The 72,089-nt window shown below is 35.3% G+C and overlaps 2 protein-coding genes across 2 annotated transcripts; one reads left to right on the top strand and one right to left on the bottom strand.

Moving 5' to 3' along the window:
• Nucleotides 1-38,303: 38,303 nt before the first annotated feature.
• Nucleotides 38,304-40,815, top strand: LOC139864956 (uncharacterized). The gene is made up of 9 exons (XM_071853511.1): nucleotides 38,304-38,421; nucleotides 38,531-38,654; nucleotides 38,739-38,797; nucleotides 38,870-38,963; nucleotides 39,052-39,232; nucleotides 39,807-39,908; nucleotides 39,998-40,122; nucleotides 40,273-40,332; nucleotides 40,504-40,815. The coding sequence occupies exons 2-9, from the start codon at nucleotides 38,652-38,654 to the stop codon at nucleotides 40,606-40,608; spliced, it is 729 nt and encodes a 242-aa protein (XP_071709612.1). The 5' UTR covers nucleotides 38,304-38,421; nucleotides 38,531-38,651; the 3' UTR covers nucleotides 40,609-40,815.
• A 197-nt stretch (nucleotides 40,816-41,012) lies between these two features.
• Nucleotides 41,013-51,766, bottom strand: LOC139862919 (uncharacterized). Its single transcript, XM_071851545.1, has 7 exons — nucleotides 51,630-51,766; nucleotides 51,447-51,534; nucleotides 51,205-51,278; nucleotides 42,045-42,067; nucleotides 41,757-41,841; nucleotides 41,370-41,526; nucleotides 41,013-41,248 (listed from the first exon to the last, which is right to left on the bottom strand). The coding sequence occupies exons 1-7, from the start codon at nucleotides 51,669-51,671 to the stop codon at nucleotides 41,139-41,141; spliced, it is 579 nt and encodes a 192-aa protein (XP_071707646.1). The 5' UTR covers nucleotides 51,672-51,766; the 3' UTR covers nucleotides 41,013-41,138.
• Nucleotides 51,767-72,089: the final 20,323 nt, after the last annotated feature.

Genomic DNA, 72,089 nt, shown 5'->3' with positions numbered 1-72,089 from the left:
GCGATTATATAATCTCTAATGTTTTAGAGATTATGTACTCTAGTTCTAGCCGTAAATCTGATGAGTTTAATATCACATTGACTCATTAAATCCATAATTACGTCTGAAGAAAATATATATGTATATATGTTTTCATAAAGATGGTAATTAAAAGTTTTATTGTACAAACTGTTAATGGTAAAAATATTTTAACGGGTAGGTAATACCCGAGGAATATTTAGATTTCACATTAATAAGTTACATTGTACATTCTTCGAAGTTGATTTAACAGTCGTTTACTATCCTACTTACATCCACCGATATACAAATCCGTTCACCACAGAATAATCATATTCATCTAATTTTATACTTGGATTTTGATTTATCAGAATCCAACAAGTGGCATAATGAAGAAAACATTTGAGAAAATAAAATTTGTTAGAAACAAACAAATTAACTATGAGGAATTTTGTTAAGAATCCACGCTAACTGTTCCTAGCTAACTGATTACATTTTATTTATCGCAGTTTATTTATCGCAATTTAATTATCGCAATTTAATTTATCGTCATTTAAATTCTGTTATTTATTTTACGTACTTTAAATATCGGGTCATGATACGTATTAAATAATTCAAATATTATATATTAAGCTATATATGAAATATTGGACTGTCAACTGTGGACTATCAACTGTGGACTGTCGACATTGGACAATTAAAATAAATTAAAATATTGATTATAACATATGAAACTAAACAATTCTTCAAGTTTGCCACTTGATTTCATCTTAAACCTCATTTGTATCTTGACAATTACAATTTACGTTCAAACCTTTCATTATTCTTGAAAACTTCTCACTCTAGAGGATAAACCAACCGCATTTCATCTACGAAAGAAAAGATTGATGCATATAGTTATACACATAAAAACACTCGGAACTTGAGTAAACGTTTAACACGTATCTGTGCTAACTTCTTAGTGTTATTATTACCCAAAATAACATTTCCATTCATTTTCAAATTAGCCAATTTTGTCACAGCTTCAGCAAGTCAACTTCAACTTTTCATTCGAAACAACCTTATTATAACCTTGATATATATATGCGTGCACTTTTATTGTTATCGGAGAACCTTTCATATTCCACCATATTACCATCAGTGTTTAATCATCTAAAAACACAATTCTCCTGAAAACACCTCAGATTGATAACCGACAATTCAGATATGGCTGCATAAAATGCAGAAGAAACAGTAAAATGGTAGATGGTCTAAACGGCCAAAAGTTTGATGATAAAGAAGGGAGTGTTAGGAACGCTCGATAGAAAATTTGGTACTGCAAACTGGATTGAGCACACCATGAAGGAGACCAAGGACAAATACAAGGACCAAACCCTATATTCAAAGAATCCAGGTAATTCTGGATCCACCGAAATCTTTAAAGAATATCTTGTTCCGAAGTCATGTTAAAATCTTGCGAATTTTTTTTTTTTATTTTTATTTTTCTTCATCAACCTTCGAACTTAGAAATTCCAAAATATCATCATATATATCCTCGATATTTCTGAGGATATTTTCATAAATATTCTTGTCTGAAATTATCTACCTCTTCGTGTTTTCTGTATTTCATTATATTGGAAACTTCTGTAAAATCTAAGTATAAATTATGAATGAATTGTGGAGAAGTGTTGGGAATTGAAGCATGAGTTAGTATAATATAATGGCCCTTGGCCAACGTGATTATATTACAGTAAGTCATGCTGAGTTTCTAATGAAACGTGATGATGGTTCACAATAGATCATACCATTATCATGTGTCATGTTACACAACTCTTTCATTTTGATTAACTTCTAAACATATCAAGAAAATATATTCTTGATGGTTCTATTCTCAGTGATTCTGGTAATTTGAAAAATCAAATCATGCTATCACGTTCCTTCTTGTTTAGAACATTAAGTTCATTCAAAACTCCATACTTACGAATTCTGGACCGTTACTTGTTTTACTAGAGGCCGAGAAGAAAATAAAAAGGCAAAGAGCTCCAAAACATAAGGAAAGATATAAAACTCGACAACAACATAGAAATCATAAATCGTGTACATTAATATGAATAGCAATATAAAGACACAGGAGTATGATAAACACAATAACCCCAAGAACGAAGTAAAAGTAAACAGATTCCTCCGGTGGTAGATGAAAAAGGAGAATGATCGATATGAAAGTCAGGAATATATCCAGAATTAAAACTGGATGAAGCATATTGACTGATGATTTGGAAGTACGAATGGAGGAAGAAAGTATAGGAATGGTGAAAAGAATGGAACGGGAGAGTTTAATTTATAATGGAAATATCAGACAGAACAATCGAGGCAGATCATCACATTTAATTAAAGAGATCATAATTTCCTCATTTATCGAAGAATCAGATTTTATAGATTTCATAGATTTTCTTTAAATCCCTTGAATTCCGGAATTCAAACGTGGCTACGACAAAAGTTAGACGCACCTTATTTTCTAAACTCAACCAAGATTATGTCAAAAGATAAATCTCTATCTCAATCTTTTGTGACAGCTTCATTCGTACTCTTCGAATAATCGAATTGTTTTATCTATATTACTCAATAATGATAAAACTCTTTTTATCAACTCATAATCGTCATGAAAACATTTTTATGACAACCTCGATCAAATTTCGGGACGAAATTTCTTTAACGGGTAGGTACTGTGACGACCCAGGAATTTCCGACCAAATTTAAACTTAATCTTTATATGATCTCGACATTATAAGTAAAGTCTATTTAATCGAATCTCAAAAATTTTGAACTATTCTTTTTCATGAATGCATTTGACCTTTGGCTGTGCCCGACGATTCACGAACAATTGCTAATAAATATGTATGTATATATATATATATATATATATATATATATATATATATATATATATATATATATATATATATATATATATATATGTATATATATAGATATATAGATATTTAAATATAAATATAAGAATAAATATAATGTTTTAATTAATAAAGTATACTATAATCAATTGGAATTAAAAATATAAAATAATAAATAGAATGATTAAGTTAGTTTTAAAAATGAATATATATAAATATATATATGATATTATTATGAACTTATATATGCATATATATATGATTAGTAATCATTATTATATTGTAATATATATAAGATATATAAATATTCAATATTCAATAAATATTATCATATGAAATAAAATATAATATAAATAGTAAATATTACAAAACTAATAAATTATAATATTAAAATTTTTAAATGTGATTACAAGATAAAATATAAATGTTATATTAGTGTTATGATATGAAATCTGATATGTACAAATTATTAAATTATTATTACCGTTGATATTATTATTACCATTTAATAATGTAGAATATTAAAATTAGTATTATCATAGTATTATTAGTAATATTATTATTATTGAAATTACCATTATTGTTATTAATAATATCATTAAATTGATATTATATTTACTTTTATTATTATAGTAAGTATTTCTAATATTATTATTATTAGCATTTCTAATTCTATAATTAATAATAAGTAATATTAATATAATTTTTATTAATTTGAATTATTATAATTAATTAGATATATATTCATTATTAATATTGATTACATATTTTAGAAATACAGATATAATTATACTGATATATATATAGATGGAACGAATTTTATATCACAATCTACTTTTCCATTTTTTTCTTGTGCTCTATTCCACCTGTGAACCTACTTTTCCATTTTTCTTGTGATTCTATTCCACCCGTGAATAAGTTGTCGACAATTGTGACTACAAGACAATCTGGTACACAAGTCTTCATATTCCATCAACCTTTAGCAATTACTCGTAATAGATCAATCAAATTAAACAGAACCTAAATACACAAGCTCGATATACTTGTCTTCCTCCTATTTCGATTCAACAACAAATACCACACACCATTTTTTTTTCTTCTCTCTCGATCCTCTTCATGAGAACCACCACCATCACCCTATAACCATCTTCCATTACCTTAAAACAACCATCACCGAACTCGTACTAACTGATGTCATAATCTTTTATGTTCCTCTTGTTCAATACCAAACAAAGACCACCACTTCATCACTTTCGCGACACCATCTAACCAACATCTCGATCCTCCTCTTTATCTCTCTCTTGTTCCATTGTGATGAACAACAACCCAAAAACTGCTGCACCTGCATGTTCTGTTGATGTTCGATAACCATGATGACGAACAATAGCAGTGATAAAACATGATGACAATTATGTGAAGGAGTTAACGTTGATGATTCATATAGAAGGGCCACATTTCCTTTAGACCAAGATAAAGAAGGGAGTTGTTATTGCATGCGATATATTTTTATTTTTCTTTTTGCTGGCCGACAAAACTTGAACATATCAACTCACTTGGATTATTAAATGTGTTAGTAGAGATACACTATACATAAACTCATTCAAAGTTAAAACAAAAGCCCTCGAAAACCCATTTATTATTATCGCTATTTTTCTGTTTGTTCGGTTAAAATCATAAACCAAAACACCCCACATACTTATGCTGTTTCGCAGCTATATTTTTTTTTATTCCGGTTACAGCGAAAAGGGATGATGAGATCGTGACCTGCGTTTCTTTTTCTTTTTTTTTTACTTATGGCCGACATCCCTAAAAGCAAACCATCCACTTGCTTTCAAATCACACTTGTATACAGTTTACAAATTTGAAACCGCAAACTTATTTATATTTTGGTGGGACATGGAACTTCATGGATAGCAAATTTGAGTGGGAGTTGGTGGATATAAACTTCAAGTTAATTTAATTGTATCCCTTTTATTTTTTTGGCTGTGTTCGTTGATTGTGTTGTGACCCATTCCCTTTTTCTTTTATTCGAATGGAACTCAAAAGGGATAAACCATAATATGTAACGATGAAGAATGATGATTAGAATTAGGATTAGATGTTGATTAACATTATGATACGATGAATTATGATGATGATGAGGATATACGAAGGCTTTGATGATGCTCCAATGATGATAGATGTTGTATGATGAATCACGAATGATAATGAATGACGTTGTTGGAAATCGAAGACTGGTTTCATTTTATTTATGTTTCCTCTTTTCTCATGGCAACTTCATAAACTAGATTAGGGTATATATCGGACTACTAGGATTACTCTAATTGGGCTGCTAAAATTCAATTGCAAGTTGGGCCGTTGGTTTCTTTGTTGGGCCGAGAGCCATAGCTTTTGGGTTACCCAACAACCGAAATCTAGTTAAAATGTTAAAAGGTGATAATTAAAACAGAATTGAACGAGTAGCTTAGTGGTTAAGGGTGTTAGCGCGGGAGCGAGAGGTCTCGGGTTCAAGCCCGGACTGGAGCATTATTTTTAAGCCATTTTCTTTTGAGGTAGCATTTTTATTATTATTACTATCATTAATATTATTATTATTAATATTACCATTATTATCATTATTATTATTGGTAAACTTATGATTATAGTTATTAACATGATTAAAATTATTATTAATATTACTAATATTATTATCATCAATATGAAAATTATTATTATTACAAAGTATTATTATTAAGTATTATTAATATTATCAATATTATTATTAATGATGAATAATAGTTATTTAAAATTATATAAATAATAATCATTTTCAATTATATTTACAAACTAAATAAATAATATATAAAGTTATAATATAAGAAATTGTTCGATTACGAGTATTAATATATATACAAATGATTTAGGTTCGTGAATCCGAGGCCAACACTATACTTGTTCAATGTCGTCATATGTATTTTTACTACAAAATACAGTATGGTGAGTTTCATTTGATTCTCTTTTTACTCATTACATTTTTGAGCTGAGAATACATGCAAATGCTTTATTAACTGTTTTACAATATTTATATGCGTGAGTTCATTTGCTCCCTTTTACTCTTTACGTTTTTGGGCTGAGAATACATGCAAATGCTTTATTAACTGTTTTACAATATTTATATGCTTGAGTTTCATTTGCTCCCTTTTACTCTTTACGTTTTTGGGCTGAGAATACATGCAAATGCTTTATTAACTGTTTTACAATATTTATATGCGTGAGTTTCATTTGCTCCCTTTTACTCTTTACATTTTTGGGACTGAGAATACATGCGCTGCTTTTACAACTGCTTTATTAAATGCTTTTGAAATATATTTTGAACTGTGAATACATGAAATGCTTTTACAAATGTTTGACGAGATAGACACAAGCAAAACATTCCTCGAATGAATTATGTGGACATGATAATTGCCACCGTTGAATTATGTGTACATGATAATTGCCACCGTTGAATTATGTGGACATGATAATTACCACCGTTGAATTATGTGGACGTGATAATTGCCACCATTGAATTATGTGGACATGATAATTGCCACCATTGAATTATGTGGACATGATAATTGCCACCAATTGATGTGAATGTTATGTATCGAGAGAATGATTTTTATACACAGGTTATGTGTATTAGTTTTTGTGCACGAGATATGTGTACGGTTACTAAGATTTATGAAAAATGGATTTCGTACACGAGAAAGGTGTACTGTATTTAAAAGATATCGCATGTACATTACATGTGGGTATAGGATTTGGGACCATTTGTACCATGCAGCATTTAAATCTTGTGGTCTATCAAAATGATGAATTTTATTGTTTTATGATAAACCTATGAACTCACCAACCTTTTGGTTGACACTTTAAAGCATGTTTATTCTCAGGTATGAAAGAAATCTTCCACTGTGCATTTGCTCATATTACATGGAGTCGTTCATGGCATATAGAGGTCAGAACCTCGCAATGGGACCAACTGTTGAAGACTTCGTCCAGATGGATTAGGACGGGTCGTTTCAGATCACTTTCTTCCTCCTCCGGGCCTCCCCTGTGTTTGATTATATGATTTGTATGTGTTCATCTTATGTAACTAGTCCGGGTCCGGCTCGCGCGATGCGGCGGGTGCTTTCAGCCTGCGTATTCATATTTAACGTAGCTTTATGTATTTACAGAAGGGAAAATGCTCCATGTGTTAAGCGCCGTTGTTGGTATTGTCATCTTTACTGTTTTTTAAAATCTGTCCGGTTCGAACGTAGTTAGTTTCGTTTTGTTGATAAAATTATTTCGAGTCTGACGGTGCTGGCGAAAAAATATAACTTGCGGCGAGCAGTAAGATACGGGTTGTCGTTGTTTTTAGCGTTTTTTAAAAAGTATCCGTTTCAAACGTACTTTTTATCGGTTCATTCATAAAATTATTTCGAGTATGATGCTCATGTCGAAAAATTTAACTCGCGGCGAGCGGAAAGATACGGGCTGTCGTTTTGTTTAGCGTTTTTTGAGAAGTGTCCTTTGCGCGTATAGTTAGTCCCGTTGGGTTGGTAAGATTTTTTCGAGTTGAACGGTGGTCCCGGAAAAATCTAACTCGTCCCGAGCGAGAAGATAGGGCCCGTTATAAAGTTGGGTGGAATTATTTTCTTTTGTTTTAATAAAATTATATATTTACATTTTTTACCCCTGAGAAAGCGCAAACATGAGGGACCGTTGTGTAAATATAGCTAAAGTTGAGGGACCGGTTGTAATGTAAAGGTATACTCAAAACTACAATCGGTTATAGCTAAAACTACGAATGTTCCCCTGAGAAAGCGCAAACTTGAGGGACCGTTGTGTAAATATAGCTAAAGTTGAGGGACCGGTTGTAATGTAAACGTATACTCAAAACTACAATCGGTTATAGCTAAAACTACGAATGTTCCCACCACATTTACTATATAAAGCTAATAATAAATTTATCCCATTGCTTAAGTTGACTTGTCAACCTATGTAGGTAATTCAACCGACGATCTCAATGATGCTGCGGTTATGTATATACTGCCTCAACCAGCAGCTGCAAGTAAAAGGTGATGCCAATATCAGTTTTCTTTACAAATACTAATAACTGTTAAAATTCTCCCAATCTTACTGAACAAACTATGAATGATTTAGATAATCACTCATCAACAACCATAAACAAAACCAGAAATATACCAAAGAACCACAAACTTGAATTAAACAACTGAGAGAAAAAAGTGAATACAGAATAGTAGATCGAATGAATGAATGAAACCCTAAAACACTTAAACTATATATACACTTTAAGATATAAAGAAAGATAAAGAGACCCCTGCACTTGTATAACTTCTGCATAATAACAATAATGGTCCCTGTACTTGGTGTTTTGGTAATAACCGAAATATGGATACCTAATCTCAACTATGTCCCATCTGTGTGCTTATTAAACTGAACCCCACACCAGGTGCATTATTCAGAATAACAAACACATGGTGCACAAAGAGAATAGGCCTTCTACATAACTTAGAAATGAATCTTTAGACTCCTGCAGCTACATGTATGCACAAGAACACCATGACAACACAAACTGCATCAGGAACTAGTTGAGCAACCTTAAACCTGCTACTCAACCAAACAAAAGTGAATAAATAGAAACAAATGAGGAGATTGACCTTTGAACACCCCCCCACAATCTCATTATTTGAACAAATTTAATAAACCCATTTGGTCACACAACTTCCCATGTTGTGTACCACTTATACCTTTTGTAAACATGTCTGCTATGTTGTCTGCAGACTGAATTTTTTTCACATCAATAACATTTTTAGATAATTTTTCTCTAACAAAGTGAAGGTCTATATCAAAATGTTTTGTTTTTTCATGAAAGACAGGATTTGATGCAATTTTGATTGCAGCTTTATTATCAACAAAAACATTTATAGGCAGATTAACATCACACTTAAACTCAACCAACAACTTAAGAATCCAAATAATTTCACAAACAACATCTGCTAGAGCTCTATATTCTACTTCTGCAGAAGATCTTGATATTGTTTCTTGTTTCTTACTCTTCCATGAAACCATGGAACCAAATAAGAAGATACAATAACCTGTGACAGACTTCCTGCCCATACAAGCCTTAGCCCAATCAGAATCAACAAAAGCTATCATATCCAACTTATCATCTTTTAGAATATGAACACCTAACCTAGGTGCAGACTTCAAATACCTTAACAACCTAAGTGCACATTTTAAATGAGATTCTAAAGGTGCATGCATAAATTGACTCAACAAATGTACAGAATAAGCAATATCAGGCCTTGTTAAGGTAAGATAGATAAGTTTTCCAATTAACCTTTCATATTCATTAATGTTTTGTAAAGATTTATCCTGTTTAGATACATCAGTGTTCAATACATAACCAGCTTCTAATGGGGTTGAAGCAGGTTTACTTACCAATTTACCAAACTGAGCTAACAACTCTAAACAATACTTCCTTTGTGACAAACAAATCCCTTTTTCAGTTTTTAAAACCTCAATTCCTAAGAAATATTTTAAAATACCTAAGTCTTTTATTAAAAATTTTGAATTCAAGAATTGTTTGAACTTTTTGATTTCATTAACATTGTTTCCAGTGATGACAATGTCATCAACATACACTAACAGAACAACAAACACATTATCATCAGACTTAACAAACAAAGAATAATCATTCTTACTTTGCTCAAAGCCATGCTCAACCAAGGTGGAAGTTAATTTTTCATTCCACTTTCTTGGGGCTTGCTTTAAGCCATATAAACTCTTTTTTAACTTGCACACTCTTTTTTCACTATTATCAAAATACCCTAAAGGTAAAGACATGTAAACATCTTCATCTAAATCACCATAGAGGAAAGCATTGTTTACATCTAACTGAAAAATTTCCCAATCATTAACAACAGCAAGACTCAACACACACCTTACAGTGGTCATTTTAACCACTGGTGAAAAAGTTTCATCAAAATCAATACCTTCTCTTTGGTCATACCCTTTAGTAACAAGTCTAGCTTTATATCTATCAATTTGACCATTTGACTTATATTTAATTTTGTATACCCATTTGCTACCTATTGGTTTTCTGTCAGAAGGTAAGTGAACTAATTCGCATGTGTCATTTCTATATAAAGCTTCCATTTCAGAGTTCATAGCTTCTATCCAGTGTTGTGACTTACAAGCTTCCCAATAAGTTTTTGGCTCCACACATTTATTAAGAGAAGAAATAAAACACAAGTTTTCAGGAATCAAAACACTATAATTAACAGTTTTTTCTATACCATACTTAACATTACCATTTAACACAAAATCATCAAATCTTTTAGGTTTGATAATGTCTCTTTGAGATCTCCTTAAAGTAGAAGATTGTGCAGGTGTACCAGTTTCATTTAAAACATTTTTGTTGCCCTCAGGGTGATTTGTTTCAGCAGATAATGTTGCAGATGATGGAATACTACCACTATGACCTGGAACAGAATCATCTGGCAGATTTCCTTCATTACCATCACTACTTATGTCATCTTTCCCTTCATCATTGGGACTTTGAGAACTTTGACTATCAACATCATACATATCAAAAAAGTTAATTTGATTTAAACCACTATTTATTTTATCAACACCGGTTCCCATTGTTTTAAATGGGAACACATTTTCATAAAACCTAACATCCCTTGAAAACAAAATACTTTTACTATCAAAACTGTATAATTTGTAACCCTTTTTAACTGTAGAATAACCAATCAAAGCACATTTTTCAGATTTTGAAGAAAACTTATCATTATTATTTAAAACAGTTGCAAAACCAAGACAACCAAAGACTCTTAAATGGGAAAGATTAGGTTTTTTATGATACACCAGCTCAAAGGGACTCTTTCCATTCAGCACAGAAGAAGGCAATCTGTTAATCAAATAAGTTGCAGTAAGAACACAATCAGACCAAAACTTAAGAGGAATCCCCCCTTGAAACATTAGAGATCTAGCTACATTGAGCAGATGTCTATGTTTCCTTTCTACAATTCCATTCTGTTGTGGTGTATAAACATAAGTTGTTTGATGAATTATTCCATTTTTAACTATAAAATCTGTCATTTTTGTGTTCAAAAATTCACTACCATTATCACTTCTGATTATTTTAATTTTCTTTTGAAATTGAGTGAACAATTGTTCATGAAATAATTCAACATAAAAGCAAACTTCTTCTTTTGATTTTAACAAGAAAATCCAAACAGCCCTTGTGTAATCATCAACAACAGTAAGGAAATACCTAAACCCATCTCTGCTAGTAACTTTATATGGACCCCACACATCTAAGTGTATCAGTTCACCCAGGTGTGTAGATTTATGATCACTAAGTGGAAATGGTTCCCTTGTTTGTTTAGCCTTGTGACATACATCACAAGGAATAGAACTGTTATCAGTCACAAAATTCAATTCATTTTTTAGAATATTGAGAACTTGGTCAGCAGGATGGCCAAGTCTACTATGCCATGTAGATTTAGACAACATACACAACTGAAGGTTTGAGTGATGACACTCACCCTTAGTTGAATCACTAAAAATATATAAACCATCATATAATCTACCAGTCACAACAGTCTTCCTGGTTACTAAATCCTGAATATAACATGCACAGCTATCAAAACCAACAAACAAAGAATTATCTCTTACCAAGCAATACACAGATAACAAGCTGACACAATAATCAGGAACAACCAACACATCATACAAAACAATATCTTTTGAAAGTCTTAAATTTCCAATTTGTTTAACCTTTGCTCTTGTTCCATTAGATGACCAACAATTAAGTTTAAATTTGACACATCATTAATAACTTCAAATCCTTTACAAGAATTTGTCATATGTTGATTAGCTCCAGAGTCTATAATCCATCCAAAGTTGACATTTTCTTTTTCATTGATGTTGCATGACAAGAATTTATCAATGTTTTGATTAAAAAACACATTTAAGTTCATAAAATTACCTGTCATATTAGAGGATGAGTGTGCAGGAGCACTTTTCCCATCTAAAAAATTAACCAGCTTAGCTATTTGCTCATTAGAAAGTGTGATTGAAGTTGTACCTGTATTGTAGGCACCACTACTAGAACTAGAAGAGTGATTAGTGCTTAAAAGTGATGAATTATTAGAATTCCTTCTTTTAAAGTTTGGTGGATAACCCACAACCTCAAAACATCTATCTACAGTATGATTAGTCATATCACATTTAGTACACTTAAGATTATTAGGTCTAGGTGGGTATCCTATAATTTCAAAGCACTTTTCAATTGTATGTCCAGTTCTACCACACTTTTTACACTTAGGTTTGAGATTATTATTAACCACTTTTTGTTTACCAGTGTTAGAAAAGAAAGCAGATGATTCATTTATAGATTTTTTATCATGAACTCCCCCATGTGACTCCTCTCTTGATATTATATTAAATGCAGCCTTAACAGATGGTAAAGGATCACTAGTTAAGATAGTAGTCCTTACTGGCTGATAGGAATCATCCAGTCCCATCAAGAACTTCATTAATTTTCTTTGATTATAATATTCTATTCTTTTCTTATCAGCATCACATTGACATGAAGGTAGTTTACACAGAATATCATATTGTTTCCATAGTGAGTTCAATTTATGATAATAATCTGATACAGGAGTACCATTTTGAGTTAACAATGAAATCTTTTGTTCAAGATTAAACAGAACAGAACCATCCACTTTATCATATGTTTCTCTTAATTCCTCCCAAACCACAGAAGCCAACTTTGAGTAGATTTGACCATAATACAATTCATCAGAAATACAACCTAAGATCCAAGATAAAACCACAGCATTACACCTTTCCCATTGATTTGAAAGAACTTCATCTTCTTCATCTTTTTCAAGAGTTCCATTTATAAAATCAAGTTTATTCTTAGTTTGTAAAGCCAATTCCATAGCACAAGCCCATGATTTATAATTTTCTGTTCCTTTAAATTTAGAATTGATTAAAGGTGTACTGCTAATATCACTAGCATGTAAGTAAAGAGGATTACCAAAATCCAATTTACTTATCATGATAGTAGATACTTCACCCTCATCCCCAGACATTTTTTAACAAACAGACAAGAGCAAACAGATAATAAACACAATACACAAAATATTAAACACAGAAACAAGCAAAAAATCAAAGAACCACCACACTTGATCAGGTTTCCTTGAAATCTTAAGATCAAGGTTCAAGAGTTGGGTATAGTGCAATTCTTTAATCAAAACAAACAATTACAGAGACTAAACAGATAAAGCAAGAGAGAGTCCTGGCTATAGGCCAAGTATAACACGCAGGGACAGTTGATTCCTGTAAGCACAGAAACTCCTATGTGTAGGAACTTGCTACAGACACAGGTAGGAAGAAAAGTCCTCACAGAGTACTCCTCCTTAACCTCCAATTGCACAGCAAAAGAATAACCAGAAGAAGATTTGAAGATCGTCTTCAACAAAACCAAATTAGGGTTTTAAATTGAAACCCTAACGTACCAAAAACACGATCCTGATCAAAACAATTGTATCAAGAACGAACACAGGTTTCTTCTAGATCAGAAACCCTAATACCACCAACCGATTAACCTTTCAGCGAAACCCTAATTTGATTTCAAACCAAACAATACGAATCAAGCACCCGCTCTGATACCATGAACAAACTATGAATGATTTAGATAATCACTCATCAACAACCATAAACAAAACCAGAAATATACCAAAGAACCACAACCTTGAATTAAACAACTGAGAGAAAAAAGTGAATACAGAATAGTAGATCGAATGAATGAATGAAACCCTAAAACACTTAAACTATATATACACTTTAAGATATAAAGAAAGACAAAGAGACCCCTGCACTTGTATAACTTCCGCATAATAACAATAATGGTCCCTGTACTTGGTGTTTTGGTAATAACCGAAATATGGATACCTAATCTCAACTATGTCCCATCTGTGTGCTTATTAAACTGAACCCCACACCAGGTGCATTATTCAGAATAACAAACACATGGTGCACAAAGAGAATAGGCCTTCTACATAACTTAGAAATGAATCTTTAGACTCCTGCAGCAACATGTATGCACAAGAACACCATGACAACACCAACTGCATCAGGAACTAGTTGAGCAACCTTAAACCTGCTACTCAACCAAACAAAAGTGAATAAACAGAAACAAATGAGGAGATTGACTTTTGAACACTCACACGATTAGTCATTTATAAATTCAGGATTCTTATAATTTACAAAAACGGGTCAATTACATTATGGTCAATTCAAGATAGCAAAACCATCTTTACAACTGGAGGAACACCGATGCACTCACTAAACCAAGATAATAAGAAAGTGACAGCTGCATGCTGGGCTTGTCCCTTTAGAAGCAAAGTAGTTGTCGGATACAGCAACGGTGAAATTTTAATGTGGAGCGTACCTCATGCCACAGAATCCAAAACTGATATGGCATTAGGTGGGACCTAAAGTGGTCCCTTATATAAACTAAACCTTGGATATAAGTTGGACAAAGTCCCAATAGCCAAACTAAAATGGGCTTATGCAGACGGGCAATCAAGTCGAGTGTATGTTCTTGGTGACTCTGAATTTTCATCAGCAAACTTGTTACAGGTACTTATTAACGATCGCTTCTACGTTTTGACATCAAGGTTGCAAAAATCATTACTCGGGAGTACTCAGATGTTGACCAAGCTTGACTTTGACTGATTTTGACCGATCACCAATTTTCCAAGTAATCCCGAGTTTTGGCCCACTTTTAACCGAATTTTGACCGATTTTCCTAGTTTTGGACGAGTTTGATCATATATGACCGAGTTTGACCAAGTTTGACAGTATTCACCGAGTTGCAAGTACTGAGAAGTCGCCGAGTAATTCCGAGATCTGCAACACTGTTGACATTTAAATTTTTTGTGATGAAATTGTTTGATTCTTTGTTGCAGGTTATTATAATAAACGAACATATTGAATCTCGCACTACTAAATTGGGACTTGCTTCACCTGAGCGATGTGTTGACATAGACATTATTTCAACATACAATGAATAGAACAAACATAAAAAGGATTGCTTTCTCGTGGTTGGCAAGTCGGGTCACGTTTATTTATACGATGATTCTTCGATTGAAAGATATTTAGTACAGTCTCAATCTAGGTCACCACCATCACTACCAAAAGAGGTCAAAGTTAGAGTACCATATGCTGACCTGTGCATCGCTGTAGCAAAGTTCATAACTAACAATCCGTGCATGTTATCATCTTCTGATGAGGTGGTATGAGTTTTGAATTTATTTATTTATTTAGTTTATTCCTTTTTTTTTAGAAAGAAATAGGAAATTATATTCACACTGTTTGGTTTTGTAGGAGTACATAAAGATTCCTTCGCTTCTTTCGTTTGAGGCTAACCAAAAAGATGGATGTTCGTCAACTGGTTTTAGCAGTTTCTCAAATTTTAAAAACATTTATATAACAGGACACAGCAATGGAGCCGTTAACTTTTGGGATGCATCATCTCCACTTCTGATTCCTATCTTATCACTTAATCAACAGGTAGCTTCATATATTTAGTACATGTTTTCAATGAAGATCGATTGAACCCTCGTCGATGATTTAATACGTAATATAATATGACAGATGAACCATAAAGTATACAATTGGCATCTAACCAATTTTTTACATCTTATTTTTTTCTTGCTTCCATTTAATGAAGAGTGAGGATGATCAGTCTTTAAGTGGTGTACCCCTGACAGCTTTGTGTTACGATATGGAAGCGTGTCTCCTCGTATCTGGAGATCAAAGTTGAAATCAAACATAATTGAGGAGGAAGAAGATGATAGAATGTAGAAATTATTTCATTAAACTGCAAATGATTACAAGCTACACTATTTATACAAAGAGATGAAGCTAACTGTAATCTAACAAGCTTGTAACTGTCATTACCAGAAATATAACTGACTAACTAATTAAATACAATCATTACATATAACTACAGTAATTGAAGAAGTGGTGATGACGTATGTATGCTGGTGAGAGTGGATCCTCTGAGTGCAGGTGTATGGCATGTATACTATGCTTTGTAGGTGTTGTATCTTGAATGCCTTAAGCTTGAGCTTGAGTTGCAGTCATATGAGGTGAAGAGTTGTATTCACCTTTACCCTCCCCACAAGTTGGCAGTGTGTAAGGATCACACACTCCATACTTGGACAGACAATGATGATGTGGCATGTTGGAAAGAGCCTTGGTCAGGATATCTGCTGGTTAAGATTTGGATGGAATGAAGATGGGTAGGATTTGTCCACTTTTGATTTTGTCTCTAACAAAATGGCAATCAATTTCTATATGCTTTGTTCGTGCATGTTGCACTGGATTTTGTGATAATGCAATAGCAGATTCATTATCACAATAAATGGGAATTGGTGATTTGATTGGAATGTTTAAATCTTTGAACAAGCATTTTAACCATGAAATCTCACATGTGCAGTCAGCCATGGACCTGTATTCAGCTTCTGTGGACGATCTGGACACCACAGATTGCTTTTTGGACCTCCATGAGATAAGACTTAAGCCTAAGAACATGCAGTAACCTGAGACTGACCTTCTAGATAGTTTTCAGTTGGCCCAATCACTATCACAATAAGCTGTAAAGGTGAGATTATCAGTTTTGGGAAAGAAGAGGCCTTGACCTGGACTGAGCTTGATGTATCTGAGCACCCTAAGTAATGCTTTCATATGAGATGTAGTTGGATTTTGAGTGAACTGACTTAATGTCTGTGCAGCAAATGAGAGGTCTGGTCTTGTAATGGTAAGATAGATGAGCTTAACTACAAGTGTTCTGTATAAAGTGGGATCTTGGAGTAATTCACTATCATCTAATTTTAATGTATTCTGAGAATCTAATGGTGTATTGACTGGTTTGGCATCTAAAACCTCAGCATGTTCTAATAACTCCAATGCATACTTTCTTTGGGACATTGCCAGACCTGTGTGATTTCTGTGAAATTCAATACCCAAATAATAATGAAGTGGTCCAAGATCTTTGATACTGAATTGTTGATGTAGCTTTTGTTTAACACTGTTGAGGCATGTTGAGTTGTTTCCAGTAAGCAAGATGTCATCCACATAAATGAGTAAATGTAAGATATTGCCTTTGTTCTGTAGTGTGAAGAGTGATGTGTCTGCATAACTTTGTACAAATCCTAAGGATAATAGAAAAGTTGTAAGCTTTGTGAACCATTGCCTGTTTGCTTGTTTGAGCCCATAAAGAGATTTTCTAAGTTTGCAGACCATGTTTGCTGAGGTTTGTTTGGGATATCCTTGAGGAAGTGTCATGTATACCTCTTCATGTAGGTCACCATGAAGAAATGCATTGTTGACATCTAATTGCTCTAGTGGCCAATTGTTGTGGACTGCTACTGCCAAAAGTGTTCTGACAGTTACCATCCTTGCAACTGGAGCAAATGTCTCTTTATAATCAATCCCTTCCTTCTGTGTAAACCCTTTTGCTACTAATCTAGCTTTAAATCTTTCAACTGTTCCATCTGCATGATGTTTAATTCTGTACACCCATTTGTTGCCAATTGGTGTTTTGTTAGGTGGAAGAGTTGTGATTTCCCATGTGTTGTTGGACTCAAGGGCAAGTATTTCCTTTGTCATTGCTTCCACCCATTTTGGATCTTTAGATGCTTGTTTGTAGGAGTGAGGCTCAGAATCACAATTTAAGGAATTTATGAAATGAAGGGTTTTTGGATTTTTGATGTTGTCATAGTTAAGGTAATGAGAGATATGATGTTTGTGGTAGATGGAGTTAATTTTGACATTGTGTTGATAGTCTTGAAGCCTTTTTGGAATGGATTTAGTTCTGGTTGATGTTCTTGGATTTTGAGTATTAGGTGGTTGAATTGGTGATGTTTCAGTGTTAGAGTCATTTGAGGTTGTAGGAGAATTATGTGTATTTGTAGGATTGATTGATGGTTCAGAATTTGATGTATTGGATGATGTTGGCTGTTGTGTGGATTGAGTTTGTGTGGGTAGGTCTGATGTAGTTGGTGGATAGTAAATTGGTTGAGATGGTTGAGTTGTGGGGTTTTCTGGTGACTTGGTGGTTGTGGAAGGAGTTTTATAAGGGTATTTGTCTTCATGAAAGGTCACATTTCTGCTCACAATGGTTCTGTTGTTTAATTTGTCATATAGAAGGTAACCTTTTTGATGAGCTGGATAGCCTAAGAGTATGCAGGGTATTGCTCTAGGTGCAAACTTATCTGAAGTATGTTGGTGTGTGAATGCTAGGCAGCCTATTGATCTGAGATGTGTTAAGTCTGGTGGTGTGTTATGTAACAGTTCATAAGGACTTTTGTGGTTGTATTTTGGATGGTAATCTATTGGTTAGGTAGGTTGCAGCAAGGAGGCTGTATCCCCAGAAGTGTATTGGAAAATTTGCTTGAAATTTTATGGACCTTGCCATTTCTAAAAGGTTCCTATGCTTTCTTTCTACATGACCATTTTGTTGTGGTGTATATGGACAGGAGGTTTGATGGGTGATACCCATTTCTTGAAGGTATGTGCCAAGTTGTGTGTTTATGAACTCAGTACCATTGTCTGTTCTGAGTTGTTTGATGGTGGTGTTGAATTGATTTTGGACATAATTGTGAAAAGTCTTAATGGTTGTGGCTACATGGTGTTTGCTTGGAATTAGAAAAGTCCATGTTGCTCTTGAAAAATCATCTACTAAAGTTAAGAAGTATTTACATTTGTTTATTGTGGAATGTTTATAGGGTCCCCACACGTCAGCATGGACTAAATCAAATTTGGATTTTGCATGAGAAAGACTAGATTGGAAAGGTAAAGTATGTTGTTTTGCAAGTGGACATATATCACAATTGTGTGTTGAGTTACATGAAGGTAATCCTATGGACTTTATTTTGTTAAGAACAGAAAATGAGCAGTGCCCTAATCTAATGTGCCATAAAAGTAAATTGTTTACATTTTAGGTTTGAAAAGAATGAAATGAGTGTTGAGTTGCAGATTTAGCTTCAGGGTGTATGATGTAGAGTCCATCACATAGTGTCCCATGGGCAATTTCCTTGTTGTTGCCCTGAAAGATACATTCAAAGTGGTTGAAATGAACTGAGAGATTTGTGTTTTTGGTTACTTTGCTAATGGAGATAAGATTGTAGGTGAAGGTTGGTATATAGAATACATTGTAGAGAGTTAGATTTGGAGTTAATTTTACAGATCCTGTGATATGGACATTTATCATGTACTTGTTTGGGAGTCTGACTAGTATAGGTTTATGGTGATGTTTGAGATCAGTCATTTGATGTAAGGATATGGAAATGTGATCTGTTGCCCCACTATCTATTACCCAAACATTTTCAAGATGTGAAAAGAGTGAAGCAATGAGTGGGGTTATACCTGTTTCATCAGTTGTTTGACCGTTGTGCATCATCATCAGATTCAGCTGGTTTTGAAGCTGATCCATTCTTGCAGTCATCAAGTCATTGTTTGCAGCTCTCTCTTGATTAGCATGTGTTGTAGTTTGAGCCTTGATGTGTCAAGATGTAACCTTTAAAATGTAGACAATATGCTTAATAATTAACACATAATACAGGCAACTAAAACCCAATCATGTAGTAACTAGCAAGTAAATTGACCAGTTCGATCCACAGGGAGAAGTTTGTTTAAATGATTTTACCACAATTAATTATTCTAAAAAGGGTGTTTATATTTAAAGTTGTGTTTTTGTTTAACGAAACAGTAAATAAAAATAATAATTAACAAGAATGAGAATGCGGTGTTTACTTCTATGCTTGATAGATGACAGGGATTGTTCTTTTATAATTAAAACCGTTATGCGATAGTTACAATAGAGTAGTTTATATCAATTTCACAATATCTATAAACTTAAGAACTATGTTTAATCAACAGGATTCTTTCTTGGTTAAATTCACACAAAACCTAGTTTACTAAGATCACTCTAAGTAAACTACATGATTGTAAAACCTAAATATCATCCAATTACCATCCCATATTCACATATAGGTGTCTAGATCACTAGGTGTTGAAGTACAAATTATAGCCTTTGATAAATTCACATAAATCAAGTCATAACTCGTATAATTGAACTAGAATATAAAGATAGTTACAACAATGGATTTCTTGAAAGAACATGGTGATTTAGATTGATTAACTAACTAGATTCAACCCGGTTAAACTCACGTGAAACCTTAATTACAACAATCACTTGAGGTAATTTCATAACTATGTTGCTTTGGAACTTATTCAATTACCGAATTAAACACATAACAAAATCACTTAAGTGTATGTATCTAATCGTCTAGATTACTAGATGTATTGAAGTATAGATTGTTTTCCTAGTTAACTCACATTAATGGGTTGAAATCTATATAATTGAAGTAATGATCTAAACATGCATAACAATGGTTCTTACGGTTGAACTAGATAATTAAATCAATCAAACATATGTATAACTAGCATAACATCAAAGTATAGAACAATCCCAAGCCATAAATCTTACATTGAAGCAAACACACAAGGCTTTTAGCCTAACATAATCATAGTAGAACTAATGAAACAGTAAATACAAGTTGAATTCATGTTAAAAAGATATAGAACAATAGTACCAATTGCGATAAATGATCCTAGCTTAATATTGATGTTGAAAGAGTGGAGATTAACTTGCAGCCTTCCTTGGACCTTGAAAATCGTCTTAAACTGGGGGAGAATGTAGTAGTGAAGGTCCCTCAAGTAAGTAACCATTTGCTTCATTAAATAGCCTCAAAAGTTAGGTATTTTGGCCAGAAAGTGACCAGATGCGCCTCATCTCTTTACGTTTAGTAGATTCCAGCTCAATTATGCACTCAGGACTGTCGGCAGGGGGTCAGATGCGCCGCATCTGGGACAGATGCGCCGCATCTGGCTTGGATGCGCCGCATCTGTTGCTATTTTGGCCCAGAAGTCTTCATGCTCCGCATCTGAAACTGTCGGGAGTTATTTGGTGTAAAGATGCGCCACATCTAAGAGAGATGTGCCGCATTTGGACCTGTTTCAGTGGTTTTGGGCTGTTTTACGCATTCGATCTTTGTTTTAACTCTGTTTTCGCTGTTGGTCTTCATTTATTCATTCACAATGGACTTTTTACAAATGTACATGAATTACAATACATACGTATAACAATTACATACAAATGGAACAACATTGGATCGAAATAACGACAATAAACATGTATAATTTTGGCGTTATCAAAATCCCCACACTTAAACCTTACTTGTCCTCAAGCAAGACTTACAAGAAATTGAAATTTACTACAGTAAACACACTTATTGAGAACACAAAAAATGGGACTCACACTCTCTCGATATAATACACAAGACATACAAGTTATTTAGTAACACAATAACTCACGCTATATGGAAATCACACTCGGGTCACAATATATACACACTCACACTTATTTCACACACGAATCAAACTCACGCGTTTTGAGTACACACACACCTTTGGAGTACACACGCGAAATGAAATCACGCCAAAGTCGAAAGGTGGGTTTTAAAGTCCACATTTCTTGAAAATTTGGATCCTTAGGGAAATTAGGACCTTTGCTAAAAACCTTTTATGTTTTGAAAATTATTCATGTTAGTTTTTACACTAAACAAGTTTTCCAGTTTTAACCTCGAAGTCCGGTTGAGGGTAACTGAAAACCGAAGCCTCAGTCGGCGCTTAGCAAGCTACTCACCCCCATGATTGAAGTATCATAGAACTTGAAACCGGATGTCCTAAAAATGGTTTTACACAATATAGTTCATAAAATAGCATAAGTTTTAGAAGAAACTATATCATGTCCAAATATCATCGGTGAACCATGAGTTTGCACACCTCAATTTGTTATGGCATATGTATGTTAACCGCAGTCAACATAGATGCGGTTGATCTTTACGGAGATCATCCATCTGGGGATTAGATTCATTAGTCTTAAAAGCTAATTTGCACTGTGCCCCCATTGTACGAGACAGATCCATCTCATGGTTAGGATAAGTCTGACCACCAAAAACCCTGTTTGATGCTGAGGTGAGGTGGATTTCCAGCCGATGATAGAGATGACTTTTCAAGATTTTTCGTCAACCTACAGCTGTTCTGGACTACGACTTCTAACATAAGTTAGCAAGTGTGTCATATTGGAAGACTTGACTTCCATCACAATCATTACATGGATGAGCATTGGATTAGATTGTTAGAATAACAAATTACTTGATGACTTTCATTTAATCCAGAATGTGGTATAGCATGATGATTATATCTTTTATATGATAAACTCAATCATTTGGTTGTTTTTTAATTTGTTTTGTGATAATAATTTCGGTGTATACACCTAGTTTTAAAATCTACAAATTTTAAACAAAATTTGAATTTATGAAGATAAAAGTTTAAAAATTTTCACCATTTTAAGCCTTTTTAACTAAAATCAAAAACCCGAAAGAATTTATAACTTCCTCCCCATACTTGAGTTCATGTATCGTCCTCGTTACATGAAATCAGAAAAATTTAAATTCGAGAGGGTCAAAGAGTGTAAGAGAGTTTATTACTTTCAAGGTTTAAAACCGAAGTTCACGGGATGATGGCGCTGAACTGAATGCCAGCATAAGAACATCATCCGCTTCTTGCAACCACAAAACAATCACCAATCAAGTATGTGCTGAACTTACTGCCAGTCTTTGTAAAAATGCAGCATATAGCACAATGCTCACCTGTAGCAATTCAAACAAAGGTACCATACGATTCACACAAATAAATGGGGGTGTACTCCATGTACTAAAAACCCCACTTACAATTATCTAAATTATTCAAATCACAATTATCCAAAATATTATCTAGTTATTACACACCAAACTTGAAAAGAAATTGTTTTTGAAATAAACCAACATCAACCAAACCTGTCACACATCAGGAAAAATTACGTCATCTTCAGAAAAATCCCCAAAATGAGTTACTTGGGCCAGCTCCACCTTCGCTTTGATTTCCCGCGTCGTCGTCCTGAAATATTGAGGGGTTGTACCCCTGATAAGTTCCTTGAGCAGGGACGACCACAGTGTCTTCAGTAGGCGGGTTAGGAGGAGGAGGATAAGGCGCAGGATATGGATCACCCATTCTAACCCAAGGATCGTATGCAGGCCAAGGAGAGGGGGTATAGTTAGCGGGATCTGCAGCGTATGACACTGTCTGTTCATGTATCCAATTAAGCTGATTTTGCTGCCCCGCTTGAGTATACCATGTTCGATCATTCCCAACATCAATGTAATGTTGCATCTCCCTGTTACCTGCATCGTAGTGATCAATTACCTTTTGGGTGTTTTGATCACTATGGAGTCGCATATCTGAAAACTGGCGCGCCATGTAAGCCTCCCAATCATTTCTCGGACCCGAACTACTTCCAACATTCGGCTGTGGATCTGGTTGCTGTTGGGGTTGTTCTGGTTGCCTGTTCACGGGATCCTCATACCTAGTTAGAAGGCCGTTCGACCCCCTTATCAAAATGTTTGCCCTTGTATAACTCACTCTATCAAAGGCAATCATATGTTTCTCCTCTAACCCACTTGTGTTGATTCGAAAATGTTCGGCAATCCTGGTTACAAAATGGCCGCCCATGATTGGTGTAATCTTTTTCCTTTCTTTGAGGAGGAAAGTGAGAATCATTCGTGGGATATGAACATGGGAGTGATCCATTATCGCGTGAATGTGCCATATATCCAAGTTGGTGACTTTTTCACTACTGTCTTTTCGACAGTTTATGGTACTTGAAATGAATCGTTAGACGCATCGGTGCTCGTAGGTACGTAGCTTGCTACAAGTCTGCTTGCTTTCACTATATGCGGTATTGCTCATGTCCACCCATGCTTCTGAATGATTAAAAGAAGAAACATAGTATATACATTGATTAAAGTAATTTTGCATCAGTTGATGTGGCAACCCTTCATAAATATCCAACGCCTTCACAAATTGCAGCAGCGTTAATGTCCTGTCTTGCCCTCCAAGATGAAATCTCATAAATGTACCCGATGTTGGTGACGTGTAATCAACCCTAAGTGAACCAACGAATTCTTTGACTAAAAGTGGATACACTCTTTCTTGCATTCTGAACAGGTTTTCCCAAGCATATATTCGATGGCCGTGATACGTTACTCAGAAAAGGTTGCGAAAATTTTGATATTCGCCGGCTTCCTCTAATGGTGTCCAATCGATATATTTCCCCGGATATACGTCTTTGTGTAGAAGTGCCTTCATCCGTTCATGGTATTCCGGATGCCTCAAAACTGCATTGATCCATAGATCCGGAGTGGTTAATCCACGGATATTTAACTGCCGGTTGTCAATATCCATTTCTTCCTCTTCAGCAGCATGTTCTTCTTCACTTGTATCCTCATCTACAATTGCTGGGGCTTTTTGCTTCTTTGATTTTGGGTTTGATGATGATGCTCTAGTCTACAAAAACACAACAAAACCAAACAAACAAAAAAAAACAAACCAAGTTGATTAGCGTTAAAGAATTTCAAAACATCTTTCATATTGTACCTAGCGAAAACCATGTGGATATGTTAAGTTCCAATTAAATCTCAATGTTTATGTTAACCAATATCTTAACATGGTATGAACTATTTTCACTCTTAACAAACATGAACTAGTATGCCAATTGATTCAAATCACTTTACAAGTATAATCATACATAGCATGCTTCATTTCACCAAACACTTGCAATGTCATAACATATGGAACCATAGGCATTCATCAAAAAGCATGTTAAACAATATGCAATCAATGGTTTTCATACATTTAGAACATTAAATTCATCTCAAGTCAACAACTTCATCAAAATGCTTAATCATATAATCCTTAACTTATATAATAATTACTTTCAAATCGAAATAACACCAAGTTAAGGTTCACATGTGTTTACCATAAGTAATGATTTGCATAACTTCAACTTAGAACACTTACTAGTTAACAAAAGTCAAAATCCCTAATTCAAGAACCCTAAAATTCAATAATTTGTGTATTCGTGTAATTCAACAAAGGTTCATGCGATTTTGTTTATGTATACTAGTAATCAAACTTCAAAATATCTCAATTGAATAATTTAATGGCCAAAAGTCCGAAACCCCTAAATTCATGAAGAACCCTAATTTCCAAAGTAAAGATTGAAGCAAATAATCATGAAATTAGAGCATGAATAAGGATTAGTAGCAACAATTTAAGAATATAATGACCAAAACATGAACATTCAAACATCCTCACACTAAGAACAAGCTAAATCTGATTTTTTAGATTGAAGAACACAAGAATCATGAAGTGTTTAAGATTAATCTTACCTTTCTCATGTTGATATTCGGATTTGATGCTCAAAGATGGGATTAATCGGTTCAATTAGTGAGTAGAGATTGAAATTTTGAGAGAGAATGAGATGGGATTTGGAGTAGTAGGTGAAAAAATGAGAAAAAATGATAAACTCCCGTATTTGTGCAAAAAAAATTGGGCAGAATCCAACATACAGACACAGATGCGGCGCATCTGTAGCAGATACGGCGCATCTGGCTCAGATGCGGCGCATCAGAAGCAGATGCGGCGCATCAGATGGTCCAAACGCGGCGCATGACCCTTTCTCGGAGCATTCAAAATTCACGGGATTTTTCTTGTCTGCAGATGCGGCGCATCCATCACAGATGCGGCGCATCTGCCCCTGTTGCACCAGCTTTTGACGTTTTTTCGCGTTTTAAACATTTCGGAAGGTCCCTAAATAACTTGGTTCATATAATAACTTAGAAATCACTCAAAACACTCAAATTTATTAAAATACGTACACGAGTGGGACTATATACATGTTGTGAAGTTTAACGAGTCGTTTACGCGACTCCGTCCCAAGCTAATTAGTGTTGGGGAATAGGGTGATGTCATCTCGAACCGTGGTGTCCACTCCATCGAAATAGAGTTTCAAGCGATGACCATTCACCTTGAAGGTATTTCCGTTTCCAAACAACTCAACATATCCCGATGGGAAAGCTTGTTTCACCAAATAAGGTCCCGTCCATCAGGACTTCAACTTTCCGGGAGAAAATTTAAACCGTGAGTTAAAAACCAAAACCTTATCACCGGTTTTAAACTCTTTCACTTCTTTCAATCGGGCATCATGCCACCTTTTCGTTTTCTCCTTATACGAGCTCGAATTCTCGTACGCTTCTAACCTCAACTCTTCCAATTCATGCAATTGCATGAATTGGTTTTCACCAGCCTTTTCCATGTCTAAATTACAAAGTTTTAATGCCCAGTACGCTCTATGTTCCACTTCAATCGGAAGATTGCATGCTTTACCGTATACAAGTCTAAATGGTGTGGTACCGATTGGTGTTTTAAAAGCAGTCCTAAAGGCCCACAACGCATCATCTAACTTGCGTTGCCAAATCTTAGGGTTGTTATCAACCGTCTTCTCAAGTACGCGTTTCAAGGCACGATTTGTGTTCTCCACTTGACCACTCGTTTGCGGGTGGTACGGAGTAGAGAAACGATGAGTTACGCCATACTTCTTCAACACCTTTTCAATAAGGTTGTTGGCAAAATGAGTTCCTCGATCGAATATGAGCGCTTTTGGGATTCCAAAGCGCGAGAAGAGATTTTTCAAGAAGTTCACCACCACCCTAGCATCATTCGTAGGTAAAGCTTTTGCTTCAGCCCACATAGATACATAGTCAACGGCTACTAGGATGTATTTGCACTTATGGGAACTTGGAAATGGTCCCATGAAATCGATTCCCCAAATATCAAAGATTTCACAAACTTGGATGCCGGTTTGAGGCATCTCATCCTTTTTCATGATGTTACCCCTTCGTTGGCATGCATTGCAAGTCCGAACAAAATTATGGGCATCTTTAAAGATCGTGGGCCAATAAAAGCCCGAGTCAAGGATTTTTCTTGCGGTGTGGTTTGGTCCGAAATGACCGCCGGCGGGCCCTTGATGGCAATGCTCGAGAATTTGTTGAGCCTCTTTTTCGTACACACAACGGCGAATCATTTGATCTGCACCAACACGGAATAGGTCGGGATGTTCCCAGAAATAGGACTTCAAATCCGCAAAGAATTTCTTCTTTTGTTGATAAGAAAGTCCTTTTTGAAGAATGCTTGAAGCAAGATAGTTTGCAAAATGGGCAAACCATGGGATTTCAGATTCCTTGTCAACCCTCATTAGAGATTCATCAGGAAATGTGTCCTTGATGATTGTATCATCAATTTGTTCTAATTCGGGGTTTTCAAGTCGGGATAAATGATCGGCGGCTAGATTCTCGGCTCCTTTCTTATCACGTATCTCAATGTCAAACTCTTGAAGTAGAAGAACCCAACGTATGAGACGATGTTTTGCATCTAGTTTCGAGAATAAGTACCTAAGAGCCGAATGATCTGTGTAAACAATGGTTTTGGACAACACCAAATATGACCGAAATTTATCAAACACATAAACAACCGCTAGGAGCTCTTTTTCCGTGGTGGTGTAATTAATTTGAGCTCCCGTTAGCGTTTTGCTCGCATAATAAATTGGACGAAAATGATTATCGGGTCGTTGTCCTAAGACAACTCCTAAGGCATAGTCGCTCGCGTCACACATTAACTCAAAAGGCATACTCCAATCCGGAGACACGATAATGGGAGCTTGTGTGAGTTTTGACTTTAGAATGGAGAATGCATTCTCACAATTGGAATCGAAGTCAAATGGAGCATCCTTTTCAAGAAGTTTGGTCATTGGACGGGCAATTTTAGAGAAATCTTTGATAAATCGCCTATAAAATCCCGCGTGACCAAGAAAGCTTCTAATTGCCTTGACATTCGTTGGTATAGGTAGCTTAGAGATAACTTCAATTTTAGCTTTATCTACCTCTATTCCCGCACGAGATATTTTGTGACCAAGTACAATGCCCTCCTTCACCATGAAGTGGCATTTTTCCCAATTCGGGACCAAATTTTCTTTCTCACATCGGATAAGCATACGTTCAAGGTTAAAAAGACACGATTCAAAGGAGTCTCCAAACACGGAAAAGTCATCCATGAAGACTTCCATACAATCCTCTACCATATCATCAAAAATTGCCATCATGCACCTTTGAAAGGTTCCGGGTGCATTGCATAAACCAAATGGCATGCGGCGATAGGCAAATGTCCCAAAAGGATAAGTGAATGTGGTCTTTTCTTAGTCGTTGGGATCAATTGGAATTTGGAAGTAACCGGAGAAACCATCTAGAAAGCAATAGTATTCTTTCCCCGCTAATCGTTCAATCATTTGATCAATAAAAGGTAACGGGAAATGATCTTTTCTAGTGGCATCATTGAGACGCCTGTAATCAATACAGACTCTCCAGCCGGTAACCGTTCTAGTTGGAACGAGTTCGTCTTTTTCATTTACAATAACGGTTGTACCCCCCTTTTTGGGTACTACTTGTACTGGACTAACCCAAGGACTATCGGAGATGGGGTAGATTAACCCGGCGTCAAGAAGCTTGACTACCTCCTTTTTAACAACCTCTTTCATGTTGGGATTTAGCCTGCGTTGTCTTTGTACTACTGGTTTGAAGTCATTTTCAAGGAGAATTTTATGTGTACAATAAGACGGGTTTATCCCTGGAATGTCGGTCGTTTTCCAGGCTATAGCCTTTTTATGGGTTTTCAAAACAGAGATTAACCTTTTCTTCTCGTTACCGGAAAGATGTGAAGCAATAATTACTGGCAATTAAGATGTACCTTCGAGGTAAGCATACTCCAAGTGTTTGGGTAGCTCCTTAAGCTCTAGTACGGGTGGTTCTTCCAAGGAATTCTTTATTCGGAATCTATCTTTATTTCCGATATCTTCAAATGATTCTTCTTCCTTAGGAAATTCTTCTTTCATGGTCTCATCATCCGTGACCGCTTTCATCAACTCATCAAAATCCTCATCAATATTGAAATATTCACTTTCACTCACCGGGGCAAACCCCGAGGTATCAATTTCAAGTAGCTCCTGTAATTCATTCTCAACACAAAAGTTTATAACATCAATTTGAAAACAAGAGTCATCGGTGGAAGTGGGTCTTTTCATGGCTTTGTCAATATTACAAACTATTCTCTCGTCTCCCACACCTAGACTTAATTGTTCTTTTTGGACATTAATGATAGCATCTGCAGTGTTAAGGAAAGGATGTCCTAAAATGATAGGAACTTTTGTGTCCTCTTGCATTTCTAGAATAACAAAGTCGACGGGAAAGACAAGTGAGCCAAGTTTTACAAGAATATCCTCGGCTATACCTATGGGAGTATCAAATGATTGGTTTGCTAATCGAATACCCATCCGGGTTGGTTTCAAATCTCCTAAGTCAAGTTTCAAGTATAACGAGTAAGGCATTAGGTTAACACTTACACCTAGGTCGGCTAGCGCATCATACACTACCGAATCACCCATCATACATGGTATGATAAAACTACCCGGATCTCCCAATTTTGGAGGTACATTTTGCTTTTTCAAGATGGCCGAACACTCCTCATGGAGGAATGTGGCAGATACTTCTTGGTATTTTCCTTTTGAGGATATGAGATCTTTCAAAAACTTCCCGTAATGGGGCATACCCTTAAGAACCTCCGCGAGTGGCATGTTAATGCTGATTTGCTTGATCATATCCGCAAATTTCTGATATTGGCTCGCGAGTCTGTCTTTCTTCAACGCTTTTGGGTATGGAATAGGTGCCTTGTACACCTTCACTGGTGGTTCTTCACTTTTCTTTGATATGACCTCTGGTGGATCACCTTTCTCTTGCTCTTTTTCAATATGCTCATCTACATCAACAGGCACCTGCAAAACAGAAGGAGACAAGGGAACTTCCGAGAACTTAAGGGTCTCCGGGTTAGTAGTTAAACCGCTTCTAGTGGTTATAGCATTTACATGATCATTCCTTGTTTTATTGTTACTAGGATTCACTTGAGTATTTGAGGGGAGAGCAACAGGTGGTCACTCTGCTAGTAACTGTGAGATCCTTCCAACATCCCTTTCTAAGTTTTGAATCGCAGCTTGTTGATTGCGAATTTGCTGAGTTTGAATTTCTGCATTTTGTTCGTGTTTAACCATAAAATCTCTCAACAGATCTTCTAAATCGGATTTCTTCTCAGGTTGTGGTTGTATAAGTGCTTGTGGTTGTGCTTGTGGTTGATTGTGTTGGAAATTATTTTGGTAATTTCGTGAGGGTTGATTACGATTGTTTAGATGATTGTAACCCGGTGGTGTATTTCTTTGATTTTGATTCTGGAAATTTCGGTTATTTTGGTAACCTGCATTTCCTCCGTGGTAGTTGTTGTTTGAACTTGAAGGTCCTCCTATTTGATAACTGTTGACAGGAGGATATTTCCGGTTATTTGCTTCAACCGCCGGAAAGTCGTCAAAATTCATCTCACCTTTTCGCATGTAACCTAGGAAATTGCTTGCTCTTCCATCGTCGTTTGGTCGCAATCTCGCGTGAGATGGGGACCTTGGCACAACTCGCACCCTACCCTGATAGCATGCATTTCTTTGGTTACCTTCTCGATTTGCCTTGCTTGATTTGCCAATTGAACTTTTAATGCAGCGATTTCATCGTTGCTTTCGACATTAGCAACTGTTGACGATCTAGAGAATTCCATCTCCTAATGCCAATTATGAGAATGGGCTACTATATCGGCAATTATCGTGTGAGCGTCTTCGGGCGTTTTTTTCATGATTGATCCTCCTGCTGCAACATCTATATCCTTCCAGGTAGCCACATTGACTCCTTTATAGAAAATTTGGACTTTTTGGAATGTATTCAACCCGTATTGAGGACATACCCTAAGCATTTTATTAAATCGGGTCCAAGCTTCATAAAGAGTCTCGTTAGACTTTTGCTTGAAGTGATTTATGTCACTTTGCAATTTTGCTGCTTTCGAAGCGGGGAAGAATTCTGACAAAAATTTGTCCATCATATCATTCCAGTTTTCAATATAACCTTCCGGTAATGAGTATAGCCAATCTCTTGCATCATCCTTTAGGGACCATGGAAAGATTTTCAGACATGCAACTTCATCGGAGACATCTTTGATTTTGAAAAGCTTGCAAATGCTTACAAACTTACGAAGATGCTCGTTAGCATCTTCATTTGGGGCCCCACCGAATTGGCATGTATTAGTCACCATGTGGAGAAATTGCCCCTTTATTTCAAAACCATCAGTCATCGTAGGTTGAACAATTGCGTGGCCTTGTCCTGTCCTTGTTGCCTTCATCAAAGCATCCATCGTTTGATTTGTAGCAGTCATCTCTTCCTCTTCTTTAATGACTGGCTCGATGATTGGTTGAACAATTGGTTCAGAGTTAGAATCTAACGAAAGTGACTCTAAACCTTGAGCAAGAGATTCTACTTCTTGAGCTCTTAAGCATTCGTGAAGTTCTCTTTCAGGTTCAGGATATTAAGGAATTAAATTAGAGTTGGAAGAACGTAGATTCATGCACTAATACCTATCCTGCAATCACAACACCACAAACAAACCAATTGCAAAAATACAAGCTTACAATAAAAAGTAAATTTTCTAGGAATTGAATTCCTACAAAAGGATCGAATAATTCAAAGTTTATTAAAATCTTTTAACAAAACCGCTCCCCGGCAGCGGCGCCAAAAAGTTGATGTGTCAAGACGTAACCTTTAAAATGTAGACAATATGCTTAATAATTAACACATAATACAGGCAACTAAAACCCGATCATGTAGTAACTAGCAAGTAAATTGACCAGTTCGATCCACAGGGAGAAGTTTGTTTAAATGATTTTACCACAATTAATTATTCTAAAAAGGGGGTTTATATTTAAAGTTGTGTTTTTGTTTAACGAAACAGTAAATAAAAATAATAATTAACAAGAATGAGAATGCGGTGTTTACTTCTATGCTTGATAGATGACAGGGATTGTTCTTTTATAATTAAAACCGTTATGCGATAGTTACAATAGAGTAGTTTATATCAATTTCACAATATCTATAAACTTAAGAACTATGTTTAATCAACAGGATTCTTTCTTGGTTAAATTCACACAAAACCTAGTTTACTAAGATCACTCTAAGTAAACTACATGATTGTAAAACCTAAATATCATCCAATTACCATCCTATATTCACATATAGGTGTCTAGATCACTAGGTGTTGAAGTACAAATTATAGCCTTTGATAAATTCACATAAATCAAGTCATAACTCGTATAATTGAACTAGAATATAAAGATAGTTACAACAATGGATTTCTTGAAAGAACATGGTGATTTGGATTGATTAACTAACTAGATTCAACCCGGTTAAACTCACGTGAAACCTTAATTACAACAATCACTTGAGGTAATTTCATAACTATGTTGCTTTGGAACTTATTCAATTACCGAATTAAAACATAACAAAATCACTTAAGTGTATGTATCTAATCGTCTAGATTACTAGATGTATTGAAGTATAGATTGTTTTCCTAGTTAACTCACATTAATGGGTTGCAATCTATATAATTGAAGTAATGATCTTAACATGCATAACAATGGTTCTTACGGTTGAACTAGATAATTAAATCAATCAAACATATGTATAACTAGCATAACATCAAAGTATAGAACAATCCCAAGCCATAAATCTTACATTGAAGCAAACACACAAGGCTTTTAGCCTAACATAATCATAGTAGAACTAATGAAACAGTAAATACAAGTTGAATTCATGTTAAAAAGATATAGAACAATAGTACCAATTGCGATAAATGATCCTAGCTTAATATTGATGTTGAAAGAGTGGAGATTAACTTGCAGCCTTCCTTGGACCTTGAAAATCGTCTTAAAACTGGGGGAGAACGTAGTAGTGAAGGTCCCTCAAGTAAGTAACCATTTGCTTCATTAAATACCTCAAAAGTTAGGTATTTTGGCCAGAAAGTGACCAGATGCGCCGCATCTCTTTGGGATGCGCCGCATCTCTTTACGTTTAGTAGATTCCAGCTCGATTCTGCACTCAGGACTGTCGGCAGGGGGTCAGATGCGCCGCATCTGGGACAGATGCGCCGCATCTGGGACAGATGCGCCGCATCTGGGACAGATGCGCCGCATCTGGGACAGATGCGCCGCATCTGGCTTGGATGCGCCGCATCCATCTCAGATGCGCCGCATCTGTTGCTATTTTGGCCCAGAAGTCTTCATGCTCCGCATCTGAAACTGTCGGGAGTTATTTGGTGTAAAGATGCGCCGCATCTAAGAGAGATGCGCCGCATTTGGACCTGTTTCAGTGGTTTCGGGCTGTTTTACGCATTCGATCTTTGTTTTAACTCCGTTTTCGCTGTTGGTCTTCATTTATTCATTCACAATGGACTTTTTACAAATGTACATGAATTACAATACATACGTATAACAATTACATACAAATGGAACAACATTGGATCGAAATAACGACAATAAACATGTATAATTTTGGCGTTATCAAGCCTTCTCTTCATGATTATCCATGAAAACACTGTTAATGGTTTTACCTTTTGTGAACTATTTGGGTTGATATTTGCCATGTAATGGATGGCCTGGAGGATAGCCAATGTTCTTGTAGCACTCCTCCTTTGTGTGTCCTTCCCTGTAACAGGTGGTGCAATGAACTCAAGGTCTGAAGGTTGATTTCTTTTCTATAGTGTTGTTTGATGATGACTTTGTGAACTTCTGATGATTGTATTGCTTCACATTTCCTGTCATAGACATGATTGCAGGGATGATAGGCTTTGGAACTATTCCTTCCCTTTGCTTTTCCTCTTGTTTGATCATCCCATAAGCTTTAGCAATGGTTGGCAATGGTTGCAGTAAAAGTATCTGACCTCTTATGTTTGAGTAGCTATCATCTAATCCCATCAAGAACTGGATTAGCCTCTTCCTTTGTTCTCTCTCACCATTAACCCTACCATTCTCACAAGTGCATAAGCAGTTGCACATGTAAGGTGCTTCTAGTGCATCAATATCATCCCACAGACCCTTGAGTTTATGATAGTAAACCTAAATAGAACAATTGCTTTGTTTCAATTGTGATATATTGTTAGCCAGCTGATATATCCTGTGTCCATCAATTTGAGCATAATGTTCTTGTAGTTCTTCCCATAGACCTGCAGCAGAATTGATGAAATTCAAGCTGTTGCTTATCTCTTCTGATATAGTGTTTAGAATTCATGAAATTATCATGTCATTATTTCTTTCCCATAGAGACCTGGTGGTTGAGTTCAATTCTGGTTCTCTGTATTCCTTTGTCACAATTTTCAGCTTGTTCTTCGCATTGAGTGCAATTGTCATCGAACGCTTCCAGCTATTGTAGTTTTCTGATCCAACGAGTTTCTTTGAGATGAGAATTAGTCCAGGATTGTCATTTTGGTGTAGAAAGAGTGGATGATTTGGTGAATTTGTATCTTCTGCAGTTGTTGTTGTTGGCATTTTGTATGAGATTGAAGAATTAGGTTAGAATAGAAGATGCGATCAGATTGAAGAATTAGATGTGATTGCAGATTTGATGATTTTGTATAAAGATGAAGATCAGATGAAGATCTTCATGATATGTGATTGCAGATTTGATGATTTTTGTATGACGATCAGATGAAGATCTTCATGATATTTATATTAATTTGTTGAAAATTTGGTTGCGGAATTTCATCAAACACCTGGTGTGCTTGATTGTGATGTGATTGTTTCAGAATCGAGCATACAGCTCTGATACCATGAAATCAAACATAATTGAGGAGGAAGAAGATGATAGAATGTAGAAATTATTTCATTAAACTGCAAATGATTACAAGCTACACTATTTATACAAAGAGATGAAGCTAACTGTAATCTAACAAGCTTGTAACTGTCATTACCAGAAATATAACTGACTAACTAATTAAATACAATCATTACATATAACTACAGTAATTGAAGAAGTGGTGATGACGTATGTATGCTGGTGAGAGTGGATCCTCTGAGTGCAGGTGTATGGCATGTATACTATGCTTTGTAGGTGTTGTATCTTGAATGCCTTGAGCTTGAGCTTGAGTTGCAGTCATATGAGGTGAAGAGTTGTATTCACCTTTAAAAGTGCAAATGTAAGTGTATCCATCCATTATCAGATTTTAAAATTCGTCACATTTTTACATGAACGGGGTTCTTTAGTATATATAACCTTATGCTGCAGGTTAGAATTTACAAATTCAAGCCCGAGCCATATGCCACAGAGAGCAGTTTCTTGTCGTTACAAGGTACTAACTTTCATATTGATAGTTTATAAAAAGGCCACTAATAAGAACGCATTTGAATGAAACTTGGAACATTTAAATTGCTTTATGATAATTTGCATTGATGACGTCACCTAACATATTATTAGGAAGTTCAAAGAAAGAAAGCAATATCATTCAAAATTATTAAAGTTGTAAAGGTTATTGGGAAAGTGAATTCAATAATTTCTAGCCATGACTCCAAACATATCGCTGTCAGTTCAGATCAAGGATATGTAAGATCTTATTTTCCCCTTTTCCCCTTCCCCTATTTCAACAACCAGTTAATGTTAATCATTTTTTTATGTAGGTTTCTGTAGGTTTCTGTAATTTGGAATGTTGAGGTAGATGCTGCCTTGGATTGAAAATTAAGTGTATGCTCAAATAAGGTTAATAAACATTAATGGGATATAAAGAAGTAAAATCAAGTGTATTAGTAAAACATAAACCTATTATGAACACCAAAATAATAGGCATATAAGATGTTGTGCTCAATTATCAACCTCACGTTGGCTTAGTCGATAATAGATTCATTAGACATCTTTAACTACATTAAGCATTCATACATGTTACATATCACCGTTGGGTAGAAACGTAACATGTATGCTAATTATGCTTAATATATATGTATTTCATTGTTCAAGTTAACACACAAATAGCCGTTGGGTTCATTGAGTGAAATACTTAAACAATTGTATTGTATGGTATCACTTAAACTTCTATGTAAATTCAAATAACCATTCGTTGGGCTGGTTATCTAAGTTTACATAAAAGTTACCAACAAGAAGTACTGTTTGTCATTCGAAAGTAACTGTTGTTCTCGTTTTATTATTGAATTCATACTGTAATTAGTAAATGAAATAGCCATTTAAATCACATAGTTGATCGTTAAAACTATTTCATGTGATACTTAAGCATGAATTCATAAGACTACCAACAATAATTTCATACAATACATATACATGAATTCATACAGAATATGTTTATATTATGTCAATGAAAACTATTGGTATCATTCAGTTTTCTTTGTACATAATTTAAATTCAGTTAACATGAAATCTTTAAATTCTTTCACTTGTAACTAATAATGGTTATCTTGAATTCGTTTGATTGATACAATTATCAATCTTTATTTATTATGATTGAACGTTTTAAATTGTCAATCAATTCAGAAAAAAATAACCGGTGAACTATTTCACAAATTATGAATTGGACGCTTTAAAACCATATCTGACATCCATTCATTTATGCATAGTATTAAAAAATTATGGGTAACCGAGTAATTGAAGGATAAAGTCATTCTGGAAATTTTATCTCATTAATTTCATCACCCTTTCACAACAAATCTATTCATCCTTATCAATAAAAAGTAATTAGTTAATGAGACTTTATCTTGAATTTGTATTCAAACTCACTTCATCCGTATTCATGAAAGTGACTTCCAATATTAATTCATGATATCAAGAAACTCACGAAATCGTTCATGGATTTTGCATTACTGACTAAAATTCTTTAAATTAGTCAATATGTTATTAGTAATCAAATTAAAAAATCTGGTCACTAATTTATTATTACTGACTAAAAATATGTTCCATGTAATCAAATAAGTCAATATCATGTGAGTTTACAGACCATTAATTAAATTAAATTTAAAATTAACACTATCCATTACCATCCGTTAAACAAACATGAATGAAATTAAAATTATTAACAAAATCATTAATACATACCGTCCACCAGATCATTTAAGTGATTCACTTATTACGTAAATTTTTAGAATTAATTTTATTCACAATGAATACGGATGTTACTTTAGAGATTCAAACCCAAAATTCAATATTGGATTACATGTAATTTTAATTGCTCTGATACCACATGTTGAATAATTCATTATAACATACAGGTTTAATCACATGTAATCACAAATTAATCATAAGAACATTAAAGTAAAACTTACTAGATGGAAGAATCGTTCTGCAATTAGGATTTGATGATGAAGCCATTAGGGTTAATCAATTCCTGAAGCAATATCAATAATCCGATGGAGGGATTTCTTATTCTCTTGAATAATGGTGTTTTTGGTAATCAGAGAGAAAAGAGAGAAAGAACGTGATTTGATATTGTCCAGGAAACCACAACCCTAATATTTATATATTTGTATTACAGTTATTTCCATCAAATAACTGTAATATTAGTTAGGGGTACCTTATGTCATTTAGGAAAACATGAGGGGGCAAACTGATAATGGTAATGAAGGCCACATAAAATATGACGGGTCTAACAGTGGCAACAAAGGATTCATCGGCTTGTGCACTCGAAAGTGAAACCGGGAGTATACTTACTGCTGCACCAGTCCATCCTAAAAAACCTTCTCAAGCTTTACTCGTTCACCTGTTGGGTACTATATCATACTGTATTTTCTTTCGATAAAATTACGCGGTTGGTCCCTGTGGGTTGTACCATATTGCAGAGGTGCCCGTAAACTTTCTTTTACTTGGTTGGTCCTGTGGTTTACACATTTTTGACTTGGTTGGTCCCTTACACTGACGACCGTTAAAATATACCCTCACATGTGTTGCACATGTGACAATTTAATGGGATTTTTTAACGGTTGTCAGTGGGAATGAACCGCATAACTCGTGCAATCTATGGTGACCAACCAGGTAAAAAAAAGTTTAAGGTCACCTCTGCAATATAGTACAAACCACAGGGACCAACCGCCTATTTTTTTTTCTTTTCTACATGATGTTTTTGGTATTATTACTTAGTTAGCAGCAAACGAAAATATTACCAAATGTATATCACTTTGCAGATGAGCAATCGACATCTGGAAGAGGATCTATCGGATCTAAGGGTGGCAATTCGTTTGATGATGGTGTAGTAAAAGATTTATTGTTACTATGTTCTGAGAAATCTGTTTACGTCTATTCACTCCCGCACGTGGTTCAGGTCAAAAAAGTTGAACTTTTTAATAACTGCAGTATCACGTGCTGTAAATATATATACTCATGGTCACAATTTTACTTTTATTTCAGGGTGTGAAGAAGGTTTGCTACAAAAAGAAGTTTAATTCCTCAGTTTGTTGTTGGGCTTCAACATGTTGTTCTGATACTGGTCTTGTGCTTGTTTTTACTAATGGGAAGATTGAAATTAGGTGATTTTTTCACATAAAGATATATTTTAGTTATTATAATTACACATTATATTTTTAATTTAATATATTAATTCAAATTAATATTAACACAATTTGACTGAAATTTCAGATCTCTGCCTGATCTATCTCTTTTGAAAGCAACATCAATAAGAGGCCTTGCGCTTTCAACTTCAAAACCGAATTCCTTACCTGATAACTCAATTTGTGCTTCACAAAATGGTGATATCATCATGGTAATACATTATTTGAGTCTGTAAATCGATAATTTACCATAAAGTTTGCGACTTTTAATGAATTTCAAAACTTCCACGGTACAGGTGAGAGGTGATCAGGAAGTGTCCATAGTTTCTGTTTTACTCCAAAGGGATATCTTCAGGTATTGCATTAATTGTTAGTTTAAACAATATACATTTCTTGTTCTTTAGTGACAGTGTTTATATCTTTGTAGGCATTTAGATTCGGCCACACAAGTTTTTAATAAGAATCTGATAGTTCCAGTAGGGATTCAGTCTGATCATATCATCCATAAAGAAAAGAAAAAGGTTCTTAATCTAATAATTCTTAAGCTCTACTGGGATCTGATTGATATAATATTAAATTACCGATGTTTGTACGTACTGTATGCAACAGGGACTGTTTAGCTCTATGAAAAAAGGAAGCAAACCAAAGCATGAGCCTGAAATAGAACCGGAGTCTGCAATAGAAAGCTTTGAAGAACTATCTACATTATTTTCAGTGGCTAACTTTCCTTTGGAGAGTGAAACCAGAGAAAAACTTGTTCCAGATGAAGATGAAGTTGATATGGATATAGGTTTGACCTCTGACTTTTGTAACGTATTTATCCTACTCAGTATTTTAAACGGCGGCAGTCTTGGTTGACTAGTCAGTTTGGTGACTAGCACGTCCCTTTTCGCCCTAAAACGTCTATTTAGTCGGTCAACGCTAAAATTTAGGCCGAAGTCAATCTGAATCTGTCTTAGTCAGGTCTTAAATTGGTCAACGCCAAGGTTGGGCAGAGTTTGTTGGAGATAATTTGGTGATTGGTGTCCCACATCGAAACATAAGGGATTCATGAGCTTATATCTTATACATGTTGTTGGACCTAAAAACGATCCTACAAAGTTAGGTCAAAATTTTACTATTCTTAATACTCAAAAACCCTATACATATGTTTTACATATTTACGGTTGATATTTTTATGTGTTGTATATATATGTTAAACATATATTTAGAGTAAAAGTCACCGTTAGTCAACGACTCGACCAAGCCGTTTCAAAGTTTCCCAACCTTGATCCTACTTCTATTAGACTTGTGGTTTTGTGCTTTAATTTCAAATGGAACAAAAAAAATGACATTTTACATGTTCACCAATTTTCTTTTTTTAGATGACATTGACATTGATGGTCCAGAAGATAAACCAAAAGGAAAAACTCTAATGGCAGGGCTTAACAAACAGAAGCTTACTAATAAATTTAATGCATTTAAAGGTTAGTTCAACTTACCTTGAACATCATCCATTTGTATCAATAATTTTCACCGAATATATGGTGTTGAAAATGAAGTTTCATATTTGAAGGTAAACTGAAAGACATGAATAACAAAAAGGAGAAAGTGCAAGTGCAAGTGAAGGAAGATTCACGAGATGAGAAGACTGGTTCGGTAGATCAAATCAAGAAAAAATATGGATTTACCTTGACGAGCGTAAGTATCCATGATGCCAATAAGTATATTCCATTTTTTCAATTAAGTTATTTCGTAATGTCTGACTTGTAAAGTTGTAAGCTGGCTTGTAAATTGGAGGACTTGCATGTAGCAGCATATATATCCATATGTTTTTTGGTGACATTGCAGGATACAAGTGCTGCTAATATGGCGCAAAACAAGCTGAGTGATAACATACAAAAACTAAAGGTGCCACCAAACTTATTTCATAATTCAAACTTTTTCTTAGCACAAAATGTTTCCAGTTATATACAGAAAGTCTTACTAGTTTAGTGTGATTAATTCTTTTTCTATGACCAAATAAATGGTTTATTTGACGCTCATACATTAACCTAATCTAAAAAAATGTTAATTGGTCAGGGAATCAACTTAAAAACAGCAGAAATGCAAGATAATGCACAAACATTTTCTTCGATGGCAAAACAGATGTTGCAAACTGCTTCGAATGATCGTCGGACCTCATGATAATTATGATCGAGTTTTTATATTGTCTTCTTCTACACAGTTTTGTTTTTCAGTTAAGCCTGTATATAGGCTTTGGTTGAATCATATTGGTGGCGGAAGTGTGTATAGATATGACATTTCTATATATACTATTTTATGTTTTGATTGTATCAACTCATTGTCTGTACATTGTGTAATTGATATATTTATTTCAGATATCAAACACCAGTTTACATATCTTTATATATACTAGTTACCTTTTCTTTTCAATTTTATTTTTAGCTTTTCTCTTGCGAAAACTATAATTAATTATTAATTATAAGTTTCACTTGCCAAACTCAAGTGTAATCAACTTGATTAAAAAGTTGAGATACTTATCAACCTCATCCAAAAAGGATACCAAAAAGAAAGAACAAAAAACAGACTTATAAGCATACTGAACTGCAGATGTTATGACATACATTAATACATAAGAAAAGAAGCAAGATGTGGGTGGTTTCTATAATTGATTCAAGAAGGCTAGTACATTTTATTTCGTCTTTACACGGGGTTTAAACCAGATTTTCAGTCAATTTGCAATATATTTGATCTTTAATGGCATCCCTATTGCTTGTTGTAAGAGTAAAAAGAGTCGCTCTAGGATCATTCTTCAACCTCGCAACTACATAAATGCAAACATTCAGATATTATTTCTCCATGTTTGACTTTTAGTAGTAAAAAAACTGCAAGGGTCATGAAGTTTAACACAATGAAGTACAAAGGAGTATGTGAATCTGGCATACCTGCAGGTATATCTCGACCAGCTTTTGGAACCGGAACAGTAGCTAGAATTGGTTTGTTAGACTCCAATACTCGCAATACTGCAGGGAAAAACGACGGACTGAACAACTCCATCTTACCAACTTCATCAATCACAAATAGATCTGTGTCTTCTTTGACCTGGATATCAAAGGAATAGAATGAATCTCATGTTTCCAAAAGAAAATTAATGCTTTGAATTTTAATGTCAAACATCTTACATTTAACATCCAACATTTATATTATAACTAAGCATATGTTCCCCTGCCTTCTTTAATATCACAATTAGGATTTAGGGTCCACATGTACTCCCAGAAAAATTGAACAGATTATCAAAAAAAAAAAAAAAAAGGTGAAAATTATCGACCAACCTGTAATTCGGGCAAAGCCAAAGATTCAAATGATGATACATCAACTCGGTATCTCCCTACAGTAGGCCATCTAATGGACTCTGCACTGATATCCACAAACCAATTCATAAACAAGAACGCTAACAAATACTTTCATACCTACATTCTTTATATATTATACATTTCAAGCTAAACGATTCCCTTAACTATTCTTTAGATGCTCACAAACAACAAATTACTGATGGTCATGGATATATTTATTTTATCATGATCCATTCGATCGAAAGTATGAGAAATACAAAAACTTGCCTAGAACAATTGTTAATCATAGATGTAACGTCCTCCCAATAGGGTCTGGAAGAAACGTTACTAATATCAAATAAACCAACATATTATAATACGAGAACAATAATAAATGAGAAAATTTAACTTTATTGAGTGCGCAGCGGAAAATGAAATGTCGTTACAATAATGGAAATAACGATAAAGTAATTGTTCATATGCAGAAGTAATAAATGCGATATCTCTTGATCCTAAGTCCAAGTAGCATCACATAAGTAGTAGATAAGAAAGCTTGAATCAAACAGCACCTGAGACAAAACATGCTAAAGTGTCAACCAAAAAGGTTGAGTGAAGTTCATAGGTTTAACAAAAGTAGTTATCGTTGTTTTTAGACCACAAGATTTAGTTGTAAAGTTGATCTCCCGCAGGATCAAAAAGTAGATCTCGCAGATCCAAAAGTTATGCCAGTGCGTGATATTTAGACTAAACGTTCAAGTTTGCCCCATGACAAGTTGTGTCTGTCCTTGTCGGTTTAAATTTCATTATCAAGTAATACAAAGACTGAGTCAAATGTATCGGGGACGTTACTCCCGATAGGCCTACCCCCAATAAATAAGCATGCCGCAGCACTTAAAAATATCACTGTAGGGACTTAGTCGGACGTAGCCGGGTATAGCATAGTTTTAGCAGTTGGTACTTGTGTCTAAATTGTAAATAGTAAAAGCAGCATGTGTCTCACCCCAAATAAGTTAAATAAGTTTGCTAGCAATAAAGAGTGGGGCTATGAATTCACCTTAGTAAGTAGAGAGAGTTATTCCTCGGAATAGAGAGTTGAACGAGTGAGCAGGAAAGTCAACCTATTGACATTTAAGAGTAGTTAAGTGTTTTGCCCATGTTTAAGTTTAAGTATGTGTTTAAGTATAGTTTGTTTTACTAAGTTTCTATTCCTAGTAAGTTACTATTTTTATAAAGTTTCTATTTTTAGAAAGTTTCTTATTTTACTAAGTTTCTATGACTAGAGAGTTTCTACTTTTATGAGTGTTTCCATTTTAGGATACTTGCCGTATTAGATAAGCTTCCAATCACCCCTTTCCCTTCGAATGGCTAATTTAGATCTAGGGGCTTGAGCCATAGGACCCTTTAAATCGGAAATCCAAACCCTCTGCCTAGAATCTCGTAGAAACCATTCGTCAAGAAAGTTCGAAGATCTATACATCTCTAATACATATCCCAAAATGTTTTTGTGCTACAATATAATTAGTAGGTTATAGGTGCTAGTAATAGTAATAGTGTATACATGTTAAGTACTAGTATAAGTAGTATTAGGGTTTCATTAATTAGGGTTAGTTAATTAAAGTAGTAATTAATAACTAGGGTTTAGTAATTAATGTCCTAGGGTTTCATAAATGTTTAGAGTTTAATTAATTAGGGTTTAAGAATTATAGTTTAGGTGTAATTAGGGTTTAAGGTTTTAATATGTATATGTATATATAATTCGTATATATATGTATATATATATATAAAAATATTTTTTTTTACATGTATATATGTATATATAAATCTAGGTGTGTGTATGTATATACTTATGAATAACAAGTTTATAATATGAATATGAATTATCAAAGATCAAAGTTTATGTAAATAGTTTAGGGTTTATGTTATACCTTTGAAGATTCAAGATAATTAATAAAGAAAAGATGAACACGATGAAGATGGAAGATCAAAGCCTTGAAAATCTTGAAGAACTCCTTGAAGATTCTTGAAGAACACGAAGAACAAGCTTGAAGATCCGAATACCACAAGAGAGGGAGAGGGAGAGATTGTTTTTGAGAGAGGATTTTGGTGTGATTTGTGAATGAGAAACTAGGTGTTTATATAGTGCAAGTATTAGAGTGTTAGTCAACACAAGGATGTTCTAATTAATGATTTTATTTTGTTTTATAATTTTTAGTCAACAATAGGTGGTACTAGTTTATAATTAGTCAACATAAGGATGTATTAGTTTACACTTTATTTTTAGTCAACATAAGGATGTAAGATTTTTTTTTAGTCTCATTATTATTACTATTATTATTATTATTATTATTTTTACATTTACTACAAGATAAGTATTATTTTCTTTTTACTAATTCATGACTTGTATATATTTAGTTCCCAATTGTTTTATTATTTATATAAATGTCACTTTTTATTTATTACTTATAGGCTATTAGTTATAATATTACATAAATGCATAAATTTTAATTAGCAGTGAGTGTCGACTAACAGTTTATTATTTTCATCTTTTATTAACTTGTCAATTTTTGTACAAAGTTAATTAATATGTTTTCTAACTCTTAACACTTAACAATTGTTGATTAAAGTTTAATCATTAAGTTTTAATTATATTGTTTAGGCTTTTAATATTGGAAAAATATAGAATGGAAAAATGAGGGTCGTTATAGTACCTCCCCGTTATTGAAAACTTCGTCCCGAAGTTTTTAGGTAGTTTCCTCGTTTGCATCAGCAGTTGAGAAGAGATGGGGATATTTCCGTTTCATATGGTCTTTGCGTTCCCAGGTATATTCGGGGCCTCTACGCGAATTCCAACGGACTTTAACGATAGGTATATTGCTTTTACGCGTTTGTTTGACCTCTCCTTCCATGATTTCTATAGGTTATTCAACGAAGTGCATTTTATCATTAATGCGAAGATCATTCAAAATGATGATGTTATACAAGTCATTTCAGTAAATTGGATACATGAAATGTGTTATGAATAGTATTGAGCTCATTTAAAACCTTGAGCAACTTATGCCACAATATTAGGGCAGACAAACAAAGAGGAGTTCGTGAAAATCACAGTCATGAAATTTGATAGAGATCTTCATTGTTTACAACAAGAATATTTTAATGATGAATATAAGTTGAAAAATAAAGTTTTATCACTATTGAATAATATGGATAAAACGATTCGTTTATAGGAAGAGTATAAATGAAGCTATCATAAAAGAGTGAAATGAGAAAATTAAATGTTCGCCTTAACTTTTGATGTAGTCACGATTGATTTCCGGAATTCAAGGAATTAAAGGAAATCTTCGTAATCTATAAGATTTGATTCTCCGGTATTTACGAAATTTTGAGATTTGTTTGATTAAATGCGGTGATTTGCCTCGATTGATGTGTTTGGAATTTTGCTATAAATTAGCTTCTTTCGTTTCATTATCTTCACCACTTCTATACTTTCTTTCTCAATTCAAACTTCCAAAAGATTAAGAAAATGCTTAATCCAGTTCTGATCCTGGTTATTATATTGACCATCTATGCAGTCATTCTTCTTTTTCTTTTACCGCCAGAGGAATCTGTTTACTTCTACTATGCTCTTGGGGTTATAGTGTTTTTAATTATCCCGTGCCTTTATATTGCTATACGCATTGATATACACGGTTTGTAATTTCGAAGTCGTTATCGGGCTTTATATTTTTCCTTATATGTCGGAGCTTTATGCTTTTGTTTCTTCTTCCCGACTTCAAGTCAAGCGAGTAATGGTCCAGAATTCATAGGTATGAAGTTTCGAATGATCATAATATATAAAGTAGAAAGGAAAGGTAATAGAACGATTTGATTTGTCATATTACCAGAATATTCGAAAAAGACCGAATCATCAAGAAAAATATTTTCTTGATATGTTTAGAGGTTAAATAGAATGTAAGAGTCGTGTAACATGGAAAATGATGATTATAAAATCTATGAATCATCATCTTCCATTAAAAACTTAGCATGACTTACTGTAATATAATCACGTTGGCTTGACGTCATTATATTATACTAACTCATGCTTCAATTCCCAACACTTCTTCAAAGCATTTATAATTTAAACTCGAATTTTACAGAATATAGAAACTAAAACAGTTTCCTTTATAAAGATATCGCAAAGAGATACTTAATTGCGGACATGAATCGTTATGAAGATATCTTTCGAAATATAGAGGATATTTATGATGATATTTTGGAATTTCTAAGTTCGAAAGTTGATGAAGAAAAATTTTCCGCAAGCTTTTAACATGACTTCGGAGCAAGATATTCTCTAAAGATTTCACCGGATCCAAAATTACCTGGATTCTTTAAATATAGGGTTTGGCCCTTGTGTTTGTCCTTGGTCTCCTCCATGGTTAGCTCAATTCGTTTTTCAGTTCTAAATTTTCTTTTGAGCTTTTCCAACGTACCATTCTTTATTATCAAACTGTTGGCCCTTAAGACCATCTACAATTTTTCTGTTTCCTCTGCATTTAATGCAGCCATATTTGAATCATCGGTTATCAATCCGAAATGGTTTCAAGAAATTTCATTTTTAGATGATTAAACGCTGATTGCGATCGTCAAGATTCAAAGGATGTTTTCAAGAATTTTAAATTTGAAGTGTTTAAGCGTAAGATGCATCCATCAATGGATCTAACGGTTGACGAAGAAATGTTGTGATTTTCAAAAGTAAGGAATGGTAAGTTCGGTGGTTTGATTTGATAATTCATCATAGAATACGAATGAATATAATTCATGAATGTAGTGATCTTTAGGAAGATAACACTTGCTAAAGCTTTACTTAAGTTCTGATATGTCAAAATCAGAGTATGTAACTGAATTTGTATGAAAATGGTTTTTATTTGGTGAACATATACATATATCATGTGAATGTAAGTAGTATAGTTAACAACTACTGAATCAGAATGGAAGAATGTACAATGTAACATATTTATATGAGATATGAATATCTCTCGGGTTTTACCTACCCGTTAAAATATTTTTTACAATTAACAGTTTGTACAAAAGAGAAGATATACGTTCATATATGTATTCTTCAGATGTAATCATGGTTTTAATGAGCTAATATAGTATTAAACTCATTTGATTTGCTGTTGAAACGAGAATAAATAATCTCCAAAACCTTAGAGATTTCATAATTGTCGTGAAATATTTCGCTAATGAAGTTATGAATTAATACTTCATCGTTCATTGTTATTGATATACTTCGGTATATGATGTTGGTGCTCTTGGAATTCTTGTGAAATTCATAAGGCACTAATGATATTTTCTAGAAAGTTTCGAGTACATCGAAAATTAAAGTATACAATCAATCATGTATTTGAGTAATACACTTGGTTTATTACGAAATGGAGTTTATTGTATTGAAGCAATGATTAATGATTGTTAAGTTATTAACAAAAGATGTACATCATAGCATATTGTGATATGAATTAACCATGTAGTACATACTAGTTAAGATTCACACGTAATAGCTTAGTACGAAAAGATTTATTATTGTTTCAATCCATATATATAAAGTATACATATGTAATTCTTCAGGAAGAATGAGTCAATACATCTTAACTCATTATTAATAATATTCCTTGGTATTTATGGGGCGTATGATGTTGATGTTTGAGGTACTGAGTGTGATGTTGAGGCGTGGAATGCGAATGTTGTCGTTGGTGAAGCTGGTGATGTTGGTGGTGATGTTGGTGGTGATGCGAATGGTACTGGTGGTACTGGTTATGCTGCTGGTGCTGCTGTTGGTGTTCGTAGGTTTCGCACCATATTCTCTAGAGCCACTACTCGAGCGCGAAGCTCGTTGACTTCTTCTATTATTCCGGGATGATTGGCGGTTCGGACAAGTGGATGAATAAGATCTAAAATTTTAGATATTATATATTCGTGACTGGATATCCTGGAAATGAGGGTGAAAATAGTGTTCCGAACGGGTTCGCCAGTAAGTGCTTCAGGTTCTTCACCAAGAGGTGAATTCGGTTGGTGGAAGGGATCACCTTCTTCTTGTCTCCATTGATTAAGTTTACTACGAACCCATCCCCAATTCATCCAAAATAGATGATGGCTGATTGGTTGGTTCATTCCAGTTACGCTGCCATTGGAGCTCGAAGAGTTCGAGGAATCCATATTATGTGTTTGGAATTAGGGTTTTTGATATGAGATTAGTGTTGAATACTGGATGATATATTCGTCTCCTCGAATACGTGTATATAGCAAAAAGATTTCCGTAATTTACGGAGGGAATTTAGGAAAAGTGTTAGACAAAATCTATTGGGATAGATAAGATATGATGTGTCTATACTTTAATAATGGCAGTATGACGTGTCGAGATCATAAAGTGATAAGTATGTAATCTAATAATCTTTTGATTAAAGACTTTCAATTCGTATACTGTGATAAACCAATGACATTTTTCTATTCACAAACCGATGCATAAAGGCATAAGGCATATAGGTACGTGATATAACAGGGAGTTATATACGTTTGTGTGTGAGTAGTAACAATTATAAGAGTTTCAAAATCATGGATAATATTTCATGTAATACATATGTAATACACATAACCATGATAGATGACTTATGAATGTCAAGAATTTCTGAAATCATTGTGTCGAATTTAGATGTGGTGGTGTAATTGGATAGTACTCAGGAAAGTGAGCAGGGTACTTAGATTAGCTCGGCATTCTAAGATAAGTAAAGTTTCTAAAGTATAGTGTAGCATTTAACAGTTAAAGGCAACAATTAAAGGCACTATGGTCAAGAAAAGTTGTAGTCCTACATTAGGAAAGAGACTTTGATTAGAATCTTTAAGTCAAGTTTGGTAAAGCATGATTGTTAAGATTATAAGGCAATCCTAAGTGCTTTAAGTGTAAGGCAGGAAAGGTTATAGTTTCCTAGATTGCTAAGGCACCCTAGCTAGCAAGTAAGGCACACATAAAAATGCAATCCTGGTTCTCTATAACAGCCTGGTTATGCTCTGATACCAATCTGTAACGTCCTCCCAATAGGGTCTGGAAGAAACGTTACTAATATCAAATAAACCAACATATTATAATACGAGAACAATAATAAATGAGAAAATTTAACTTTATTGAGTGCGCAGCGGAAAATGAAATGTCGTTACAATAATGGAAATAACGATAAAGTAATTGTTCATATGCAGAAGTAATAAATGCGATATCTCTTGATCCTAAGTCCAAGTAGCATCACATAAGTAGTAGATAAGAAAGCTTGAATCAAACAGCACCTGAGACAAAACATGCTAAAGTGTCAACCAAAAAGGTTGAGTGAAGTTCATAGGTTTAACAAAAGTAGTTATCGTTGTTTTTAGACCACAAGATTTAGTTGTAAAGTTGATCTCCCGCAGGATCAAAAAGTAGATCTCGCAGATCCAAAAGTTATGCCAGTGCGTGATATTTAGACTAAACGTTCAAGTTTGCCCCATGACAAGTTGTGTCTGTCCTTGTCGGTTTAAATTTCATTATCAAGTAATACAAAGACTGAGTCAAATGTATCGGGGACGTTACTCCCGATAGGCCTACCCCCAATAAATAAGCATGCCGCAGCACTTAAAAATATCACTGTAGGGACTTAGTCGGACGTAGCCGGGTATAGCATAGTTTTAGCAGTTGGTACTTGTGTCTAAATTGTAAATAGTAAAAGCAGCATGTGTCTCACCCCAAATAAGTTAAATAAGTTTGCTAGCAATAAAGAGTGGGGCTATGAATTCACCTTAGTAAGTAGAGAGAGTTATTCCTCGGAATAGAGAGTTGAACGAGTGAGCAGGAAAGTCAACCTATTGACATTTAAGAGTAGTTAAGTGTTTTGCCCATGTTTAAGTTTAAGTATGTGTTTAAGTATAGTTTGTTTTACTAAGTTTCTATTCCTAGTAAGTTACTATTTTTATAAAGTTTCTATTTTTAGAAAGTTTCTTATTTTACTAAGTTTCTATGACTAGAGAGTTTCTACTTTTATGAGTGTTTCCATTTTAGGATACTTGCCGTATTAGATAAGCTTCCAATCACCCCTTTCCCTTCGAATGGCTAATTTAGATCTAGGGGCTTGAGCCATAGGACCCTTTAAATCGGAAATCCAAACCCTCTGCCTAGAATCTCGTAGAAACCATTCGTCAAGAAAGTTCGAAGATCTATACATCTCTAATACATATCCCAAAATGTTTTTGTGCTACAATATAATTAGTAGGTTATAGGTGCTAGTAATAGTAATAGTGTATACATGTTAAGTACTAGTATAAGTAGTATTAGGGTTTCATTAATTAGGGTTAGTTAATTAAAGTAGTAATTAATAACTAGGGTTTAGTAATTAATGTCCTAGGGTTTCATAAATGTTTAGAGTTTAATTAATTAGGGTTTAAGAATTATAGTTTAGGTGTAATTAGGGTTTAAGGTTTTAATATGTATATGTATATATAATTCGTATATATGTGTATATATATATATAAAAATATTTTTTTTTACATGTATATATGTATATATAAATCTAGGTGTGTGTATGTATATACTTATGAATAACAAGTTTATAATATGAATATGAATTATCAAAGATCAAAGTTTATGTAAATAGTTTAGGGTTTATGTTATACCTTTGAAGATTCAAGATAATTAATAAAGAAAAGATGAACACGATGAAGATGGAAGATCAAAGCCTTGAAAATCTTGAAGAACTCCTTGAAGATTCTTGAAGAACACGAAGAACAAGCTTGAAGATCCGAATACCACAAGAGAGGGAGAGGGAGAGATTGTTTTTGAGAGAGGATTTTGGTGTGATTTGTGAATGAGAAACTAGGTGTTTATATAGTGCAAGTATTAGAGTGTTAGTCAACACAAGGATGTTCTAATTAATGATTTTATTTTGTTTTATAATTTTTAGTCAACAATAGGTGGTACTAGTTTATAATTAGTCAACATAAGGATGTATTAGTTTACACTTTATTTTTAGTCAACATAAGGATGTAAGATTTTTTTTTAGTCTCATTATTATTACTATTATTATTATTATTATTATTTTTACATTTACTACATGATAAGTATTATTTTCTTTTTACTAATTCATGACTTGTATATATTTAGTTCCCAATTGTTTTATTATTTATATAAATGTCACTTTTTATTTATTACTTATAGGTTATTAGTTATAATATTACATAAATGCATAAATTTTAATTAGCAGTGAGTGTCGACTAACAGTTTATTATTTTCATCTTTTATTAACTTGTCAATTTTTGTACAAAGTTAATTAATATGTTTTCTAACTCTTAACACTTAACAATTGTTGATTAAAGTTTAATCATTAAGTTTTAATTATATTGTTTAGGCTTTTAATATTGGAAAAATATAGAATGGAAAAATGAGGGTCGTTATAATAGAAGCTAACGGCGCGGTACGACCGTCTAACGTAACAACCTCAAACCCTACCCTTTCACTTCCATGTCTGATCTCACCTGTATATATTCCAAATGTCATCTCAGATTATACAATATTGATCTAATCACTAGTAATTACAGACAACTAAGCTTCTCAAACATATAATCTAGCTAATATAAGTAGGAGTAGTATGTATGATTAAATTATAAAATAAAACAAATAATTAAAAGAGGTAAAGTGTTTACGAGTGAAGAAACCCTGGATGTTTAGATTGGGATATGAAGTTGTGAGTCTCTCCAAAACCCTAGCAATTAAAGTGGTTTTTCCCACGCCCTAAATGATGATTATATTATATAGATTAATTAATTAAATAGCTTTTATTTGATTCAATTGAAATTGAAAGATAACAATAATTGAATTAAACTTACAGGGGAGCCAGTAACGAGAAAACAACTTCCTGGAACTGCCATAAATATATTATTGTTTCGTCACCACCTTTTCTTAACTAATCATTCCCTTTTATCTCACACTCCCTTCAGGATATTATCGAGAAAATGATATAACATCAATGCTTTCATAAATTTTTGAGGGAGGAAACATTTTAGGCGAATCATATGACTCATTCACAAACTCATTAGACTTATTTCTATTTATTGATCTTCGAATATTGGTACCCATTAAATTTTTTTTATTTATTATTTTTTTTTTTTAAGACTCAATAGGTTGGATAGAAACTCATTTGTATACTTTTAAGTTTTGATTTACATTGCTAAGCTTAATTTTTCTCAAGACCCATTTGACTCGAAAGATTGACCCATTTAACCCGAATCTGAGTGTATGTGTCTCAATTGCCAGATATAGGTGTACAACAATAAGTTTACCCGTTCTCGGATGTTACCCAACCATTCCGACCCTCCCGTTTGACACCCCTGCTAAGATTAAATATCAGATCACTGCACTTCACTAGATCATTCTTAAGCAAATGTATTCCCTAATTTGATCTATTATCATCTAGACTCTAGACATACTTGTGGACCTTCACAGTTGTCTTTTGTTGACTTTTTCAACTGTTCATCAAATATGCTTCTATAATTTATAACAAGAATTGTTGGAATAAGATCTGATGAGTCAAAATGTTTTGTAGGAAGTTAGAGTCTGGAAGTTAGAGTCTGGAGATGCAAGTTGCAGAATCTGTTTGTGTGAACGGTTTAATTACTTGGTAAAGAAGCTATGGGAATTCTGGAGATCTGGATAAATATTTAGAAGATCACGTTTTGATTTGATATTATCTCTAGAAGATAAACACTGATTTGTTTAGAATATTAATAAGTTTTAGTTTATCTTTTCCTATCTTTTAGTCAAGTAGTTTTGGAAACCAAATCTTGGAGATTTGGTTTAACCTTGTATAAATAGGGGTACGATGTTCATTGTATTTTGTATCTCTCAAGCACGATTACTTTGTCTTTCATATTATATATCATTCGTGTTCTCTCAATTTTGTTCATATAATTTGTATCTATTGTTTATTGAGAGTTTAGTGTTCATAATCAAGTTATTGTGAACTAATAACTGGTATCAGAGCGGGTTTGGTGTAAATCCAACTTGGTAATCTTAAAACGATCCATACTTTGATTTAAGATGTCTACCAGTTCCATCCCAACTCCAGTTATGGCTGGAAAAGGTGTGCCAATTTTCGATGGCACAGACTTTGCAACTTGGAAGCTAAAAGTTCTATGGTTTCTTGGTTCGATTCATGAAGATGCTGAACAAGTTCTTACAGTAGGACCTATTATACCTGGTACAATGGTTGAAGCTGTTCCTGCTACAAGTACTGCTGCTGCTCAACCTGCTTATCTTCGTGAAAAACCAAGAGATAAGTGGACAGAAGCAGAAGCCATAAAGTTCAAGCTTGATAGCAAGATAAGAAGTATTATAGGTAATGGTGTTACTGTTCCAATTCTCAGGAAGATCAGTCATGCTAAAACTGCAAAAGCTATGTGGGATCTCTTGCTTAATGACTATGAAGGTGTCACAGTTGTTAAGACTCAGAAGAAAAAGAATCTGATAAGGTGTTATGAAAATTTTGCTGCTCAGCCTAAAGAATCATTGAGTGATCTTCATTCAAGATTCCAGGTTCTGATTAATGATCTTGAAAGTGTTGGTGTAGAGAAAACACAACAAGTGTTGTGTCAAAAGTTCATTGAACTGTTACCTTCAAACTTTGAATCTGTGATTACATCAATGGTAATCAGTGAAAAGATAGACACTTATGAACTAAGTGAGTTGTTTGGCATATTGTCAAACTTTGAAGAATCACAGTTGAAGAACAAGATCAATGCTAAGAGAGTTGTTAAAGATCCAGAAGCTGCATTGATAGCTACTACTAAGAAGAACAAGCAATTGTTCTCTAGTTACTCTAGTAGGGTTGATTCTGAAAGTGATGAGACCTCTGATGATAGTGATTCTGATGTAGATGAGGAGATTCAGGATCTGGAAAGTCAAGTGGCTCTTTTGACTCAAAGGATTGAGCAGAAGAAGTTTGGTTTTAAGAAGGGTAAAGGCAAGAGTTCTTTTGATCCAAAGAAAGCTAAATGTTTCAAGTGTGGCAAGGTAGGTCATATAGCTGCTGATTGCTGGTCCAAGAGTGAAGGAGGTTCAAGTTTCAACAAACCTGTTAACAAAGCAAGAAAGTATAAACTCAAGTACAAGAAGATGAAAGGTGAAGCAGAAAAGTTGAAGAATAAAGAACAGGAGAAAGCATTGTACACAGAAGCATGGGAAGATGAAGATTCATCATCTGATGATGAAGAGGATAAGTGTCTGATGGCTATAATTGAAAAGGATAGTGAGTCTAGCAAGTTTGAGGAAGATTTGAAAGCTATTGAGAAGATGGATAAAGACTCTACTTGTAACAAAGGTTCTGCCTATAAGGTACAAAACTTTGTAAACTATCTTAATAATGAAAAAGTGAGAATGTTTCAGTATTTGTTGCTTGATTTCAATTGGTGCTTAGAAGACAGTGACAGGTTAAGAACACAGATCATTGAGCTTAAGAACACCATCAAAGATAAAGATGCTGAAATTAAAGTATTAAAAGAATGTGAGGTAGAACTTGACACATACAAAATGGCATATTCAGAAGAAACTAAACGGTTAAATACTGAATTAGGAAGATCAATTAAAAAGGCAAACCATTATGAAAATATTTGCAAATCTTGGTGTGTTTCTTCCAAAAAGAATTCTGATGCTATTGCTAAGCAAGTACCAAATGATGTCAAAGCTATACTTGGTGAAAACTACACATTAGATAATAATGTGGAAGTTGATCCTATTATATTTAAGCCTGACATTTTACCAAATACTTTTATAAAATTTGATGGTGAGAGAAAAATTTTAACTAATGCTTTTGTAAGATCAACTGAGTTTGTAAAATCATTAGAACCTGTTAAACCTTCAGAGACTATAATTTTAGACTGTAGAAATCCATCAGAGTCTGAACTATTGAAACCTTCAGACTCTAACAGTTTAGTCTCTAAAAGTGAAAGTGTATGTTCTGACCTAGAATCTGACACCCAAGAATCAAGTAGCATAAGTGATACTGAATCATCTTCTGATAGTGTCACTTGTCCAGATCCTAAATGGTCAACTAAAAGAAAGTCAAAGTCAAAACAGGCTAAGACTATTAAAAAACTGAAAAGGAGAATTTCAAAGCTTAGTGAAAGATTAAAGGGTCAAGAAAAATTCTCAAAATCATCTTGTTTTCCTGAAAATTTCAAAAAGGTATGGAAACCTAAAGTTTGTGAAAATAAAGGTGTTTTGAAAACAGTGATGGATAAGTTGATCTGGATTGGTAACAAAGCTTTTGTATGGAGAGTTAAATACACTCCATCTGAACCCACTGCAAAGTGGGTTCCCCCTAAGATTTAATCATTTTTCTTTTGCTTGTGTCTTGTGTAGCAGGGTAATAAGTGGTATTTAGACAGTGGTTGCTCAAGACACATGACTGGATGCAAAGAGCATCTTGTAGGGTTTGTAGAAGAAAAGGGTCCTTCTGTGAGATATGGTGATAATTCTGTTGCAAAAACTATTGGTTATGGTACTGTTATTGCTGGAAGTGTGTCATTCAAGAAAGTTGCTTTAGTTGAAGGGTTAAAGCATAATCTGCTAAGTGTGAGTCAAATTGCTGATGAAGATTGTGAGATCAGAATAAGAAAGAAAGCTGGAATTATTTATGATCCTAAAGGAAGACCAACTCTTGTTGCCTGGAGATTTCAAAATGTGTATATGCTGGATTTGGATTCTGTTGATTCTGAAATTGAAACATGCTTGTATTCTCAGTCTGTTCCAGAACTTAATTGGCTTTGGCATAAAAGGCTATCTCATCTGAATTTTAAAAATATTAATGAGCTTTCCAAAAAGAAGCTTGTTAGAGGTTTGCCTCAGCAACCTTTCAAGAAAGATAAACCTTGTTCTGCTTGCATTATGGGTAAACAAACCAAAACAAAGTTTCCCTCAAAATCCCTAGCTACTATTAGTGATCCACTTCATATGCTTCATATGGATCTTTTTGGTCCAATGAACACTAGTAGTCTAGGTGGGAAAAGATACACTTTGGTTGTTGTTGATGAGTATTCAAGGTTTACCTGGGTTATCTTTTTAGCTGCAAAGAGTGATGCTCCTGAAGAAATCATTAATTTAATCAAGAAAGAGCAGGTTCAAAAAGGTGTTCTTGTTAAACAATTGAGAAGTGACCATGGCACTGAGTTCAAGAATGTTACTTTAATTGAATTTTGTGAAGAATCTGGAATTGGTCAAAATTTCTCAGCTGTTAGAACTCCACAACAGAATGGAGTTGCTGAGAGAAGAAATAGAACACTTATTGAGGCAGCCAGAACCATGTTATGTCAATCAAATGTTGCACTCAGATTCTGGGCAGAAGCTGTCAATACAGCTTGTTATACTCAAAACAGGTCATTAATTGTGAAGAGACATGGCAAAACTCCCTATGAATTGTATCATAAAAAGGTGCCTACTATTCATTACTTTCATGTATTTGGATGTAAGTGCTATATTTTGAATCAAAGGGATCAGCTTGAAAAGATGAGGCCAAAATCTGATGAAGGTGTGTTTATTGGTTATTCTTCTGTGTCTAAAGCATATAGAGTGTATAATAAGAGGAGGATGAAGATTGAAGAATCCATTAATGTTTCCTTTGATGAAAGTCCCATTGAAATGGATCAATCCTCTAGTTCTGAGCATTCTGCACTTGGTGAATTGTCAAATTTAATTTCTGGTAACAATACTCAGACTCTAGATTCAGAGTCTGAGACAGATGAATTTAATTTGTCTGGACTGAAACATTCTGCAGATAATGCTCTTACTGAAGAAGTTCAACAAGAAGATGAGCCAATTGTTATTCATGAAGATGATCAACCTTCCAATACTACTGTGAATCCTGTTGTTCCTATTAGAAAATCTTCTAGAAATATTGTTATTCCAAAGCATCTTGAAGATTATGTTGTAGATCCTACTGGTTTACCTAAAACTGGTTCTTCATCTCAGACACCTGTGTCTGATTTTGCAATTGCTAATTATTGTTTCTTCTCAAATTTTCTTTCACTCATTGAACCCAAAGAAGTAGATGAAGCATTGTCAGATAATGATTGGGTTGAAGCTATGACTGAAGAATTGACAGAGTTTGAAAGAAATGATGTGTGGGAATTGGTTCCAAAACCTGAAGGTAAAACTGCAATTGGCACTAAGTGGGTTTATAGAAACAAGGTTGATAAAGATGGTATTGTGGTTAGAAACAAAGCAAGGTTGGTGGCTCAAGGGTATAGACAAGAAGAAGGTATAGATTATGATGAGACATTTGCTCCTGTTGCTAGAATTGAAGCAATCAGATTGTTTCTAGCTTATGCCTCAGATAAAGACTTTGTGGTGTTTCAAATGGATGTGAAGAGTGCTTTTCTGAATGGTATTTTGCAAGAAGAGGTGTATGTGAAACAACCTTCTGGTTTCAAAAATAAGAAGTTTCCAAAGCATGTTTACAGGTTGAAGAAAGCTTTGTATGGTCTGAAACAAGCTCCCAGAGCCTGGTATGATACTCTGTCAACATTTCTTCTAGAAAAGAAATTTTCTAGAGGAGCTATTGACAAGACTCTATTCATCAAAAAGGAGAAAGGTGATGTGTTACTGGTTCAAATTTATGTTGATGACATTATTTTTGGGTCTACTAATCCAACTTTGAGAAAATGGTTTTCAGATATAATGTCAAAAGAATATAGGATGAGTAATTTGTGTACTCTAAACTATTTTCTTGGGCTTCAAATTAAGCAAAGTCAAGAGGGTATTTTTATTAACCAAAGTAATTATGTTTCTGATATGCTTACTAAGTTTGGTTTTAAAAATTGTTCCACTTTAAGAACCCCAATGAGTATTTCTGAAAAGCTTGATAAAGATGAATCTGGAAAACCAACTTGTCAATCAACCTATAGAGGTATGATTGGATCTTTGTTATACTTAACTGCTAGTAGACCTGATATAATGTTTGCTACATGTATGTGTGCACGTTATCAGTCAGATCCTAAAGAGTCTCATTATAAGGCTGTGAAAAGAATTTTTAGATACCTGAAAGGTACTCCTAACCTGGGTCTTTGGTATGCTAAAGACTCAGGGTTTGATCTAATTGGTTATACAGATGCAGACTATGCAGGTTGTAAGTTAGACAGAAAAAGCACATCTGGTGGTTGTCAATTGTTAGGTGGCAAATTGGTGAGCTGGTCAAGTAAAAAGCAGAATTCAGTTGCTACTTCAACAGCAGAAGCTGAATATGTAGCTGCAGGGAGTTGTTGTGCTCAATTGCTTTGGATGCAACATCAGTTATTGGATTTTGGATTATCATTAACCAAAACTCCAATCATGTGTGATAATGAAAGTGCTATTGCTATTACTGAAAATCCAGTGTTTCATTCCAGGACTAAGCATATAGAGATCAGGCATCATTTTATAAGAGATTGTGTTGAGAAAGGCAAAGTGGTGTTAAAACATATTGGCACAAAAGATCAATTGGCAGATATTTTCACTAAAGCACTTCCTGAAGAAAGACATTTTTATCTTCTTGGACAACTTGGAATGTTAAATCCATCAGCTGAAATGTTGTCCAGTAATGATATTTCTTGAGTCTGAATTATTTTCTTAGAGTCTGGGTGACGTAATATTGTTCAGAGTCTGGGAAAGTTTACTCAAGTGTATTTTTGTGTATAAATTTGTTTCCTTCTTTCGTCAAATAAAGTTTTTTTTTAATTTCGTTTTTAGGCTAATTTTTTTTTTTTATTATTCTATTTCCTAAAATAAAAGGGTCAAATTTGGTATTAATAAAGGGAGTTAATGGTAATTTTTTAAAAATTTTTGTCAGGAGTATTAATTTGATAATGATTGTGTCAATCTTTTTGATAACTTTCTGTTATGATGCATTGGGTCAATCTTGGCCGTGCAGACCAACCTGCAGATTCTGAGCAATCAGAGTCAAAGTTGTTACCCAAGAATTGAATTGTACAAATTGCCATTCTCGAGTATCTTTTCCGCCCTACACCGACACCGGGTTTAGTTGGCTCGGTAATTTTACTCGACGTGTGGTTGTTTCGAAACAGGGAACAACTTTGAATACACAAGCTTGTAACCCGCGGATGAACCGCACACTAGAGCCTTATTGGGGCTAAAACCAATAACGAGAGCCTTTTTGGTATCATTGGAATTAACGGTATACTCCACCCCATGATGTTACACAAACAGAGCAGGCAGAAGGGATGGATGAGGAAATCCCACTCAATTCAAACCCACCTTCTCCCACTGCTCAAGAACAAAATTCTTCATTAAACAACCTTGTGAGCTCACCAGCTCATACTGAGAATATTCACATGTCTGCAAACCTAGTTGTTCCAGCACCCATAGATGCACATCAAACATCTATTAGGCAAGGTGCTGCAAGTACAACTCCACCACCTCTGCTAGAGGTTGGTGAGGGGAGTACTTTAACCCAGCCTGAACCTACTAGGATAGTGAGCTTGGATAACCTCATTACAGTTACTGAATTAACCCCCTCAGATAACTTAAATCAAGTCCCAATCCTGGACTTATCAAACCAAACTCAAGACCAATCTATGGCTAAACCTACCTCAGACATCAGTCTGCCACTCCACTCTCCAAATGTCCAATCCTTACACATCCTTGCACAGGCTGCCAATGCTTCATTCAGATCACAGGATGAAGTACAAGTCTCAATAACTTCTTTGTCCAAGGATCACTCTACTTCACAACAGGTAAGTGTTGAGGACATACAACCTTTATTAATCCCAACTGGTTCTACATTGCAGGCTGAGGCACCAGTCACAGAGGTTGGCTTTTCTCAAGCTTTGACTTCTATGGCTCAGGAGTTTGATGACAAGCTTCAGGGTGTGCAGTCACAAATTAATAAACTTCATTCTAACTTTAATAATAATTTGGTTTCAAATAATGAGGTGTTGGAGGTTAGGAGGTTGGTTGGGATTGTACAGGGTTCTGGTGATATTGCAGGTTTTGGTGATCGATTGAGCAGTTTGGAGGCTAAGATGCAGGGTGTTGAAGAAATTAAAGAGTGTTTTGCTGGTTTTGCCTCAGATATCAAGTCTATTAAGGATGATCAAGCTGAAATTTGGAGATTCTTATCTGCTCTCTCTCAAGATGATGTCAAAAAGGGGGAGAAACGAAAGAGGTTAGCTGCAGGTGGTGATGGTGAGTCTTCCAAAAGGGCTCATATTGAGGGGGAGTTACAGGTTGAGGGGGAGAATAATGATAATGAAAGAACTGAAACTGAAGCTGAGGTTATTGAAACTGAAGTTGTTGATGCTGAAGTTGTTCCAATGGTTGAAGATGAGATTGTTGTTAGAGATGATGGTGATCAAGTTAGAGATGATGGTGATCACGCAGTTTCTCAAGAAAATGTTGAAAATGTTCAAGTTGTGGTTGCAAATGTAAGTCAAATGGGTACAGGTGATGGTGTTGACACAGGTGAGGATGTACAAATGAATGTTGAAGAGGGTTGGCTGTTTGTATTCAAAGATGTGAGGGAGATAAGGAAATTGTTGATGAAGTGTTTAAGAAAGTTTGTAATTTAGTTCATCTTGTGTTTGAAGAAGGTTTTATTAGCTCGAAGGACTATGAAGTTTTCTGTAGTATGTTCAATTTGGAGATGAAAGAGAGAAGATTTAGAGGACATGTTGGTAGATACTCTGTTCCAGAACATTTGCAGATCATTGATGAATGTTATGTTGAATATCTAGATGCTCTGATGATTAAAACGACTAGAAACCAAAGGATGCTGATTAGAGTAGAGCAGTTTGAAGGTGCTGACATTAACTTGTTGCTTGGACTGTTAACTAGGTGTACGAATGAACAGAATCATCCTTTTCGGGTTAAATTGTTGAAACATTTGGAAGGTAAGTTGTTTATGTTGAAGAGCATTAAGTCAATGAAGAGCAAATGTAGGTTGATCGAAAAAGAGCTTGCAAAACTGAAGAAGTAGAAAGGGTAGTTTTTGACATCATCAGATAGGGGGAGATTGTTGGAATAAGATCTGATGAGTCAAAATGTTTTGCAGGAAGTTAGAGTCTGGAAGTTAGAGTCTGGAGATGCAAGTTGCAGAATCTGTTTGTGTGAACGGTTTAATTACTTGGTAAAGAAGCTATGGGAATTCTGGAGATCTGGATAAATATTTAGAAGATCACGTTTTGATTTGATATTATCTCTAGAAGATAAACACTGATTTGTTTAGAATATTAATAAGTTTTAGTTTATCTTTTCCTATCTTTTAGTCAAGTAGTTTTGGAAACCAAATCTTGGAGATTTGGTTTAACCTTGTATAAATAGGGGTACGATGTTCATTGTATTTTGTATCTCTCAAGCACGATTACTTTGTCTTTCATATTATATATCATTCGTGTTCTCTCAATTTTGTTCATATAATTTGTATCTATTGTTTATTGAGAGTTTAGTGTTCATAATCAAGTTATTGTGAACTAATAAGAATTAAAATTCCGAATTCATTCTTCTGGATCGATGATACAGGTCAAAAATATTATGTGTGAAGTCGTCGTTTAAATCACCAAGAAGATGATGGACGTGGGAGTTATTGTACGTGATAAAAAAATGTCATCCCATGTTCCAGAATCCAACATGAAATCATGCATCTGCACGTTTAAATTTCCATTTAGTTAATATTGTGAAGTAGTGGGTAAGTTATTATTTAAGTTGTAACGTAGTGGGTTAGTTAAAAATGTTACTGCACATTTTCTTTCTTCGAGTAGTTCTTGCATTTGGCATTTCCTATAAATTGCTATATCTATCTCCTCTCTATTTTCTTAGGAGTTAGCGGTCGACTTGAAGAGGCCATATCATTTGGTGCTTTCATTGCTTCATCATGCCTCCCCGTCAAGGTGCTCTATCCTTTGAAGAATCGCTTTCTCGCAACAACCAACTCATCACCGAGATGGCTGAAAACGTTAACAAGCTTTTTTCCATCACCACCCAAACTAATACCAAACTCGACAGCTTAGCCAACCACATCACCACCCATACTACAGCATCCAATACCTTAATCGACACGGTCTCGAAACACTTTGCAACGCACGCCGCAAAGATCGACATCATCGTCACCCAAACAGCCACCACCGATGATGACCTTAGGTCCCACACACACAACACCACCCAACAACTTGATTCTCTATCTAAACAATTCACACAGCTTACTAACCATCCCATTAAACCTCACGAAGCATCCTCCTCTCAATTCACCACCATGTTCCAACCATCACCACCATCGAACCACTCCTCCTTGCAATTCAACACCAAGTTCCAACCACCACCTACTCCGGACCACTCCCTAAAATGGCCAAAAATTCATCTCCCATCATTTGATGGTACCGCACCACTCGATTGGCTTTTTCAAGCCGATCAATATTTCAATTTTTATCGCATTCCACCCGACCAATGGGTCTCGTTGGCATCCTTTCACTTCCATGGTGAAGCTCTTAGTTGGTATAAATATCTTCATAACAATAACCTTCTTGGCGATTGGCCTCATTTCACGCGCGCTTTGGAACTCCGTTTCGGACCATCATCAATTGAAAATCAGCAAGCCACCTTATTCAAACTCACACAAACAGGTTCCGTTGCATCCTACCAAGCCGAGTTCGAGCGTATTTGCAATTGTGTTACCGGCCTCTCACACACCGCCCTGCTTAACTGTTTTATTTCCGGGTTGAAGCTTGAAATCCAACGCGAGTTAGCAACCCATCCTGTTACTACACTACACCAAGCCTATGGACTTGCGAAGTTGATTGAAGATAAGCTAAACGTAGGCCTTGAGAATTCTACTGCTTCCTCTCAAGAACCTCCCTACACTCCCAACAACAGGTCCGTCACTACAACATCTCCTACCCTTACCACCACACCATTATTACCATCTCCATCTAACCTGTCCACGCAAGCCAGATCTCTCCCATTTCACCGGTTGACCCCAACTGAGGTTCAAACACATCGTAGCCAAGGCCTCTGTTTTCGTTGCCCGAAAATATTCTACCCCGGTCATCGTTGTAACCCCCCCAGTTCTTATTTCTCGAGATGCCAGAAGATGCTTCAACGACAAGTTCCAACCTTGAGGACAAGGTTGAAGTTCAACCGGAGGGTATTGATACGGGTCAAAAATATTATGTGTGAAGTCACCGTTAAAATTGCCAAGATGATGGACGTGGGGAGTTATTGTACGTGATAAAAAAATGTCATCCCATGTTCCAGTTTCAATCCAACATGAAATCATGCATCTGCACATTTAAATTTCCATTTAGTTAATATTGTGAAGTAGTGGGTCAGTTATTATTTAAGTTGTAATGTAGTGGGTTAGTTAAAAATGTTACTGCACATTTTCTTTCTTAGAGTAGTTCTTGCATTTGGCATTTCCTATAAATTGCTATATCTATCTCCTCTCTATTTTCTTGGGAGTTAGCGGTCGACTTGAAGAGACCGTATCATTTGGTGCTTTCATTGCTTCATCATGCCTCCCCGTCAAGGTGCTCTATCCTTTGAAGAATCGCTCTCTCGCAACAACCAACTCATCACCGAGATGGCTGAGAACGTGAACAAGCTTCTTACCATCACCACCCAAACTAATACCAAACTCGAAAGCTTAGCCAACCACATCACCACCCATACTACAACAACCAATACCCTAATCGACACGGTCTCGAAACACTTTGCAACACACGCTGCAAAGATCGACACCATCATCACCCAAACAGCCACCACCATTGATGACCTTAGGTCCCACACACACAACACCACCTAACAACTTGATTCTCTATCTAAACAATTCACACAGCTTACTAACCATCCCATTAAACCTCACGAAGCATCCTCTTCTCAATTCACCACCGTGTTCCAACCACCACTGATATCGGCTAAAAAGTCATATTTTTACCCCCGATATTGAGTCCCAAAAACATAAGGTTCAAAACTTTGTCGGAAAAATAATCGCCTTTTCAGTTAAATTTGTAGATAAAGTAATTATGAAGACAATGCAAGAAGAATCAAGAGAAACGGAGCTAAAACGAAGATTCTAGAGCTAAAACGGTGAAAGATAAGAAATCAAGTTACGATCCAGGAAAATCAGCTGACCAGGCAAGCCAAACGGCCTGTCTGGCTCACAAACATCTTGCCAAACGGCCAGGGCAAAGGCCCCTGCAAACGGGCTGGTATGGCAAACGGCCTGCCAAATGGCCTGCCAACCGTTTGCAGGAAAAATCTAAGTCTATTTAAAGGCTTTTTGTCATCTAATTTCAACACACCTCTCCTCACTCTCTCACTACAATACACTTTCTCTCACTAGAGCTTTCAATGCCTTCTCACCTCCGAGCAGGAAATTAAGTACCCAGAGGTGAATGCCAAAGATTGTAATAGGAGCAGTCTAGAGGATGTCAGCACTTGTAACGGTTCAGATCTCGTCTGTAAATGGTGAACGCTTTTCTTAATTTAATGAAGTTGTCTTGTTATCTTAAGTTGCTTTCATCTTGCATGCCTATCTATCTGTTACAAATGTTTATTATATGTTGAGTACTTTATCTGAAACTTATCCTATTGTTATGCTGAAACCCTGACGGTTTAGAAGTTTAATTTACGGATCACCCTTTCCGCTTATTCACGTGGTTATAACATAGTATTAGGACCTGATCAACCCTAGGATACAAGGTAAGTAGTTATGTGTGCTTAACGTCACAATAGGGATACAGTAGCTACGTACGAATAACCATTTATTCGTCAAAGAAGAGCTTCCCATTTAGGTTGTGATTAGAGTAGGAAACATAGAGTTCATTGAACACTAGCTCACTCAAAAGCACGATTCACGTCAGAAGCAACGTTCTTGAGATGTTGTAAGATGATCCGGGGTTGAATAAGTGATCGCAAAGGAGAGACCTCTAGTCCAATTAGCAGTACCTTAGAATATCTAAGATTGCACACCTGCTAATGTTAAGGCATAACGTAGTATTAAGTGGTGGAATATTGCTTTAGTTAGACTAACTAGGATTAAGAAAAGCTGAGACCTTCCTTTAGGGATATATCACTTTGTTCATGTACCTAGGATTCTATCCATAAGGTCGCTTAAACGTTCTAAGGTTAGCGTTGGGAGTCGGGATATCCGTCTTAGCCAGAATCTTCAAAGCCTAAACTCTTAGTGACAAATCAGTTACGTTCATAGCCCAGTTGATTGAGGTTTAGTGTTTATTCTAGGAAGTTGAACTCTTGTGATAATTCCCCATCAGAATTCTATTCTCCATACCTATCTACCTTTATCTTTACAAGTTAAATTACTGTTTTATTAGTTAATCTTGACCTATCACCTCTTGTCACTAGGGTTAACTATATAGGCACTTTTGTCCCACGTTACCGAGCAAATATACAAAAATACGAACTTGAGTTATATTTACCACTTACTCATAAAAGGAAGACAAGTAGGTGAGTTATAGCTAGGAACCCCAGCTAAATATAAATAATAAAACCACTACTCTCTTTTGGTAGCTAATTCTGACGTTTTGTGACCTAACGACACCGCACAAATAAAACCGTCCATTTTGGCCATATCATAAGTAGAAGTAAAGTTTTTGGCGTCGCTGCCGGGGACTTATTTTCTATCTGTTAAGGTAATCATTGATTCTGTCAAAATATCTGAGACTCTTGAGTGGTGTCTAAGAAAGACAATTATACAGGGACTTGGTTGTTGGATTTTTCGAACAGTCTCCAATTATATTGGAACCAAAAGGATCATGCCTCTCCATTGTCGGCATGGCTACTTGTTTCAAAGATAATTGATAAGAAACACAAAAGCTTAACAAACAAGGAGTTTGTCGGTGTAGGATTTAAAGTCGCCATTATAGTAAACTTTTTTTTAAAAAAAAATTATAAAAACAAAATATTAATTATGGTATTAATTTCTGTAGATTCAAGTTCAAACTTAACCGACTACGAAGAAAGTGGGAAAGGCAGTTGCTCTCCCACGACTTCAGAAATCGGAGAAGTTTTCCTTTATAAAACCAAAACAAATCTAAAACCTGATGAATCTCATCAAGAATTAGTTCTTGATCCTTGTAGTCCAAGAAGCCAGATAATTTCATCTGACTTAGAGTTTTCATTGCTTTTGGATAAGTTTTACTCAAATGAACCAGGATTCGACCCTCTTCACGATCCAAAAGGGAGGCTCAGTCTTAACGAACTCCTGATTATGGAAGATGAAATACAGGAAGAATATCCAACTATTTTCAATTATCCAGACTTGTTTGAATTTAATCCCAAAGAGAAACAACACATTGATAAAACAAAAGCTCCGTTTACTGGAAATCTGTTAAATCCTAGTAGAAGGTTAGACGTCTATAGAGAATTCATTAGGCACCTTGATATTGCATATTTCATACGCGTTTTCCTTAGCGATATCAGGCACATTTTGGTCCTTTTGGATACGATTTGGTGTTATTTCGGTGAATGTTGTGAAAGTTCAAGTTCCAAGACCAAGAAGGTTAAATTTGAAGTTATTTGATGGTTTTTGGTGATTTTCTATGTAAACGAGTGAAGGAGATTGGTTCGATTCGAGTTTTGGTGGTTTTATTGAGTTTTCAGCTCGGATTCAGCAAAAAGGGACTGGAGCGCCGCTCCAAAACCTGGAGCGCTGCTCCAGTAGGCATAAAAATCAGTTCGAGACTTTTCAGAAAGCCAGATACCAGTTTTCAGTTATATGGAGCGCCGCTCCATATTTGGAGCGCCGCTCCATCTTCTGTCGGTTTCAGAACTTTACTATTTAAAGCCCGAATTTTTACCCTAACTTATCACTTTTGCATCCAGACGAATTCCAGCAGCTTTTTGACGAACCAAGGTGATTTTTGGGGATTCCCAAGGTCATTCTAACGCATCAATCATTCCAGAAACGCGTCTCGATTCGTTCATCATTCAAGAACACAATTTTCATTAGGTTTAATTCTTATCTTCATAATGAATACTCTTAATTGTTTATTTGTGATTTTGGTTTTGGCCATGGTTGGCTAAGCACTTTAATGTTTGTCTAGATTGAATATTCGTATGTGTTTGGATGATACTTTAATGTTTTATTGATTAATGCATGATAATTATGAGTTTGATTAAGAACCATTCTTGTGGGTGTTGATTATTGTTACTAGGTTGATTAGTGATCTTATTTGAACAAAGGGAACCCTGTTTCAATTTAGTACACTAGTTTTCAATTGATTTGTCTTAACCAATTGGGTGCTTACTGGACCAAGGGGGTAAATCGGGTAACAAAGATTAAACAAAACAGGGGTGAATTGTGTGGAGCGAACGCGCAACCAATTGAATCTTGATCTGGTAATTAGTTAATTACTAAGTCACAAACGAAAGAGGTCTTTGGTGAAAGGGAACCCTAAACCAATAAATCCAAGTTTGATATGTTTGCTAAAAGAGAACTCTGGGTAAACTGACTCTGTAGTTGCATGTATTGATAAATTGAACTAGTGCTTAATAACAAATCATCCGACACTGCGAATAGGAGATCTAGGCGAACAATCTTTTATCCATTGAATTCAAATATCTTTACTTTTCGTTGAGTCAGCATTTATTTTTATAAATTTAAAAACACAAAAATATTGTCTTTTACTTTTAATCAATCTTTGATTTGGCTAATCGTTAAATAGCCACAAAATAAACTATCTCGTACTTTCGATTTTCATAGATTAACTTAGTTTATTTTATTAGTTACAATCTTAATTCTCACGTTTAAACTGTCCTTGGAACGATTTTGGAATTACCAACTTTATACTATTACACGATCGGGTACACTGCCCGTTAGTGTGTAGTAATCTTTTAACCGGAATTTTCCATTGATAAATAATATACACGATTTTACACATCAAGTTTTTAGCGCCGCTGCCGGGGACAGTTGTGTCGAAAATTAAGATTGTTATCTAATTGTTCTTAGTTTAGTTTAGTTATAGTTTATTATTTCTTTTCGTATATTCTCAGTTGAATCGGTGCGTTTAATCACTTGTTAGTTGTGATTTCGCAGATAACAGGTAGTGCATGCCACATACGCGTTCTTCTAATTCTCCAATTCTTCAACCATTTGTAGAACCCGAAAGAGAGTTATTCAGAGCGTAAATCAAGCGCAACAGTCTACGGTGGATTCATCTTTTTCTTCGAGTGCTAATATAATTAATTTGGGTAGTAGTTCTGAGAATGTGGTGCCCGATACACCACCTGAAATCAGAGAAGAAGAAGAATCTTACATTTCATTAGATCTTTTCGAGACTGAAGATATGGCTGACCAAGCTGATCAACCGAATCATCCTCAGACTATGGCAGAAAAGTTGAAGGCCATACGAGGGGCCAAGGCAATTCGATTACTCAACCGAACATCACTCAGCCTTTTCAAATCACAGGGCCAATCCTGAGTTTGATTTCTTCTGACTGTCAATTTCATGGCAAGGATAGTGAGGATGCTAATGAGCATCTTCGTATTTTCAATGATGTTTGCAACTTGTTCAAACTGCATGAGGTTGCCGATACTTCGATCAAGACGAGGCTTTTTCCATGGACTCTTAAGGGAGAATCCAAGAGATGGTTAGATAAGTAACCGGAAGGAGCGATTACCTCTTGGGATACATTGGTAGATAAGTTCTTATCAAAGTTTTTCCCTGCGTCTCGAGCTGCTAGACTTCAAGCAGATATTTCTCAATTCAGACAAAAGAGCAGTGAGACATTGTTTGATGCTTGGGACCGTTATTCTAATTTGTTACGCTCGTGTCCGCAACACGGGTTGAATGATTTACAAAAGGTCTAGATTTTCTATAAGGGGTGTGACATACCAACTCGTAAGAGCATTGATCAAGCAGCAGGTGGAACTTTAATGGATAAAACTGAAGAACAGGCACTAGAGATTATTGAAAAACAAGATGCTTACACTCACGAATGGCATCAAGATCATGAGTTAACTCGTTCAGCGTCAGTTAAGAGAACCGAAACCACTGGTGCGTATGATGATTATGGGTCTATTAATGCTAAGTTAGACAAATTTGGTAGACACTTGGAGAAGTTGGAGAAGGACATGCATGGTATTAAGGTTGGTTGTGAATTTTGCGGGGGATTACACTTAGGCAAAGATTGTGATGCAGGTTTGACTATGAATCAGAAAGAAGAGATCGCTTATATTAGTCAACAGAACAACAATCAGTTTTAGGGACGTGCGCAGTTTAATAGGAATTTCAACAATCCCTATAACCCTCAAGGTAATCAAGGTTCGAGGTTCCAGCCAGGTTCTAGTGGAGGATATCAACAGCAAGCTCCCGGGTATTTTCAGAAACCCCAAGCCGAAGAGAAAAAGTCCAACCTTGAAGCTATGTTCGAGAAGCTTGTGATGTCTCAAACTCAGCTTGTTACTACTGTTACTCAGAACAATGAGAAGAATGATCAAATGTTTCGAAATCAACAAGCAGCTATTCAGAATTTGGAGAAACAAATTGGTCAACTTGCTAATCAGAATAATGAGAGGAAACCGGGGGAGTTACCGAGTAAGATAGATAATAACCCGAAGAATGGGCACGTTAATGCTATCACTACCCGAAGTGGTTTAGCATAAGATCCACCGAGGAAGCCCGATGAGTATGATTTGCGAGTGCCGTTGGTTAAGGATAGTGAGCTGGTTGTTGTTAGTGAACCGGAGTGGGAAAAGGAGCCAGAACAGGTGATTGAGAAAGTTGTGAGGGTACCGGAAACTGTTGCTGCAAAACCGGTAGTTAAAGAGTATCAACCACCGCTCCCATTCCTAAGGAAGCAGAGATTGGAGAAGCTGGAGGCAGAAAAGTCCAAGTTCATGGACTTGATTAAAAAAGTTAACATAAATTTGCCTTTTATTGATGTGATTGCAGGTATGCCCAAGTATGCAAGGTTTCTTAAGGACTTGCTAACTAACAGGAAGAAGCTGGAGAACGTGTCTTCAGTCAGGTTGAATACCGCATGCTCAGCAGTAGTTGCAAACAAGCTTCCTGAGTAGCTTGAGGATCCTGGGAGTTTCACCATTCCTTGTTTTTTGGGTAATTTGGAGTGTATGAGGGCGTTGGCAGATTTGGGGGCTAGCATAAATTTAATGCCCTATTCTATTTACTTAAAGCTAGACCCCGGGGAGTTGAAACCTATGCGTATGGCTATTCAGCTGGCTGACCGCTCCATTAAATTCTCTCGTGGAATTATAGAGAATATGCTAGTTAAGACCGGGTCGTTGGTTTTCCCGGCCGATTTCGTGGTGTTGGATATGGAAGTGGATGAGAGGATTCCACTGATTTTGGGTCGGCCATTTTTAAATACGGCTAGATGTATCATTGATGTCTATGGCCAACAGTTGACCCTTTGGATAGATGATTTGCATGCAACTTTCTCAATCGACCATGCTTTAAAATACCCTGCCTACACTGATGATACATGTTATTTTCTTAACACTGTGAATGTCCAGTCTGAGTTTTTGCAGGAATTTCCAGAGTTACAGGGTTCAGGAGAATGTTCATTGGTTGAAATTGATGAAGAGTTACAGGTTGAGGAGGTGGATATTTTGACCACCTTGATGGAAAATGGCTATGAGCCGATTGAGGAGGAGTTCAAGGAACTCGAACGTGATGCGGATTACCGGAGCAAGTCTTCAATTGAAGAACCTCCCGAGTTAGAATTGAAGCCACTTCCAGATCATTTGGAATATGCTTATTTGCAGGAGGAATCTAAGCTCCCGGTAATTATTTCTTCTTCTCTTACTACAGGTCAGAAAACTGAGCTTGTAACCATGCTGCAGGCCCATAAATCGGCCATTGCATGGAAAATTCACGACATTAAGGGTATTAGTCCCTCCTATTGCACCCACAAAATCCTAATGGAGGATAAATCCAAACCTGTGGTGCAACGACAAAGGAGGTTGAACCCGCACATGCAAGATGTTGTGAAGAAAGAGATCATTAAGCTCCTCAATGCAGGTCTAATTTACCCGATTTTTGACAGTCCTTGGATTAGCCCGGTACACTGTGTACCTAAGAAAGGTGGTATGACTGTTACCACTAATGATAAAAATGAGTTAATTTCCACTAGGACTGTCACGGGGTGGCGTGTTTGTATTGACTATCGTAAGTTGAATGACGCCACACGCAAAGACCACTTCCCGTTACTTTTCATGGATCAAATGCTAGAGAGGTTAGCAAAAAACAGCTTTTATTGTTTTCTTGATGGATTTTCGGGCTATTTCCAAATTCCTATCTTGCCCGAGGACCAGGAGAAAACTACTTTCACGTGCCCGTATGGCACATTTTCATACCGACGCATGCCCTTTGGCCTTTGCAATGCTCCAGCCACTTTTCAAAGGTGCATGATGGCCATATTCCATGATATGATAGAGGATTGCATGGAGGTGTTCATGGATGACTTTTCGGTCTTCGGTGACACTTTTGATTCATGCCTTCTTAATTTGGAACGGATGTTGGAAAGGTGTGAGAAGTCTAATCTTGTGCTCAATTGGGAAAAGTGTCATTTCATGGTTCAAGGGGGCATAGTTCTCGGGCACAAGATTTCTAAGGACAGTATTGAGGTAGATCCAGCGAAGGTAACGGCTATTAAGAACCTTCCACCTCCCACCGATGTTAAGGGTGTTCGGAGTTTTCTCGGGCATGCCGGATTTTACCGGCGGTTCATTAAGGATTTTTCTAAAATTGCTAACCCGATGAATAAACTCCTCGAAAAGGACACGCCTTGGAATTTCTCCGAAGAGTGCCTTGAGGCATTCAATCTTCTTAAGGAGAAACTGATCAATGCACCCATCATAATTGCTCCGAATTGGTCTCTTCCATTCGAGCTTATGTGCGATGCTTCTGATTTTGCTGTTGGCTCTGCTTTGGGTCAAAGGGTCGAGAAACATTTCCGACCCATTTATTATGCAAGCAAGACCTTGCAGGGAGAGCAATTGAATTATACTACCACTGAAAAGGAGCTCCTTGTGGTGGTCTTTTCGTTTGATAAGTTTCGGTCCTACTTAGTCTTGTCTAAGACTATTGTTTTTACGGACCATTCTGCTCTGAAGTACCTATTTTCGAAACCGGATGCAAAACCTCGACTGCTTAGATGGATCTTGCTTTTGCAAGAATTCGATATCGAGATCCGGGATAAGAAGGGTGCTGAAAATCTAGCGGCTGACCACTTGTCTAGACTCGAGAATCCAAATCTCGAAGTCCTTCACGAATCGAGTATCCATGATGATTTTCTCGATGAATATCTCATGGCGATGGACAAGGTGG

The sequence above is a fragment of the Rutidosis leptorrhynchoides genome, chromosome 8 (assembly GCF_046630445.1).
Source record: "Rutidosis leptorrhynchoides isolate AG116_Rl617_1_P2 chromosome 8, CSIRO_AGI_Rlap_v1, whole genome shotgun sequence".
NCBI lineage: Eukaryota > Viridiplantae > Streptophyta > Magnoliopsida > Asterales > Asteraceae > Rutidosis > Rutidosis leptorrhynchoides.
The sequence above is the reverse complement of the archived record's forward strand: the minus strand, read 5'-3'. Positions and strand labels throughout refer to the sequence as shown.

Excerpts from the sequence above, each read along its gene's own strand:
- LOC139862919 (XM_071851545.1), bottom strand. The coding sequence starts at position 51,671 with ATGGCAGTTCCAGGAAGTTGTTTTCTCGTTACTGGCTCCCCT. Across the intron at positions 51,535-51,629 it reads TTCTCGTTACTGGCTCCCCT|GGCGTGGGAAAAACCACTTT; the intron begins GTAAGTTTAATT and ends ATCATCATTTAG. Across the intron at positions 42,068-51,204 it reads GTCGTACCGCGCCGTTAGCT|TCTATGATTAACAATTGTTC; the intron begins TCTATTATAACG and ends GAGGACGTTACA.
- LOC139864956 (XM_071853511.1), top strand. Across the intron at positions 40,123-40,272 it reads ATGGATTTACCTTGACGAGC|GATACAAGTGCTGCTAATAT; the intron begins GTAAGTATCCAT and ends GTGACATTGCAG. Across the intron at positions 40,333-40,503 it reads ATAACATACAAAAACTAAAG|GGAATCAACTTAAAAACAGC; the intron begins GTGCCACCAAAC and ends TTAATTGGTCAG.